Consider the following 72,089-nt stretch of genomic DNA (forward strand, 5'->3'; position numbering starts at 1 on the left):
TGCACTTGTTCGGATTAAGTCTCAGTTTGAATTTCCTCAAACGCTCAAACAGTTTCTGCAAATTCACCAAATGTTCTTCTTCTGTCTGAGATTTGGCAATCATATCATCCACATAAACCTCGATTTCATGATGAATCATATCATGGAACAGAGTTACCATAGCTCGTTGATATGTTGCTCCGGCATTTTTCAGACCAAACGGCATCACCTTGTAGCAGAAGGTGCCCCATGGGGTTATGAAAGTTGTCTTTTCCATGTCTTCTGGTGCCATCTTGATTTGGTTATAGCCAGAAAAGCCATCCATGAAGGAGAATACCGAGAACTGAGCTGTATTATCCACCAAAACGTCGATGTGAGGTAATGGGAAATCATCTTTAGGGCTAGCTCAGTTCAGATCCCGGTAGTCGACACACATCCGTACCTTTCCATCCTTCTTAGGTATTGGGACGATGTTTGCAACCCATGGCGGATAATTGGTGACTGCTAGAAACCCTGCATCCAACTGCTTTTGCACTTCTTCCTTTATCTTGACAGCCATCTCTGGTCTTGTTCTTCTGAGCTTCTGCTTGACCGGAGGACAACCTTCTTTGAGAGGCAAGTGGTGTACCACGATGTCTGTGTCCAGCCCAGGCATGTCCTGATAAGATCAGGCGAAGATGTCAACGTATTCTTGCAGCAATTCAATCAGCCCTTTCTTCACATTGTCTTCTAAAGCAGCCCCTATCTTGATTTCTCTCTTGGCGTCCTCGGTGCCGAGATTAATCACTTCAACAGACTCTTGATGCGGTTGAATGACCCTTTCTTCCTGTTTTAATAACCTGGTAAGTTCTTCAGGGAGTTCACAGTCTTCATCACCCTCTTCTTCAGCTTGAAAGATTGGATTTTCAAAGTCGAAACGAGCCATAGCAGAACTGTTATCAATAGGATCCGGTGACGTGCATCTGCATGAGTGATGGTATGTGCTTATGAGTGTGAACAAGAAGTGAAAACTAAACAAAACATTGCCATTTTTTTTATTTTGAAAAACTGCAAAAATAGAAAGACAGGGAACGAAATATTTGAATGCAAAAATACGTCCTTTATTTATGGTAAAAAATGCAAGTGTCACATAGATGAGCCCTACAATGAGTCATTACGCCCAGGGCGGAACGTAAGACTTGGATATGCATGAATAAACAAAGAAAATTACTCTTCAAGAAGAGTGACTTGGATAATCTCTTCAGAAGACCAATTGTTGATGACTTCACCCGGGATCCTCGGACGCACCCAGTTGTCAATGTCACAATCACTATCCCTATCTTCTTCGTTGATTGCAGAGACTTCACTGGGAATCACAAAATTAACAGGAACAACATCTGCGAATTCATCGGTAGCATCTTCAAACACTTCTTTCTCAACCCCTTCCACAAACTCTTGGACAGACAAATCTTCAACCTGGAGGATACCTTTGTCGAGCAAGGCCTGAATACCCTGCTGTAGTTTCAAACAACCTCCACTCTGAGTGGCACAATCCAAACAACCCTTCCCACAACGGGGAAGACATCGGCCTTCAGCAAGCATCCTTTGATATCCAACAATGGAGTCTTCAACTTCAACACATCCTTAATGGACTTGGCTTCTCCCTCTACCAAATTAACGTTCGCACCACCATGCTGGGGCATGGGATTGTTGACGACATTCGGAGCTGGTGCAAGGTCGATGGCCTTTGAATCTATGAGGTCCTGAACTACGTGCTTAAAAGCTTTGCAGTTCTCAATGTCATGGCCAGGTGCCCCAGAGTGGAAGCTACACCTAGCGTTGGCGTCGTAACCCACCGGAAGTCTACCAACAGGAGTAGCCAGAGTGCGCAATTGCACAAGTTGTAGTTGTTGAAGACTAGAAAGCAACTGGGTGTACGACATTGGAAGGGTGTCGAAACGCCGGTCCATCATCCTTTGCCTCTGTTGATAAGCGGGTCTGTTACCCGGTTGTTGCTGCTGTTGATACTGAGCTGGTTGACGTTGTGATTGTTGTTGTTGTAGTGGTGCTGCAGCTGGAATGGTCACAGCCTGCGGCAGTACCTGTTATGCAAGACATGCTAATGAATATGCAAATGCAATGACATGTTTATCAATTCCAAAAGTATTCTACCCCCTTGATTCCAGTCTCACATTTGATAAATAGTGTAAGAAAAGACTAAGCCGTTGATGAGAACCAAGAAAATTCCAACTAGAATCAAGTGGAAGATATAAACCCCACAGAAGTGGATAAACATGTGTGAATGATTATGAATGCAAAATGATGTGATGCAAAATGATGTGAATGCAGTGCAGTGGCATGGGAATCAGGATTGCTGTATCTGCTTGAACATCTGTCAGGTTGCACTGTCTGGAGAGAAATTAAGAGTACACCAAACAAGGTCATGGGATGGATCATGTTATCCTTAATATCAACCACCCATTTTGGCGGATTATGGTTTACACCTTATCAATACCCGAGTTTCATTGATATTAAGGATACCTGATCAGATCAACCATGAATCAAGGGTTTGTCGCAAGTCACGAGCATGGAGTTTAGGTTAAGAACCACCCAAAAGGAGTGTACTAAGGTTTAAACCTGCCAAACATGTTCTACAAAAGGTTCCCATAGTCATAATCCCATCTTTCGGATATTATCAGAGGAACGACTACTCGTATTCCAACAATATTCTCAAGAGAGACTCTTATGAGTGTAGTATCGCGTAACAATCGTATCAAATCTTACACTTGAACGACTTTCGCACTACGTCCTACGAATAGGCCAAGATGGGTTTGGTAAACTAAGGTCCTTAGCTTCTTAGGTCTATATTGGAACAAGTAATGTCTAACCACAACTTACTTATGTGACATTATTGATCTCAACATGACCTCCACCAAGTGAATGGGCTTGCAAGTCAACTCGCTAAGGAATACTCCACACAAGTTGACAGGACTATGCCATTCTCCTATCTTAAGTGCACTCGAGTTCGGGTATAGAACTCATCTCACAAAGATCACCAAGCAGCCATAGCCAGCCAACAGATACAACAATGATATGTACACAATGCAATAAGGTAAAGCAGGTAAATAAATAATTGTACAAAAGCATGAACACCCAATAAACAAGAAAATCACACAAGCTAGGAGGGACTCGCTTAGGGAAACCGGGTCCCCAGCAGAGTCGCCAGCTGTCGCAACCTGAAAAATACAGTGTGCGAAAAAAAACAACCGGCGAAAGAAAATGACAGAAGAGTCGCCACCGTGCGTTATTTATCCCAAGGGAGGGAAAGGAAACGCTCGAAGTAAACCTGAAAAAGGAAAGGACAAGACGGGGTCTCGCAACCAAATCTTGGGTTCAGGAGTCGGTTATGCGAAGGGAAGGTATTAGCACCCCTACGCATCCGTAGCACTCTACGGGATCCACTTTTGTAGTTCTTGTCTAAAGGGTGTGGGTTTATCTTGTGCTGTTTGCCAAAAAAAACAAAAAAGGGTTAAATGAAAATGACTCGCGCGGATGTTGCATCCACTGCATACGTATCTCATCTGAATATGAGAATCAGAGTCTTCGTAGCTCGGCTGACCTATGGGTTGGGGGATGTGTGCTCGCTAAGACATCGCGTCTTATGCCTACGTATCTCATCTGGAATGAGAATCAGAGCAAGCCGTAGTTCGGCTAACTACGGGGTTATGGATTGGGTTTTGGACGAACGACGTCACTACGCAATCTACCGGATGCTCGACCTTTGGAGACTTACTCGCCTGTAGTAGAAGGAGTAAACGTGTTGCTTTGGGTTTTAGGGTTTGGGATGCTCGAGGGCAAACAGGCAGTCCTTGACGAAGGAACCGCGCTACATGTGGGGATATGAATACAAAACACAAAACATGTATCTCAAAGTAAAATGCCACCAAGGGGCTCAAACATTGCCTCCTATCGAGGTCTTCCAGCTAAGAAAGCGATAAAGTACGAGAAAAGGAAAAAATTACCACACGGATAAAGATCCGAAGTTACAGCAATTAAAGGATTAGCAACCCTGAGATCTCTCCAGCTAGACCATCAAAGAAAATCAGTCAATACGATTAATCAGGATAAACCTCCGGATGGTATCCCTGCAAGAGTATGTGAGCCCTCGCGAAAACTCAACAGAAAGGTTAGACAAACAAGGTGAAATCCAGGGAAAACAATGCCATGGCAACGCAAAGACAGGTTAGAGAAACAAAATAGGGTAACCCAGAGTTGCCCCTAAATCAAAATGTAACCACATGAATAATTCCATCAAAATTCACAAAAGGCTCACAAAAAAGGTATCAAATTTACCCATAATACCTCATACATTTAGAGCATTCAAATTAAAGGCATAAAGATGATGGATATAGGGCAAACCTGATTGGAGAGCTTGATTGAAATTGAGTTGCACCCGTGAGGTTTACAAGTTGAGTTCCCTTCAGGGTTTGGAGGCTGCTCTGAGTTCTCTGTCAGGTCTTCTCTCACTATCTTTTTCCTCAGGATTTTGTTCCAAGGAAACCTCAGAGTTTTGTTTCTCCTCAAAATCCCCCTTTGTTCTGTCTTCTTTCTCTCACTATCTTTTTCCAGTGAATCTCCCAGTGTAACTCCAAGTGTGTTTTCCTCTACTGAAACTTCAGTATTTATAGACTGATTTTCGTGGGTAGTGGGCTCAAATGAGGGAGACCCAAGTCCAAAATAATTTGTTATATTTATTATTTATTTATATTATTAATTAATTAATTAATAATTTTTTTTTTTTTTTTCGTTTTTTTTTTTTTTTTTTTTTTCCAGGAAAAATGAAGGGTAAATTTTGGGGTATTACAGCTGCCCCTATTCAATCAACTGGAGACCCGGAAAGAAGATGGCAGCTGCTTTCGTGCTTTCGAGGTATCAAGGGATTGAATACAATAAAAGCCCAAAAATTTGCACTGAAGTGAAGTGAAGTAACAATGTCTGTCAGAATCGGCAAAGAGGTGGTCTTGAAAGAAGAATCCGTCTGGTACGGTGAAAGTCAATCTGAATACTGAAAAAGAATGTTAACTTGGATACCAAAATAAATGGTAACACAAAAATAACCATGGCCTGAATGCCGCTCATCAGTCTGAATACTGAAAATGACTTCGATCTGAACATCGGAAAATTGGCCTGAATGCCACAAGTTGCATCGACCTGAACGTCGGAAACTTCTTCGATCTGAACATCGAAAAATCGGCCTGAATGCCACAAGTCGCATCGACCTGAACGTCGGAAACTTCTTTGATCTGAACATCGGAAAGACTTGGCCTGAATGCCACTTCGATCTGAATATCGGGAAAACTGGCCTGAATGCCACTTCGATCTGAATATCAGAACACTAGCCTGAATGCCACTTCGGTCTGGATACCGGAAAACTGGCCTGAATGCCACTTCGGTCTGGATACCGGAAAACTGGCCTGAATGCCACTTCGGTCTGGATACCGGAAAACTTCATGCCTGTCAGCATTGGCAGAAATAGGGAATGATAATAGAGGCGGCGCATGGGCCAATGACACTTGCTGGGGATAACAAAGGTAACTCATGAATAATCTTCAGTCTGAGTACTGGAAACAACTTCTAGCTTATCACTTGGGATACCGAGAATGTTTTATGCTTACATGCGTATGTTTGAATTTTTCAATGGCGTAATGCTCCATGAAAATGGAAATGCTACGCGATTTGGAAGGATGCAATGCAATATGATTCTACATGCAGGGATGCGAAATGCTGGGTAGAATGCCAAGCTGAGGCAAGGGGATCTACTGGGGAAATGATCACCATCTTCTGGACCCTGGCAAGGCTGTTGGAGATGCACAGCGCAAAGAACTCTGTGGGGAGATGACTAGCCATGCGGTGTTCTGGTCATACCGAGACTCTGATCGGGGAAAGAATGGCATTGGAAGCCTGCTGCTGAGGAAAGCTACAATGGTTCTGGCAACCACGATTTGCGAGAGAAGACTCAGCAGGGGGAGCAAACACTGATACGGTACCGAGGTTCTGCTTCAAGGAAAGAAACCATGGATCTGGCATTGGGATTATCGATCTGGCATCGAACTCTAAGGAGCAGCCACTTCTGCTGGGAAGATAAAGTCTGGCACTGTCAACCCGTTGGGGATATGTAGTCTGGTACTATCAACTCTACTAGGGAGTGTATGTCCTGAAACAACCGCTTGGGGAAGTACAGTGGTGAGAAACTGCTGGGGATTGAAGAATCCAACGCTCTGATCAGCTCTGCAGGGATAAGACACCGAATTTGTCTGTTGGTGACTTCACTAGGGAAGATATTCACGATCATCTGCAGGGAATTTTAAGGAAATGCCCCGAGGGTATCTGTTCTGAATAGACGATCCAAAGCACTTAAAATTTACAACAATTTTAAATGTTTATTAAGCATGTACCTGTAAAGCCCTTATGTGTCATGATGCAATGTTTATCAAAAATTCGGACGTCTTTTTTGCAAACAAAACAGTAAAATGAAAATGAAAACAGAGATATACTGAATAACATGATTTTATTGATTGAATGGCCTCTGAATAGGCATTTACATTAAGAAGCAATCCCTGGAAAGAGGTAATCGCACAATAGATAAAAAATAAAATTAATCTAATGGCAATGTGAAATGGATTTCTATTGGGTTCCAATTCTGCTATGACTTGCCCGTCTTCAAGATCCTCCAGATGATCAGCTTTCTGAAAGAGTGATTGGATTGTTTCCTATCCTTCAAAAATTTCCAGTCATTGGCACGAGATGAGATTCAGAACGACCCAGAACGCAGTCATTCGCTTAATCCCTAACTTTTGCCTGGATCGCCCTTTTCGGGTTTTCGATCCACCGGGATACCCATTTTTGCCTAAGTTGCCTTTTCAGGTTTTCAACTTACCAGGTGTACAATTTTTTTATTTTTGTCCCTAATTTTTGCCCGAACCCTTTCATTTTCTTGGTTCGCCGGGACGCCCATTTTTGCCTGGACTACTCTTTTTACTGTCCAGCGGGTCTATTTTATGCGAAGTATTTTTTAACTGCGTCTGAGTTCACAGGGGAAGTGAAGTTTTCACCATCCATAGTTGCAAGCATTAAAGCCCCACCATCAAAAACCTTGGTGACAATATACGGTCCATCATAGTTAGGAGTCCACTTGCCCCTGTGATCTGTCTGAGGAGGAAGGATCCTTTTCAACACTAAATCTCCGACTTGGAAACAACGAGGACGCACCTTCTGATCAAAAGCTCTCTTCATCCGACTCTGATACAACTGCCCATGACAAATGGCTGCCATTCGCTTCTCTTCGATAAGACTCAACTCATTGAACCTTGTCCGAATCCATTCAGCTTCATCTAACTTGACATCCAACATGACTCTTAGAGAAGGAATCTCCACTTCAACAGGTAGGACTGCTTCCATACCATACACCAGGGAGTAAGGGGTTTCCCCGGTCGATGTACGTACTGAAGTACGGTACCCATGCAAGGCGAAGGGTAGCATCTCATGCCAATCTCTGTACGTGACGACCATCTTCTGCACAATCTTCTTTATGTTTTTATTTGCCGCCTCAACAGCGCCGTTCATCTTAGGGCGGTAAGGGGAAGAATTGTGATGCTGAATGTTGAAGTTCTGACACAACTCCTTCATCATTTTGTTGTTGAGATTAGAACCATTATCAGTAATGATTCTTTCGGGAATCCCATAGCGACAAATGATTTCTTTCTTGATGAAACGGGCAACCACGTGTCTGGTGACATTCGCGAACGACGCTGCCTCGACCCACTTGGTGAAATAGTCGATGGCAACAAGGATGAAGCGATGCCCATTGGAAGCAGTCGGCTCAATCTTTCCAATCATGTCAATGCCCCACATGGCAAACGGCCACGGCGAAGACATCACATTCAGAGGATTCGGCGGTACATGCACCTTATCAGCATAAATCTGGCATTTATGACACTTCCGAGCATACTTGAAACAATCTGATTCCATGGTCATCCAATAATAACCCGCTCTCAACAATTTCTTAGCCATTGCATGTCCGCCGACATGAGTACCGAAGGAACCTTCATGAACTTCCTGAATTAACATGTCTGCCTCGTGTCTGTCCACACATCTGAGCAAAACCATGTCGAATTTCCTCTTATACAACACATCGTCTTTGTTCAAGAAGAAACTGCCTGCCAATCTTCTCAAAGTCTTTCTGTCATTGTTGGATGCCCCTGCAGGGTACTCTTGATTCTTCAGAAAGCACTTGATATCGTGATACCAAGGCTTGTCATCGACTACCAGTTCAGCAGCAAACACATACGCGGCCCTGTCAAGGCGCATCACATCGATCTTGGGAGCATGGTTCCAACGAATTACCTTGATCATGGAGGATAGAGTAGCAAGTGCGTCTGCCATCTGGTTCTCATCACGAGGTATATGATACAATTTTACTGTTGTGAAGAAAGTCAACAGTCTTCTCGTGTAGTCTCTGTAGGGGACCAGAGTGGGCTGGAGAGTATTCCAATCACCATTCACTTGATTGATCACCAGAGCTGAATCTCCGAAGATGTCCAGAGTCTTGATTCTCAGATCAATGGCTTGCTCAATACCCAAGATACAAGCCTCATACTCAGCTTCATTATTTGTGCACTCAAAAGTCAAACGAGCGGTGAAAGGCATGTGGGCACCCTTCGGAGTAGTAATGACAGCGCCAATTCCACTACCTCTAGCATTGACAGCCCCATCAAACAACAAAGTCCACTTTTCGTTTGGATCAGGTCCCTCCTCAACAACTGGCTCTTCACAGTCTTTCATCTTGAGGAACATGATGTCTTCATCAGGGAATTCAAACTTCATCGGTTCATAATCATCAATCGGCTGCTCGGCAAGGTAGTCTGACAGAATACTACCTTTGATGGCTTTCTGGGATGTATACTGGATATCATACTCTGTTAAAATCATCTGCCAACGGGCAACACGTCCGGTGAGAGCGGCTTCTCAAAGATGTACTTCACTGGATCCATCTTAGAAATCAACAAGGTAGTATGGTTCAACATATACTGCCTCAGTCGGCGAGCAGCCCAGGCCAAAGCACAGCAAGTTTTCTCAAGCTGCGAATATTTGACTTCACAGTCGGTAAACTTTTTGCTAAGGTAGTATATGGCGTGCTCTTTTCGACCAGACTCGTCATGCTGTCCCAATACACACCCCATCGAGTTCTCAGTCACTGATAGGTACATTATCAGAGGTCTCCTAGGAACTGGAGGTATAAGGATCGGAGGTTTCTGTAGATACTCTTTTATCTTCTCGAAAGCCCTTTGACAATCTCCATTCCACCTGATAGCCTGATCTTTCCTCAGCAATTTGAAAATTGGCTCACACGTGGTTGTTAGGTGAGAGATGAACCTTGCAATGTAGTTCAACCTCCCTAAGAAACTACGGACTTGCTTCTCTGTTCTTGGCTCAGGCATTTCCTGTATTCTTTCACTTTGTCAGGATCCACCTCAATCCCTTTTCCGCTAACAATAAAACCCAGCAATTTTCCCGATCTCACCCCGAAAGTGCACTTGTTCGGATTAAGTCTCAGTTTGAATTTCCTCAAACGCTCAAACAGTTTCTGCAAATTCACCAAATGTTCTTCTTCTGTCTGAGATTTGGCAATCATATCATCCACATAAACCTCGATTTCATGATGAATCATATCATGGAACAGAGTTACCATAGCTCGTTGATATGTTGCTCCGGCATTTTTCAGACCAAACGGCATCACCTTGTAGCAGAAGGTGCCCCATGGGGTTATGAAAGTTGTCTTTTCCATGTCTTCTGGTGCCATCTTGATTTGGTTATAGCCAGAAAAGCCATCCATGAAGGAGAATACCGAGAACTGAGCTGTATTATCCACCAAAACGTCGATGTGAGGTAATGGGAAATCATCTTTAGGGCTAGCTCTGTTCAGATCCCGGTAGTCGACACACATCCGTACCTTTCCATCCTTCTTAGGTACTGGGACGATGTTTGCAACCCATGGCGGATAATTGGTGACTGCTAGAAACCCTGCATCCAACTGCTTTTGCACTTCTTCCTTTATCTTGACAGCCATCTCTGGTCTTGTTCTTCTGAGCTTCTGCTTGACCGGAGGACAACCTTCTTTGAGAGGCAAGTGGTGTACCACGATGTCTGTGTCCAGCCCAGGCATGTCCTGATAAGACCAGGCGAAGATGTCAACGTATTCTTGCAGCAATTCAATCAGCCCTTTCTTCACATTGTCTTCTAAAGCAGCCCCTATCTTGATTTCTCTCTTGGCGTCCTCGGTGCCGAGATTAATCACTTCAACAGACTCTTGATGCGGTTGAATGACCCTTTCTTCCTGTTTTAATAACCTGGTAAGTTCTTCAGGGAGTTCACAGTCTTCATCACCCTCTTCTTCAGCTTGAAAGATTGGATTTTCAAAGTCGAAACGAGCCATAGCAGAACTGTTATCAATAGGATCCGGTGACGTGCATCTGCATGAGTGATGGTATGTGCTTATGAGTGTGAACAAGAAGTGAAAACTAAACAAAACATTGCCATTTTTTTTTATTTTGAAAAACTGCAAAAATAGAAAGACAGGGAACGAAATATTTGAATGCAAAAATACGTCCTTTATTTATGGTAAAAAATGCAAGTGTCACATAGATGAGCCCTACAATGAGTCATTACGCCCTGGGCGGAACGTAAGACTTGGATATGCATGAATAAACAAGAAAATTACTCTTCAAGAAGAGTGACTTGGATAATCTCTTCAGAAGACCAATTGTTGATGACTTCACCCGGGATCCTCGGACGCACCCAGTTGTCAATGTCACAATCACTATCCCTATCTTCTTCGTTGACTGCAGAGACTTCACTGGGAATCACAAAATTAACAGGAACAACATCTGCGAATTCATCGGTAGCATCTTCAAACACTTCTTTCTCAACCCCTCCACAAACTCTTGGACAGACAAATCTTCAACCTGGAGGATACCTTTGTCGAGCAAGGCCTGAATACCCTGCTGTAGTTTCAAACAACCTCCACTCTGAGTGGCACAATCCAAACAACCCTTCCCACAACCGGGGAAGACATCGGCCTTCAGCAAGCATCCTTTGATATCCAACAATGGAGTCTTCAACTTCAACACATCCTTAATGGACTTGGCTTCTCCCTCTACCAAATTAACGTTCGCACCACCATGCTGGGGCATGGGATTGTTGACGACATTCGGAGCTGGTGCAAGGTCGATGGCCTTTGAATCTATGAGGTCCTGAACTACGTGCTTAAAAGCTTTGCAGTTCTCAATGTCATGGCCAGGTGCCCCAGAGTGGAAGCTACACCTAGCGTTGGCGTCGTAACCCACCGGAAGTCTACCAACAGGAGTAGCCAGAGTGCGCAATTGCACAAGTTGTAGTTGTTGAAGACTAGAAAGCAACTGGGTGTACGACATGGAAGGGTGTCGAAACGCCGGTCCATCATCCTTTGCCTCTGTTGATAAGCGGGTCTGTTACCCGGTTGTTGCTGCTGTTGATACTGAGCTGGTTGACGTTGTGATTGTTGTTGTTGTAGTGGTGCTGCAGCTGGAATGGTCACAGCCTGCGGCAGTAGTACTGTTATGCAAGACATGCTAATGAATATGCAAATGCAATGACATGTTTATCAATTCCAAAAGTATTCTACCCCCTTGATTCCAGTCTCACATTTGATAAATAGTGTAAGAAAAGACTAAGCCGTTGATGAGAACCAAGAAAATTCCAACTAGAATCAAGTGGAAGATATAAACCCACAGAAGTGGATAAACATGTGTGAATGATTATGAATGCAAAATGATGTGATGCAAAATGATGTGAATGCAGTGCAGTGGCATGGGAATCAGGATTGCTGTATCTGCTTGAACATCTGTCAGGTTGCACTGTCTGGAGAGAAATTAAGAGTACACCAAACAAAGGTCATGGGATGGATCATGTTATCCTTAATATCAACCACCCATTTGGCGGATTATGGTTTACACCTTATCAATACCCGAGTTTCATTGATATTAAGGATACCTGATCAGATCAACCATGAATCAAGGGTTTGTCGCAAGTCACGAGCATGGAGTTTAGGTTAAGAACCACCCAAAAGGAGTGTACTAAGGTTTAAACCTGCCAAACATGTTCTACAAAAGGTTCCCATAGTCATAATCCCATCTTTCGGATATTATCAGAGGAACGACTACTCGTATTCCAACAATATTCTCAAGAGAGACTCTTATGAGTGTAGTATCGCGTAACAATCGTATCAAATCTTACACTTGAACGACTTTCGCACTACGTCCTACGAATAGGCCAAGATGGGTTTGGTAAACTAAGGTCCTTAGCTTCTTAGGTCTATATTGGAACAAGTAATGTCTAACCACAACTTACTTATGTGACATTATTGATCTCAACATGACCTCCACCAAGTGAATGGGCTTGCAAGTCAACTCGCTAAGGAATACTCCACACAAGTTGACAGGACTATGCCATTCTCCTATCTTAAGTGCACTCGAGTTCGGGTATAGAACTCATCTCACAAAGATCACCAAGCAGCCATAGCCAGCCAACAGATACAACAATGATATGTACACAATGCAATAAGGTAAAGCAGGTAATAAATAATTGTACAAAAGCATGAACACCCAATAAACAAGAAAATCACACAAGCTAGGAGGGACTCGCTTAGGGAAACCGGGGGTTCCCCAGCAGAGTCGCCAGCTGTCGCAACCTGAAAAATACAGTGTGCGAAAAAAACAACCGGCGAAAGAAAATGACAGAAGAGTCGCCACCGTGCGTTATTTATCCCAAGGAGGGAAAGGAAACGCTGAAGTAAACCTGAAAAAGGAAAGGACAAGACGGGGTCTCGCAACCAAATCTTGGGTTCAGGAGTCGGTTATGCGAAGGGAAGGTATTAGCACCCCTACGCATCCGTAGCACTCTACGGGATCCACTTTTGTAGTTCTTGTCTAAAGGGTGTGGGTTTATCTTGTGCTGTTTGCAAAAAAAACAAAAAAGGGTTAAATGAAAATGACTCGCGCGGATGTTGCATCCACTGCATACGTATCTCATCTGAATATGAGAATCAGAGTCTTCGTAGCTCGGCTGACCTATGGGTTGGGGGGATGTGTGCTCGCTAAGACATCGCGTCTTATGCCTACGTATCTCATCTGGAATGAGAATCAGAGCAAGCCGTAGTTCGGCTAACTACGGGGTTATGGATTGGGTTTTGGGAACGAACGACGTCACTACGCAATCTACCGGATGCTCGACCTTTGGAGACTTACTCGCCTGTAGTAGAAGGAGTAAACGTGTTGCTTTGGGTTTTAGGGTTTGGGATGCTCGAGGGCAAACAGGCAGTCCTTGACGAAGGAACCGCGCTACATGTGGGGATATGAATACAAAACACAAAACATGTATCTCAAAGTAAAATGCCACCAAGGGGCTCAAACATTGCCTCCTATCGAGGTCTTCCAGCTAAGAAAGCGATAAAGTACATTTGAGAAAGGAAAAAATTACCACACGGATAAAGATCCGAAGTTACAGCAATTAAAGGATTAGCAACCCTGAGATCTCTCCAGCTAGACCATCAAAGAAAATCAGTCAATACGATTAATCAGGATAAACCTCCGGATGGTATCCCTGCAAGAGTATGTGAGCCCTCGCGAAAACTCAACAGAAAGGTTAGACAAACAAGGTGAAATCCAGGGAAAACAATGCCATGGCAACGCAAAGACAGGTTAGAGAAACAAAATAGGGTAACCCAGAGTTGCCCCTAAATCAAAATGTAACCACATGAATAATTCCATCAAAATTCACAAAAGGCGCACAAAAAAGGTATCAAATTTACCCATAATACCTCATACATTTAGAGCATTCAAATTAAAGGCATAAAGATGATGGATATAGGGCAACCTGATTGGAGAGCTTGATTGAAATTGAGTTGCACCCGTGAGGTTTACAAGTTGAGTTCCCTTCAGGTTTGGAGGCTGCTCTGAGTTCTCTGTCAGGTCTTCTCTCACTATCTTTTTCCTCAGGATTTTGTTCCAAGGAAACCTAGAGTGTTTTGTTTCTCCTCAAAATCCCCCTTGTTCTGTCTTCTTTCTCTCACTATCTTTTTCCAGTGAATCTCCCAGTGTAACTCCAAGTGTGTTTTCCTCTACTGAAACTTCAGTATTTATAGACTGATTTTCGTGGGTAGTGGGCTCAAATGAGGGAGACCCAAGTCCAAAATAATTTGTTATATTTTATTTATTTATTATATTTATTTAATTAATTAATTAATTAATTTTTTCGTTTTTTTTTTTCGTTTTTTTTTTTTCCAGGAAAAATGAAGGGTAAATTTTGGGGTATTACAGCTGCCCCTATTCAATCAACTGGAGACCCGGAAAGAAGATGGCAGCTGCTTTCGTGCTTTCGAGGTATCAAGGGATTGAATACAATAAAAGCCCAAAAATTTGCACTGAAGTGAAGTGAAGTAACAATGTCTGTCAGAATCGGCAAAGAGGTGGTCTTGAAAGAAGAATCCGTCTGGTACGGTGAAAGTCAGTCTGAATACTGAAAAAGAATGTTAACTTGGATACCAAAATAAATGGTAACACAAAAATAACCATGGCCTGAATGCCGCTCATCAGTCTGAATACTGGAAATAACTTCGATCTGAACATCGGAAAATTGGCCTGAATGCCACAAGTTGCATCGACCTGAACGTTGGAAACTTCTTCGATCTGAACATCGAAAAATCGGCCTGAATGCCACAAGTCGCATCGACCTGAACGTCGGAAACTTCTTTGATCTGAACATCGGAAAGACTTGGCCTGAATGCCACTTCGATCTGAATATCGGGAAAACTGGCCTGAATGCCACTTCGATCTGAATATCGGAACACTAGCCTGAATGCCACTTCGGTCTGGATACCGGAAAACTGGCCTGAATGCCACTTCGGTCTGGATACCGGAAAACTGGCCTGAATGCCACTTCGGTCTGGATACCGGAAAACTTCATGCCTGTCAGCATTGACAGAAATAGGGAATGATAATAGAGGCGGCGCATGGGCCAATGACACTTGCTGGGGATAACAAAGGTAACTCATGAATAATCTTCAGTCTGAGTACTGGAAACAACTTCTAGCTTATCACTTGGGATACCGAGAATGTTTTATGCTTACATGCGTATGTTTGAATTTTTCAATGGCGTAATGCTCCATGAAAATGGAAATGCTACGCGATTTGGAAGGATGCAATGCAATATGATTCTACATGCAGGGATGCGAAATGCGAATGCCAAGCTGAGGCAAGGGGATCTACTGGGGAAATGATCACCATCTTCTGGACCCTGGCAAGGCTGTTGGAGATGCACAGCGCAAAGAACTCTGTGGGGAGATGACTAGCCATGCGGTGTTCTGGTCATACCGAGACTCTGATCGGGGAAAGAATGGCATTGGAAGCCTGCTGCTGAGGAAAGCTACAATGGTTCTGGCAACCACGATTTGCGAGAGAAGACTCAGCAGGGGGAGCAAACACTGATACGGTACCGAGGTTCTGCTTCAAGGAAAGAAACCATGGATCTGGCATTGGGATTATCGATCTGGCATCGAACTCTAAGGAGCAGCCACTTCTGCTGGGAAGATAAAGTCTGGCACTGTCAACCCCGTTGGGGATATGTAGTCTGGTACTATCAACTCTACTGGGGAGTGTATGTCCTGAAACAACCGCTTTGGGAAGTACAGTGGTGAGAAACTGCTGGGGATTGAAGAATCCAACGCTCTGATCAGCTCTGCAGGGATAAGACACCGAATTTGTCTGTTGGTGACTTCACTGGGGAAGATATTCACGATCATCTGCAGGGAATTTTAAGGAAATGCCCCGAGGGTATCTGTTCTGAATAGACGATCCAAAGCACTTAAAATTACAACAATTTTAAATGTTTATTAAGCATGTACCTGTAAAGCCCTTATGTGTCATGATGCAATGTTTATCAAAAATTCGGACGTCATTTTTGCAAACAAAACAGTAAAATGAAAATGAAAACAGAGATATACTGAATAACATGATTTTATTGATTGAATGGCCTCTGAATAGGCATTTACATTAAGAAGCAATCCCTGGAAAGAGGTAATCGCACAATAGATAAAAATAGAAATTAATCTAATGGCAATGTGAAATGGATTTCTATTGGGTTCCAATTCTGCTATGACTTGCCCGTCTTCAAGATCCTCCAGATGATCAGCTTTCTGAAAGAGTGATTGGATTGTTTCCTATCCTTCAAAAATTTCCAGTCATTGGCACGAGATGAGATTCAGAACGACCCAGAACGCAGTCATTCGCTTAATCCCTAACTTTTGCCTGGATCGCCCTTTTCGGGTTTTCGATCCACCGGGATACCCATTTTTGCCTAAGTTGCCTTTTCAGGTTTTCAACTTACCAGGTGTACATCTTTTTTTTATTTTGTCCCTAATTTTTGCCCGAACCTTTCATTTTCTTGGTTCGCCGGGACGCCCATTTTTGCCTGGACTACTCTTTTTTACTGTCCAGCGGGTCTATTTTATGCGAAGTATTTTTTAACTGCGTCTGAGTTCATAGGGGAAGTGAAGTTTTCACCATCCATAGTTGCAAGCATTAAAGCCCCACCATCAAAAACTTGGTGACAATATACGGTCCATCATAGTTAGGAGTCCACTTGCCCCTGTGATCTGTCTGAGGAGGAAGGATCCTTTTCAACACTAAATCTCCGACTTGGAAACAACGAGGACGCACCTTCTGATCAAAAGCTCTCTTCATCCGACTCTGATACAACTGCCCATGACAAATGGCTGCCATTCGCTTCTCTTCGATAAGACTCAACTCATTGAACCTTGTCCGAATCCATTCAGCTTCATCTAACTTGACATCCAACATGACTCTTAGAGAAGGAATCTCCACTTCAACAGGTAGGACTGCTTCCATACCATACACCAGGGAGTAAGGGGTTTCCCGGTCGATGTACGTACTGAAGTACGGTACCCATGCAAGGCGAAGGGTAGCATCTCATGCCAATCTCTGTACGTGACGACCATCTTCTGCACAATCTTCTTTATGTTTTTATTTGCCGCCTCAACAGCGCCGTTCATCTTAGGGCGGTAAGGGAAGAATTGTGATGCTGAATGTTGAAGTTCTGACACAACTCCTTCATCATTTTGTTGTTGAGATTAGAACCATTATCAGTAATGATTCTTTCGGGAATCCCATAGCGACAAATGATTTCTTTCTTGATGAAACGGGCAACCACGTGTCTGGTGACATTCGCGAACGACGCTGCCTCGACCCCACTTGGTGAAATAGTCGATGGCAACAAGGATGAAGCGATGCCCATTGGAAGCAGTCGGCTCAATCTTTCCAATCATGTCAATGCCCCACATGGCAAACGGCCACGGCGAAGACATCACATTCAGAGGATTCGGCGGTACATGCACCTTATCAGCATAAATCTGGCATTTATGACACTTCCGAGCATACTTGAAACAATCTGATTCCATGGTCATCCAATAATAACCCGCTCTCAACAATTTCTTAGCCATTGCATGTCCACCGCATGAGTACCGAAGGAACCTTCATGAACTTCCTGAATTAACATGTCTGCCTCGTGTCTGTCCACACATCTGAGCAAAACCATGTCGAATTTCCTCTTATACAACACATCGTCTTTGTTCAAGAAGAAACTGCCTGCCAATCTTCTCAAAGTCTTTCTGTCATTGTTGGATGCCCCTGCAGGGTACTCTTGATTCTTCAGAAAGCACTTGATATCGTGATACCAAGGCTTGTCATCGACTACCAGTTCAGCAGCAAACACATACGCGGCCCTGTCAAGGCGCATCACATCGATCTTGGGAGCATGGTTCCAACGAATTACCTTGATCATGGAGGATAGAGTAGCAAGTGCGTCTGCCATCTGGTTCTCATCACGAGGTATATGATACAATTTTACTGTTGTGAAGAAAGTCAACAGTCTTCTCGTGTAGTCTCTGTAGGGGACCAGAGTGGGCTGGAGAGTATTCCAATCACCATTCACTTGATTGATCACCAGAGCTGAATCTCCGAAGATGTCCAGAGTCTTGATTCTCAGATCAATGGCTTGCTCAATACCCAAGATACAAGCCTCATACTCAGCTTCATTATTTGTGCACTCAAAAGTCAAACGAGCGGTGAAAGGCATGTGGGCACCCTTCGGAGTAGTAATGACAGCGCCAATTCCACTACCTCTAGCATTGACAGCCCCATCAAACAACAAAGTCCACTTTTCGTTTGGATCAGGTCCCTCCTCAACAACTGGCTCTTCACAGTCTTTCATCTTGAGGAACATGATGTCTTCATCAGGGAATTCAAACTTCATCGGTTCATAATCATCAATCGGCTGCTCGGCAAGGTAGTCTAACAGAATACTACCTTTGATGGCTTTCTGGGATGTATATTGGATATCATACTCTGTTAAAATCATCTGCCAACGGGCAACACGTCCGGTGAGAGCCGGCTTCTCAAAGATGTACTTCACTGGATCCATCTTAGAAATCAACAAGGTAGTATGGGTCAACATATACTGCCTCAGTCGGCGAGCAGCCCAGGCCAAAGCACAGCAATTTTTCTCAAGCTGCGAATATTTGACTTCACAGTCGGTAAACTTTTTGCTAAGGTAGTATATGGCGTGCTCTTTTCGACCAGACTCGTCATGCTGTCCCAATACACACCCCATCGAGTTCTCAGTCACTGATAGGTACATTATCAGAGGTCTCCTAGGAACTGGAGGTATAAGGATCGGAGGTTTCTGTAGATACTCTTTTATCTTCTCGAAAGCCCTTTGACAATCTCCATTCCACCTGATAGCCTGATCTTTCCTCAGCAATTTGAAAATTGGCTCACACGTGGTTGTTAGGTGAGAGATGAACCTTGCAATGTAGTTCAACCTCCCTAAGAAACTACGGACTTGCTTCTCTGTTCTTGGCTCAGGCATTTCCTGTATTTCTTTCACTTTGTCAGGATCCACCTCAATCCCTTTTCCGCTAACAATAAAACCCAGCAATTTTCCCGATCTCACCCCGAAAGTGCACTTGTTCGGATTAAGTCTCAGTTTGAATTTCCTCAAACGCTCAAACAGTTTCTGCAAATTCACCAAATGTTCTTCTTCTGTCTGAGATTTGGCAATCATATCATCCACATAAACCTCGATTTCATGATGAATCATATCATGGAACAGAGTTACCATAGCTCGTTGATATGTTGCTCCGGCATTTTTCAGACCAAACGGCATCACCTTGTAGCAGAAGGTGCCCCATGGGGTTATGAAAGTTGTCTTTTCCATGTCTTCTGGTGCCATCTTGATTTGGTTATAGCCAGAAAAGCCATCCATGAAGGAGAATACCGAGAACTGAGCTGTATTATCCACCAAAACGTCGATGTGAGGTAATGGGAAATCATCTTTAGGGCTAGCTCTGTTCAGATCCCGGTAGTCGACACACATCCGTACCTTTCCATCCTTCTTAGGTACTGGGACGATGTTTGCAACCCATGGCGGATAATTGGTGACTGCTAGAAACCCTGCATCCAACTGCTTTTGCACTTCTTCCTTTATCTTGACAGCCATCTCTGGTCTTGTTCTTCTGAGCTTCTGCTTGACCGGAGGACAACCTTCTTTGAGAGGCAAGTGGTGTACCACGATGTCTGTGTCCAGCCCAGGCATGTCCTGATAAGACCAGGCGAAGATGTCAACGTATTCTTGCAGCAATTCAATCAGCCCTTTCTTCACATTGTCTTCTAAAGCAGCCCCTATCTTGATTTCTCTCTTGGCGTCCTCGGTGCCGAGATTAATCACTTCAACAGACTCTTGATGCGGTTGAATGACCCTTTCTTCTGTTTTAATAACCTGGTAAGTTCTTCAGGGAGTTCACAGTCTTCATCACCCTCTTCTTCAGCTTGAAAGATTGGATTTTCAAAGTCGAAACGAGCCATAGCAGAACTGTTATCAATAGGATCCGGTGACGTGCATCTGCATGAGTGATGGTATGTGCTTATGAGTGTGAACAAGAAGTGAAAACTAAACAAAACATTGCCATTTTTTTTTATTTTGAAAAACTGCAAAAATAGAAAGACAGGGAACGAAATATTTGAATGCAAAAATACGTCCTTTATTTATGGTAAAAAATGCAAGTGTCACATAGATGAGCCCTACAATGAGTCATTACGCCCTGGGCGGAACGTAAGACTTGGATATGCATGAATAAACAAAGAAAATTACTCTTCAAGAAGAGTGACTTGGATAATCTCTTCAGAAGACCAATTGTTGATGACTTCACCCGGGATCCTCGGACGCACCCAGTTGTCAATGTCACAATCACTATCCCTATCTTCTTCGTTGACTGCAGAGACTTCACTGGGAATCACAAAATTAACAGGAACAACATCTGCGAATTCATCGGTAGCATCTTCAAACACTTCTTTCTCAACCCCTTCCACAAACTCTTGGACAGACAAATCTTCAACCTGGAGGATACCTTTGTCGAGCAAGGCCTGAATACCCTGCTGTAGTTTCAAACAACCTCCACTCTGAGTGGCACAATCCAAACAACCCTTCCCACAACCGGGGAAGACATCGGCCTTCAGCAAGCATCCTTTGATATCCAACAATGGAGTCTTCAACTTCAACACATCCTTAATGGACTTGGCTTCTCCCTCTACCAAATTAACGTTCGCACCACCATGCTGGGGCATGGGATTGTTGACGACATTCGGAGCTGGTGCAAGGTCGATGGCCTTTGAATCTATGAGGTCCTGAACTACGTGCTTAAAAGCTTTGCAGTTCTCAATGTCATGGCCAGGTGCCCCAGAGTGGAAGCTACACCTAGCGTTGGCGTCGTAACCCACCGGAAGTCTACCAACAGGAGTAGCCAGAGTGCGCAATTGCACAAGTTGTAGTTGTTGAAGACTAGAAAGCAACTGGGTGTACGACATTGGAAGGGTGTCGAAACGCCGGTCCATCATCCTTTGCCTCTGTTGATAAGCGGGTCTGTTACCCGTTGTTGCTGCTGTTGATACTGAGCTGGTTGACGTTGTGATTGTTGTTGTTGTAGTGGTGCTGCAGCTGGAATGGTCACAGCCTGCGGCAGTACCTGTTATGCAAGACATGCTAATGAATATGCAAATGCAATGACATGTTTATCAATTCAAAAGTATTCTACCCCCTTGATTCCAGTCTCACATTTGATAAATAGTGTAAGAAAAGACTAAGCCGTTGATGAGAACCAAGAAAATTCCAACTAGAATCAAGTGGAAGATATAAACCCCACAGAAGTGGATAAACATGTGTGAATGATTATGAATGCAAAATGATGTGATGCAAAATGATGTGAATGCAGTGCAGTGGCATGGGAATCAGGATTGCTGTATCTGCTTGAACATCTGTCAGGTTGCACTGTCTGGAGAGAAATTAAGAGTACACCAAACAAAGGTCATGGGATGGATCATGTTATCCTTAATATCAACCACCCATTTTGGCGGATTATGGTTTACACCTTATCAATACCCGAGTTTCATTGATATTAAGGATACCTGATCAGATCAACCATGAATCAAGGGTTTGTCGCAAGTCACGAGCATGGAGTTTAGGTTAAGAACCACCCAAAAGGAGTGTACTAAGGCTTAAACCTGCCAAACATGTTCTACAAAAGGTTCCCATAGTCATAATCCCATCTTTCGGATATTATCAGAGGAACGACTACTCGTATTCCAACAATATTCTCAAGAGAGACTCTTATGAGTGCACAATGAGTCATTACGCCCTGGGCGGAACGTAAGACTTGGATATGCATGAATAAACAAAGAAAATTACTCTTCAAGAAGAGTGACTTGGATAATCTCTTCAGAAGACCAATTGTTGATGACTTCACCCGGGATCCTCGGACGCACCCAGTTGTCAATGTCACAATCACTATCCCTATCTTCTTCGTTGACTGCAGAGACTTCACTGGGAATCACAAAATTAACAGGAACAACATCTGCGAATTCATCGGTAGCATCTTCAAACACTTCTTTCTCAACCCCTTCCACAAACTCTTGGACAGACAAATCTTCAACCTGGAGGATACCTTTGTCGAGCAAGGCCTGAATACCCTGCTGTAGTTTCAAACAACCTCCACTCTGAGTGGCACAATCCAAACAACCCTTCCCACAACCGGGGAAGACATCGGCCTTCAGCAAGCATCCTTTGATATCCAACAATGGAGTCTTCAACTTCAACACATCCTTAATGGACTTGGCTTCTCCCTCTACCAAATAACGTTCGCACCACCATGCTGGGGCATGGGATTGTTGACGACATTCGGAGCTGGTGCAAGGTCGATGGCCTTTGAATCTATGAGGTCCTGAACTACGTGCTTAAAAGCTTTGCAGTTCTCAATGTCATGGCCAGGTGCCCCAGAGTGGAAGCTACACCTAGCGTTGGCGTCGTAACCCACCGGAAGTCTACCAACAGGAGTAGCCAGAGTGCGCAATTGCACAAGTTGTAGTTGTTGAAGACTAGAAAGCAACTGGGTGTACGACATTGGAAGGGTGTCGAAACGCCGGTCCATCATCCTTTGCCTCTGTTGATAAGCGGGTCTGTTACCCGGGTTTGCTGCTGTTGATACTGAGCTGGTTGACGTTGTGATTGTTGTTGTTGTAGTGGTGCTGCAGCTGGAATGGTCACAGCCTGCGGCAGTACCTGTTATGCAAGACATGCTAATGAATATGCAAATGCAATGACATGTTTATCAATTCCAAAAGTATTCTACCCCCTGATTCCAGTCTCACATTTGATAAATAGTGTAAGAAAAGACTAAGCCGTTGATGAGAACCAAGAAAATTCCAACTAGAATCAAGTGGAAGATATAAACCCCACAGAAGTGGATAAACATGTGTGAATGATTATGAATGCAAAATGATGTGATGCAAAATGATGTGAATGCAGTGCAGTGGCATGGGAATCAGGATTGCTGTATCTGCTTGAACATCTGTCAGGTTGCACTGTCTGGAGAGAAATTAAGAGTACACCAAACAAAGGTCATGGGATGGATCATGTTATCCTTAATATCAACCACCCATTTTGGCGGATTATGGTTTACACCTTATCAATACCCGAGTTTCATTGATATTAAGGATACCTGATCAGATCAACCATGAATCAAGGGTTTGTCGCAAGTCACGAGCATGGAGTTTAGGTTAAGAACCACCCAAAAGGAGTGTACTAAGGTTTAAACCTGCCAAACATGTTCTACAAAAGGTTCCCATAGTCATAATCCCATCTTTCGGATATTATCAGAGGAACGACTACTCGTATTCCAACAATATTCTCAAGAGAGACTCTTATGAGTGTAGTATCGCGTAACAATCGTATCAAATCTTACACTTGAACGACTTTCGCACTACGTCCTACGAATAGGCCAAGATGGGTTTGGTAAACTAAGGTCCTTAGCTTCTTAGGTCTATATTGGAACAAGTAATGTCTAACCACAACTTACTTATGTGACATTATTGATCTCAACATGACCTCCACCAAGTGAATGGGCTTGCAAGTCAACTTGCTAAGGAATACTCCACACAAGTTGACAGGACTATGCCATTCTCCTATCTTAAGTGCACTCGAGTTCGGGTATAGAACTCATCTCACAAAGATCACCAAGCAGCCATAGCCAGCCAACAGATACAACAATGATATGTACACAATGCAATAAGGTAAAGCAGGTAAATAATAACTGTACAAAAGCATGAACACCCAATAAACAAGAAAATCACACAAGCTAGGAGGGACTCGCTTAGGGAAACCGGGTCCCCAGCAGAGTCGCCAGCTGTCGCAACCTGAAAAATACAGTGTGCGAAAAAAAACAACCGGCGAAAGAAAATGACAGAAGAGTCGCCACCGTGCGTTATTTATCCCAAGGGAGGGAAAGGAAACGCTCGAAGTAAACCTGAAAAAGGAAAGGACAAGACGGGGTCTCGCAACCAAATCTTGGGTTCAGGAGTCGGTTATGCGAAGGGAAGGTATTAGCACCCCTACGCATCCGTAGCACTCTACGGGATCCACTTTTGTAGTTCTTGTCTAAAGGGTGTGGGTTTATCTTGTGCTGTTTGCCAAAAAAAACAAAAAGGGTTAAATGAAAATGACTCGCGCGGATGTTGCATCCACTGCATACGTATCTCATCTGAATATGAGAATCAGAGTCTTCGTAGCTCGGCTGACCTATGGGTTGGGGGGATGTGTGCTCGCTAAGACATCGCGTCTTATGCCTACGTATCTCATCTGGAATGAGAATCAGAGCAAGCCGTAGTTCGGCTAACTACGGGGTTATGGATTGGGTTTTGGACGAACGACGTCACTACGCAATCTACCGGATGCTCGACCTTTGGAGACTTACTCGCCTGTAGTAGAAGGAGTAAACGTGTTGCTTTGGGTTTTAGGGTTTGGGATGCTCGAGGGCAAACAGGCAGTCCTTGACGAAGGAACCGCGCTACATGTGGGGATATGAATACAAAACACAAAACATGTATCTCAAAGTAAAATGCCACCAAGGGGCTCAAACATTGCCTCCTATCGAGGTCTTCCAGCTAAGAAAGCGATAAAGTACGAGAAAAGGAAAAAATTACCACACGGATAAAGATCCGAAGTTACAGCAATTAAAGGATTAGCAACCCTGAGATCTCTCCAGCTAGACCATCAAAGAAAATCAGTCAATACGATTAATCAGGATAAACCTCCGGATGGTATCCCTGCAAGAGTATGTGAGCCCTCGCGAAAACTCAACAGAAAGGTTAGACAAACAAGGTGAAATCCAGGGAAAACAATGCCATGGCAACGCAAAGACAGGTTAGAGAAACAAAATAGGGTAACCCAGAGTTGCCCCTAAATCAAAATGTAACCACATGAATAATTCCATCAAAATTCACAAAAGGCTCACAAAAAGGTATCAAATTACCCATAATACCTCATACATTTAGAGCATTCAAATTAAAGGCATAAAGATGATGGATATAGGGCAAACCTGATTGGAGAGCTTGATTGAAATTGAGTTGCACCCGTGAGGTTTACAAGTTGAGTTCCCTTCAGGGTTTGGAGGCTGCTCTGAGTTCTCTGTCAGGTCTTCTCTCACTATCTTTTTCCTCAGGATTTTGTTCCAAGGAAACCTCAGAGTGTTTTGTTTCTCCTCAAAATCCCCCTTTGTTCTGTCTTCTTTCTCTCACTATCTTTTTCCAGTGAATCTCCCAGTGTAACTCCAAGTGTGTTTTCCTCTACTGAAACTTCAGTATTTATAGACTGATTTTCGTGGGTAGTGGGCTCAAATGAGGGAGACCCAAGTCCAAAATAATTTGTTATATTTTATTTATTTATTATATTTATTTAATTAATTAATTAATTTTTTTCGTTTTTTTTTTCGTTTTTTTTTTCCAGGAAAAATGAAGGGTAAATTTTGGGGTATTACAGCTGCCCCTATTCAATCAACTGGAGACCCGGAAAAAAGATGGCAGCTGCTTTCGTGCTTTCGAGGTATCAAGGGATTGAATACAATAAAAGCCCAAAAATTTGCACTGAAGTAAAGTGAAGTAACAATGTCTGTCAGAATCGGCAAAGAGGTGGTCTTGAAAGAAGAATCCGTCTGGTACGGTGAAAGTCAGTCTGAATACTGAAAAAGAATGTTAACTTGGATACCAAAATAAATGGTAACACAAAAATAACCATGGCCTGAATGCCGCTCATCAGTCTGAATACTGGAAATAACTTCGATCTGAACATCGGAAAATTGGCCTGAATGCCACAAGTTGCATCGACCTGAACGTTGGAAACTTCTTCGATCTGAACATCGGAAAATCGGCCTGAATGCCACAAGTCACATCGACCTGAACGTCGGAAACTTCTTCGATCTGAACATCGGAAAGACTTGGCCTGAATGCCACTTCGATCTGAATATCGGGAAAACTGGCCTGAATGCCACTTCGATCTGAATATCGGAACACTAGCCTGAATGCCACTTCGGTCTGGATACCGGAAAACTGGCCTGAATGCCACTTTGGTCTGGATACCGGAAAACTGGCCTGAATGCCACTTTGGTCTGGATACCGGAAAACTGGCCTGAATGCCACTTCGGTCTGGATACCGGAAAACTTCATGCCTGTCAGCATTGACAGAAATAGGGAATGATAATAGAGGCGGCGCATGGGCCAATGACACTTGCTGGGGATAACAAAGGTAACTCATGAATAATCTTCAGTCTGAGTACTGGAAACAACTTCTAGCTTATCACTTGGGATACCGAGAATGTTTTATGCTTACATGCGTATGTTTGAATTTTTCAATGGCGTAATGCTCCATGAAAATGGAAATGCTACGCGATTTGGAAGGATGCAATGCAATATGATTCTACATGCAGGGATGCGAAATGCTGGGTAGAATGCCAAGCTGAGGCAAGGGGATCTACTGGGAAATGATCACCATCTTCTGGACCCTGGCAAGGCTGTTGGAGATGCACAGCGCAAAGAACACTGTGGGGAGATGACTAGCCATGCGGTGTTCTGGTCATACCGAGACTCTGATCGGGGAAAGAATGGCATTGGAAGCCTGCTGCTGAGGAAAGCTACAATGGTTCTGGCAACCACGATTTGCGAGAGAAGACTCAGCAGGGGGAGCAAACACTGATACGGTACCGAGGTTCTGCTTCAAGGAAAGAAACCATGGATCTGGCATTGGGATTATCGATCTGGCATCGAACTCTAAGGAGCAGCCACTTCTGCTGGGAAGATAAAGTCTGGCACTGTCAACCCCGTTGGGGATATGTAGTCTGGTACTATCAACTCTACTGGGGAGTGTATGTCCTGAAACAACCGCTTGGGGAAGTACAGTGGTGAGAAACTGCTGGGGATTGAAGAATCCAACGCTCTGATCAGCTCTGCAGGGATAAGACACCGAATTTGTCTGTTGGTGACTTCACTGGGGAAGATATTCACGATCATCTGCAGGGAATTTTAAGGAAATGCCCCGAGGGTATCTGTTCTGAATAGACGATCCAAAGCACTTAAAATTTACAACAATTTTAAATGTTTATTAAGCATGTACCTGTAAAGCCCTTATGTGTCATGATGCAATGTTTATCAAAAATTCGGACGTCATTTTTGCAAACAAAACAGTAAAATGAAAATGAAAACAGAGATATACTGAATAACATGATTTTATTGATTGAATGGCCTCTGAATAGGCATTTACATTAAGAAGCAATCCCTGGAAAGAGGTAATCGCACAATAGATAAAAATAGAAATTAATCTAATGGCAATGTGAAATGGATTTCTATTGGGTTCCAATTCTGCTATGACTTGCCCGTCTTCAAGATCCTCCAGATGATCAGCTTTCTGAAAGAGTGATTGGATTGTTTCCTATCCTTCAAAAATTTCCAGTCATTGGCACGAGATGAGATTCAGAACGACCCAGAACGCAGTCATTCGCTTAATCCCTAACTTTTGCCTGGATCGCCCTTTTCGGGTTTTCGATCCACCGGGATACCCATTTTTGCCTAAGTTGCCTTTTCAGGTTTTCAACTTACCAGGTGTACAATCTTTTTTTATTTTTGTCCCTAATTTTTGCCCGAACCCTTTCATTTTCTTGGTTCGCCGGGACGCCCATTTTTGCCTGGACTACTCTTTTTTACTGTCCAGCAGGTCTATTTTATGCGAAGTATTTTTTAACTGCGTCTGAGTTCATAGGGGAAGTGAAGTTTTCACCATCCATAGTTGCAAGCATTAAAGCCCCACCATCAAAAACCTTGGTGACAATATACGGTCCATCATAGTTAGGAGTCCACTTGCCCCTGTGATCTGTCTGAGGAGGAAGGATCCTTTTCAACACTAAATCTCCGACTTGGAAACAACGAGGACGCACCTTCTGATCAAAAGCTCTCTTCATCCGACTCTGATACAACTGCCCATGACAAATGGCTGCCATTCGCTTCTCTTCGATAAGACTCAACTCATTGAACCTTGTCCGAATCCATTCAGCTTCATCTAACTTGACATCCAACATGACTCTTAGAGAAGGAATCTCCACTTCAACAGGTAGGACTGCTTCCATACCATACACCAGGGAGTAAGGGGTTTCCCCGGTCGATGTACGTACTGAAGTACGGTACCCATGCAAGGCGAAGGGTAGCATCTCATGCCAATCTCTGTACGTGACGACCATCTTCTGCACAATCTTCTTTATGTTTTTATTTGCCGCCTCAACAGCGCCGTTCATCTTAGGGCGGTAAGGGGAAGAATTGTGATGCTGAATGTTGAAGTTCTGACACAACTCCTTCATCATTTTGTTGTTGAGATTAGAACCATTATCAGTAATGATTCTTTCGGGAATCCCATAGCGACAAATGATTTCTTTCTTGATGAAACGGGCAACCACGTGTCTGGTGACATTCGCGAACGACGCTGCCTCGACCCACTTGGTGAAATAGTTTATGGCAACAAGGATGAAGCGATGCCCATTGGAAGCAGTCGGCTCAATCTTTCCAATCATGTCAATGCCCCACATGGCAAACGGCCACGGCGAAGACATCACATTCAGAGGATTCGGCGGTACATGCACCTTATCAGCATAAATCTGGCATTTATGACACTTCCGAGCATACTTGAAACAATCTGATTCCATGGTCATCCAATAATAACCCGCTCTCAACAATTTCTTAGCCATTGCATGTCCACCGGCATGAGTACCGAAGGAACCTTCATGAACTTCCTGAATTAACATGTCTGCCTCGTGTCTGTCCACACATCTGAGCAAAACCATGTCGAATTTCCTCTTATACAACACATCGTCTTTGTTCAAGAAGAAACTGCCTGCCAATCTTCTCAAAGTCTTTCTGTCATTGTTGGATGCCCCTGCAGGGTACTCTTGATTCTTCAGAAAGCACTTGATATCGTGATACCAAGGCTTGTCATCGACTACCAGTTCAGCAGCAAACACATACGCGGCCCTGTCAAGGCGCATCACATCGATCTTGGGAGCATGGTTCCAACGAATTACCTTGATCATGGAGGATAGAGTAGCAAGTGCGTCTGCCATCTGGTTCTCATCACGAGGTATATGATACAATTTTACTGTTGTGAAGAAAGTCAACAGTCTTCTCGTGTAGTCTCTGTAGGGGACCAGAGTGGGCTGGAGAGTATTCCAATCACCATTCACTTGATTGATCACCAGAGCTGAATCTCCGAAGATGTCCAGAGTCTTGATTCTCAGATCAATGGCTTGCTCAATACCCAAGATACAAGCCTCATACTCAACTTCATTATTTGTGCACTCAAAAGTCAAACGAGCGGTGAAAGGCATGTGGGCACCCTTCGGAGTAGTAATGACAGCGCCAATTCCACTACCTCTAGCATTGACAGCCCCATCAAACAACAAAGTCCACTTTTCGTTTGGATCAGGTCCCTCCTCAACAACTGGCTCTTCACAGTCTTTCATCTTGAGGAACATGATGTCTTCATCAGGGAATTCAAACTTCATCGGTTCATAATCATCAATCGGCTGCTCGACAAGGTAGTCTGACAGAATACTACCTTTGATGGCTTTCTGGGATGTATACTGGATATCATACTCTGTTAAAATCATCTGCCAACGGGCAACACGTCCGGTGAGAGCCGGCTTCTCAAAGATGTACTTCACTGGATCCATCTTAGAAATCAACAAGGTAGTATGGTTCAACATATACTGCCTCAGTCGGCGAGCAGCCCAGGCCAAAGCACAGCAAGTTTTCTCAAGCTGCGAATATTTGACTTCACAGTCGGTAAACTTTTTGCTAAGGTAGTATATGGCGTGCTCTTTTCGACCAGACTCGTCATGCTGTCCCAATACACACCCCATCGAGTTCTCAGTCACTGATAGGTACATTATCAGAGGTCTCCCAGGAACTGGAGGTATAAGGATCGGAGGTTTCTGTAGATACTCTTTTATCTTCTCGAAAGCCCTTTGACAATCTCCATTCCACCTGATAGCCTGATCTTTCCTCAGCAATTTGAAAATTGGCTCACACGTGGTTGTTAGGTGAGAGATGAACCTTGCAATGTAGTTCAACCTCCCTAAGAAACTACGGACTTGCTTCTCTGTTCTTGGCTCAGGAATTTCCTGTATTGCTTTCACTTTGTCAGGATCCACCTCAATCCCTTTTCCGCTAACAATAAAACCCAGCAATTTTCCCGATCTCACCCCGAAAGTGCACTTGTTCGGATTAAGTCTCAGTTTGAATTTCCTCAAACGCTCAAACAGTTTCTGCAAATTCACCAAATGTTCTTCTTCTGTCTGAGATTTGGCAATCATATCATCCACATAAACCTCGATTTCATGATGAATCATATCATGGAACAGAGTTACCATAGCTCGTTGATATGTTGCTCCGGCATTTTTCAGACCAAACGGCATCACCTTGTAGCAGAAGGTGCCCCATGGGGTTATGAAAGTTGTCTTTTCCATGTCTTCTGGTGCCATCTTGATTTGGTTATAGCCAGAAAAGCCATCCATGAAGGAGAATACCGAGAACTGAGCTGTATTATCCACCAAAATGTCGATGTGAGGTAATGGGAAATCATCTTTAGGGCTAGCTCTGTTCAGATCCCGGTAGTCGACACACATCCGTACCTTTCCATCCTTCTTAGGTACTGGGACGATGTTTGCAACCCATGGCGGATAATTGGTGACTGCTAGAAACCCTGCATCCAACTGCTTTTGAACTTCTTCCATTATCTTGACAGCCATCTCTGGTCTTGTTCTTCTGAGCTTCTGCTTGACCGGAGGACAACCTTCTTTGAGAGGCAAGTGGTGTACCACGATGTCTGTGTCCAGCCCAAGCATGTCCTGATAAGACCAGGCGAAGATGTCAACGTATTCTTGCAGCAATTCAATCAGCCCTTTCTTCACATTGTCTTCTAAAGCAGCCCCTATCTTGATTTCTCTCTTGGCGTCCTCGGTGCCGAGATTAATCACTTCAACAGACTCTTGATGCGGTTGAATGACCCTTTCTTCCTGTTTTAATAACCTGGTAAGTTCTTCAGGGAGTTCACAGTCTTCATCACCCTCTTCTTCAGCTTGAAAGATTGGATTTTCAAAGTCGAAACGAGCCATAGCAGAACTGTTATCAATAGGATCCGGTGACGTGCATCTGCATGAGTGATGGTATGTGCTTATGAGTGTGAACAAGAAGTGAAAACTAAACAAAACATTGCCATTTTTTTTTTATTTTGAAAAACTGCAAAAATAGAAAGACAGGGAACGAAATATTTGAATGCAAAAATACGTCCTTTATTTATGGTAAAAAATGCAAGTGTCACATAGATGAGCCCTACAATGAGTCATTACGCCCTGGGCGGAACGTAAGACTTGGATATGCATGAATAAACAAAGAAAATTACTCTTCAAGAAGAGTGACTTGGATAATCTCTTCAGAAGACCAATTGTTGATGACTTCACCCGGGATCCTCGGACGCACCCAGTTGTCAATGTCACAATCACTATCCCTATCTTCTTCGTTGACTGCAGAGACTTCACTGGGAATCACAAAATTAACAGGAACAACATCTGCGAATTCATCGGTAGCATCTTCAAACACTTCTTTCTCAACCCCTTCCACAAACTCTTGGACAGACAAATCTTCAACCTGGAGGATACCTTTGTCGAGCAAGGCCTGAATACCCTGCTGTAGTTTCAAACAACCTCCACTCTGAGTGGCACAATCCAAACAACCCTTCCCACAACCGGGGAAGACATCGGCCTTCAGCAAGCATCCTTTGATATCCAACAATGGAGTCTTCAACTTCAACACATCCTTAATGGACTTGGCTTCTCCCTCTACCAAATTAACGTTCGCACCACCATGCTGGGGCATGGGATTGTTGACGACATTCGGAGCTGGTGCAAGGTCGATGGCCTTTGAATCTATGAGGTCCTGAACTACGTGCTTAAAAGCTTTGCAGTTCTCAATGTCATGGCCAGGTGCCCCAGAGTGGAAGCTACACCTAGCGTTGGCGTCGTAACCCACCGGAAGTCTACCAACAGGAGTAGCCAGAGTGCGCAATTGCACAAGTTGTAGTTGTTGAAGACTAGAAAGCAACTGGGTGTACGACAATGGAAGGGTGTCGAAACGCCGGTCCATCATCCTTTGCCTCTGTTGATAAGCGGGTCTGTTACCCGGTTGTTGCTGCTGTTGATACTGAGCTGGTTGACGTTGTGATTGTTGTTGTTGTAGTGGTGCTGCAGCTGGAATGGTCACAGCCTGCGGCAGTACCTGTTATGCAAGACATGCTAATGAATATGCAAATGCAATGACATGTTTATCAATTCCAAAAGTATTCTACCCCCTTGATTCCAGTCTCACATTTGATAAATAGTGTAAGAAAAGACTAAGCCGTTGATGAGAACCAAGAAAATTCCAACTAGAATCAAGTGGAAGATATAACCCCACAGAAGTGGATAAACATGTGTGAATGATTATGAATGCAAAATGATGTGATGCAAAATGATGTGAATGCAGTGCAGTGGCATGGGAATCAGGATTGCTGTATCTGCTTGAACATCTGTCAGGTTGCACTGTCTGGAGAGAAATTAAGAGTACACCAAACAAAGGTCATGGGATGGATCATGTTATCCTTAATATCAACCACCCATTTTGGCGGATTATGGTTTACACCTTATCAATACCCGAGTTTCATTGATATTAAGGATACCTGATCAGATCAACCATGAATCAAGGGTTTGTCGCAAGTCACGAGCATGGAGTTTAGGTTAAGAACCACCCAAAAGGAGTGTACTAAGGTTTAAACCTGCCAAACATGTTCTACAAAAGGTTCCCATAGTCATAATCCCATCTTTCGGATATTATCAGAGGAACGACTACTCGTATTCCAACAATATTCTCAAGAGAGACTCTTATGAGTGTAGTATCGCGTAACAATCGTATCAAATCTTACACTTGAACGACTTTCGCACTACGTCCTACGAATAGGCCAAGATGGGTTTGGTAAACTAAGGTCCTTAGCTTCTTAGGTCTATATTGGAACAAGTAATGTCTAACCACAACTTACTTATGTGACATTATTGATCTCAACATGACCTCCACCAAGTGAATGGGCTTGCAAGTCAACTTGCTAAGGAATACTCCACACAAGTTGACAGGACTATGCCATTCTCCTATCTTAAGTGCACTCGAGTTCGGGTATAGAACTCATCTCACAAAGATCACCAAGCAGCCATAGCCAGCCAACAGATACAACAATGATATGTACACAATGCAATAAGGTAAAGCAGGTAAATAAATAACTGTACAAAAGCATGAACACCCAATAAACAAGAAAATCACACAAGCTAGGAGGGACTCGCTTAGGGAAACCGGGTCCCCAGCAGAGTCGCCAGCTGTCGCAACCTGAAAAATACAGTGTGCGAAAAAAAACCACCGGCGAAAGAAAATGACAGAAGAGTCGCCACCGTGCGTTATTTATCCCAAGGGAGGGAAAGGAAACGCTCGAAGTAAACCTGAAAAAGGAAAGGACAAGACGGGGTCTCGCAACCAAATCTTGGGTTCAGGAGTCGGTTATGCGAAGGGAAGGTATTAGCACCCCTACGCATCCGTAGCACTCTACGGGATCCACTTTTGTAGTTCTTGTCTAAAGGGTGTGGGTTTATCTTGTGCTGTTTGCCAAAAAAAACAAAAAAGGGTTAAATGAAAATGACTCGCGCGGATGTTGCATCCACTGCATACGTATCTCATCTGAATATGAGAATCAGAGTCTTCGTAGCTCGGCTGACCTATGGGTTGGGGGGATGTGTGCTCGCTAAGACATCGCGTCTTATGCCTACGTATCTCATCTGGAATGAGAATCAGAGCAAGCCGTAGTTCGGCTAACTACGGGGTTATGGATTGGGTTTTGGACGAACGACGTCACTACGCAATCTACCGGATGCTCGACCTTTGGAGACTTACTCGCCTGTAGTAGAAGGAGTAAACGTGTTGCTTTGGGTTTTAGGGTTTGGGATGCTCGAGGGAAAACAGGCAGTCCTTGACGAAGGAACCGCGCTACATGTGGGGATATGAATACAAAACACAAAACATGTATCTCAAAGTAAAATGCCACCAAGGGGCTCAAACATTGCCTCCTATCGAGGTCTTCCAGCTAAGAAAGCGATAAAGTACGAGAAAAGGAAAAAATTACCACACGGATAAAGATCCGAAGTTACAGCAATTAAAGGATTAGCAACCCTGAGATCTCTCCAGCTAGACCATCAAAGAAAACCAGTCAATACGATTAATCAGGATAAACCTCCGGATGGTATCCCTGCAAGAGTATGTGAGCCCTCGCGAAAACTCAACAGAAAGGTTAGACAAACAAGGTGAAATCCAGGGAAAACAATGCCATGGCAACGCAAAGACAGGTTAGAGAAACAAAATAGGGTAACCCAGAGTTGCCCCTAAATCAAAATGTAACCACATGAATAATTCCATCAAAATTCACAAAAGGCTCACAAAAAAGGTATCAAATTTACCCATAATACCTCATACATTTAGAGCATTCAAATTAAAGGCATAAAGATGATGGATATAGGGCAAACCTGATTGGAGAGCTTGATTGAAATTGAGTTGCACCCGTGAGGTTTACAAGTTGAGTTCCCTTCAGGGTTTGGAGGCTGCTCTGAGTTCTCTGTCAGGTCTTCTCTCACTATCTTTTTCCTCAGGATTTTGTTCCAAGGAAACCTCAGAGTGTTTTGTTTCTCCTCAAAATCCCCCTTTGTTCTGTCTTCTTTCTCTCACTATCTTTTTCCAGTGAATCTCCCAGTGTAACTCCAAGTGTGTTTTCCTCTACTGAAACTTCAGTATTTATAGACTAATTTTCGTGGGTAGTGGGCTCAAATGAGGGAGACCCAAGTCCAAAATAATTTGTTATATTTTATTTATTTATTATATTTATTTAATTAATTAATTAATTTTTTTTTTTCGTTTTTTTTTTTCCAGGAAAAATGAAGGGTAAATTTTGGGGTATTACAGCTGCCCCTATTCAATCAACTGGAGACCCGGAAAGAAGATGGCAGCTGCTTTCGTGCTTTCGAGGTATCAAGGGATTGAATACAATAAAAGCCCAAAAATTTGCACTGAAGTGAAGTGAAGTAACAATGTCTGTCAGAATCGGCAAAGAGGTGGTCTTGAAAGAAGAATCCGTCTGGTACGGTGAAAGTCAGTCTGAATACTGAAAAAGAATGTTAACTTGGATACCAAAATAAATGGTAACACAAAAATAACCATGGCCTGAATGCCGCTCATCAGTCTGAATACTGAAAATGACTTCGATCTGAACATCGGAAAATTGGCCTGAATGCCACAAGTTGCATCGACCTGAACGTCGGAAACTTCTTCGATCTGAACATCGGAAAATCGGCCTGAATGCCACAAGTCGCATCGACCTGAACGTCGGAAACTTCTTCGATCTGAACATCGGAAAGACTTGGCCTGAATGCCACTTCAATCTGAATATCGGGAAAACTGGCCTGAATGCCACTTCGATCTGAATATCGGAACACTAGCCTGAATGCCACTTCGGTCTGGATACCGGAAAACTGGCCTGAATGCCACTTCGGTCTGGATACCGGAAAACTGGCCTGAATGCCACTTCGGTCTGGATACCGGAAAAATTCATGCCTGTCAGCATTGACAGAAATAGGGAATGATAATAGAGGCGGCGCATGGGCCAATGGCACTTGCTGGGGATAACAAAGGTAACTCATGAATAATCTTCAGTCTGAGTACTGGAAACAACTTCTAGCTTATCACTTGGGATACCGAGAATGTTTTATGCTTACATGCGTATGTTTGAATTTTTCAATGGCGTAATGCTCCATGAAAATGGAAATGCTACGCGATTTGGAAGGATGCAATGCAATATGATTCTACATGCAGGGATGCGAAATGCTGGGTAGAATGCCAAGCTGAGGCAAGGGGATCTACTGGGGAAATGATCACCATCTTCTGGACCCTGGCAAGGCTGTTGGAGATGCACAGCGCAAAGAACTCTGTGGGGAGATGACTAGCCATGCGGTGTTCTGGTCATACCGAGACTCTGATCGGGGAAAGAATGGCATTGGAAGCCTGCTGCTGAGGAAAGCTACAATGGTTCTGGCAACCACGATTTGCGAGAGAAGACTCAGCAGGGGGAGCAAACACTGATACGGTACCGAGGTTCTGCTTCAAGGAAAGAAACCATGGATCTGGCATTGGGATTATCGATCTGGCATCGAACTCTAAGGAGCAGCCACTTCTGCTGGGAAGATAAAGTCTGGCACTGTCAACCCCGTGGGGATATGTAGTCTGGTACTATCAACTCTACTGGGGAGTGTATGTCCTGAAACAACCGCTTGGGGAAGTACAGTGGTGAGAAACTGCTGGGGATTGAAGAATCCAACGCTCTGATCAGCTCTGCAGGGATAAGACACCGAATTTGTCTGTTGGTGACTTCACTGGGGAAGATATTCACGATCATCTGCAGGGAATTTTAAGGAAATGCCCCGAGGGTATCTGTTCTGAATAGACGATCCAAAGCACTTAAAATTTACAACAATTTTAAATGTTTATTAAGCATGTACCTGTAAAGCCCTTATGTGTCATGATGCAATGTTTATCAAAAATTCGGACGTCATTTTTGCAAACAAAACAGTAAAATGAAAATGAAAACAGAGATATACTGAATAACATGATTTTATTGATTGAATGGCCTCTGAATAGGCATTTACATTAAGAAGCAATCCCTGGAAAGAGGTAATCGCACAATAGATAAAAATAGAAATTAATCTAATGGCAATGTGAAATGGATTTCTATTGGGTTCCAATTCTGCTATGACTTGCCCGTCTTCAAGATCCTCCAGATGTTCCAAGGAAACCTCAGAGTGTTTTGTTTCTCCTCAAAATCCCCCTTTGTTCTGTCTTCTTTCTCTCACTATCTTTTTCCAGTGAATCTCCCAGTGTAACTCCAAGTGTGTTTTTCTCTACTGAAACTTCAGTATTTATAGACTGATTTTCGTGGGTAGTGGGCTCAAATGAGGGAGACCCAAGTCCAAAATAATTTGTTATATTTTATTTATTTATTTTATTTATTTATTTAATTAATTAATTAATTAATTTTTTTTTTCGTTTTTTTTTTTTTTTTTCAGGAAAAATGAAGGGTAAATTTTGGGGTATTACAAATAGAAGAATGATCTTGTATGGATTTAGGTTTTTTGCTTGACCAAGAAGCAACTTATCTTTAATGCAAAGCAATTCACTTGATCTTTGATCAAGATGAATTTGATTTGGATCAAAGAAGGTTAAGCCTCTCATATGTCAAGGCTAACCACCAATCATTAACTCATTGATCAAAAAGAAAAAAAAAAGAGAAGAAGAAGAAGAAATGGAATGTACATAATTGAAATTTAAATGATATAACCAAGACACATTGACCAAATATGAATGGAATCAACATCAATCAATGGTAAACAGAAGTGAGATGAAGCTTAGAAGTCAAGAAACAATAAAAATAATTTTGGTATATTTTGGAATTAAAATAATACTTGAATTAAAATAAACAAATAAAGGTCAAATTTCAAATCCAATTCAAATCAACTTGGAAAAGTCCAATTGGATCATCATAAGTTCAACATGGTCAAACAAGGTTTGACAAAAAATTTCATCATTTTTTGAACACAGAAACTAATTTTAAACAATTAAAAATGAAGAAAAACTAACATAATTGAACTAAAATCTCAAATTGATTAAGAAATTGATGAGAATATTTTTCATAGATTCATCATCATTCAAATATGTTAAGAAAATATTTTTGGCATTTTTGAATATTGAAAAGCATTTTAAATGAATTAAAAATAACCAAAAAAAGAAATAATTCACAAAAAATATTAAATGGAATCATAAAAAATATTAAAAATCATTTTTAGAAACTAGAATTTAAAAGTTTTTTTTGCAATTGGTCCCATATTTTTATGATTAAAAATAAAGAAGTTATGAATTTTTAAAATAAAATGAAATAAAAGGAAATTAAATCAGAAATTAAAAATAAGAAAAATCCACAGCGCTTGGATCCCACTTCATTAATTGACGTGGCTGATCACAAGGCTGGGAGATGCGCACGCATGGTGAACCAAAGTCAGCAGCGAAACATGAAGCATTAAATGAAGTCAACACAACCAAAGGTCCAGATTAGATCATAAGCAACAGATCCAATGGCCATAAACTCGTCCACATGGGGACAGTGGTGGAAACCACCGTCTTCTCCGACGAGACTCACAGTTCCGGCCAAAACATTTGCAGGTTTCAAAACCTTCACCAAAATGCACGATCTATATATCAATGGAAAGCTAGGAAGCAAGGTTCAAGAATTGAAGTTCAAAGATCAACTAATGAAGTTGAAAATTGAACTTGAAAATTGGAAAAGGAAACTCAAAATTCCTTTTAATGGAGGTTGGGATTTCACTTGTGCGGAACTTCAAGGTGCCTTTAGGTTGGTTTTTGAAGAGAATGCAACCTTCTATTTATAGCCAAGGGTGCTGCATTGCATGAAGAATCCGTGTGCATGTGAAGTTGGGTCCTCCATGCATGGGCCTGTACAGGCGCATGGGAGGCCCAAACTTGATTGGTTTTGCATGCTGATGATGAAACAAATGAATTTGGACGTGTACATGGCAAGGCAATGTGGTGTGCAAGAAGTTTTCACATGTTATGCATAATTGGAACCAAAACTTCTCCTCTTCGAAAATACCATTTTCCAAATTGAAACATAGGCATGTGGGTAATGGTTGGAAAGGTCTTGACATGAGAAACAAATTTTATGTTGAACAAAAATCCATTTGGAGTTGGGAAATTATTGAAAACAGGCCATGAAGTCCAAGGTACAAAACATGTATATGAGAATTTTGCCAAAATGGACCAACTTCAAGCCCTTCTGTTTCCATGATGAAAGCCTCAAATGACAACACCTTCAACATAAAAGTTGCAGATCTTTTCAAGAAAATCAATTTAGACTTAAAGTTTTCATCAATTGGAGTTTGGATGAGAAAGTTATGGGCACTTGAAGTTAGACTTTTTCACATTTCAATGACTTTGGTCCAAAGTGACCTATAATGTTTTGTATTATCACATGTGTTTCTTTTAGGATTATGAAATTTTGTCCAACATAACAATTGAATTAGACATCTTAAAATTTCCAATTCACTTGATACCACCTCAAAATCATAAAAAATTAAGGAGTTAGGTCTTTGGGAAGTTGACCCAAAATTAGGGTTTCAGACAAAAGACCTATAATGTTTTAAAATGGATGATGACCTTCAAATTTTCAAATAAATTTTTGATGAACATGAAAGTTGTTCATGTGGTTATTAAGAACATTTTTTCGCTTGGGGTCATCTTCATTTTACAAACACATCAAAAGTTAGGTCTCAGTGGATTTCAAAATAGTCAAATGAATTGACTGATCAACTTCTCAAGTCCAAACCTCAAAATTTGATGAATGAATGATTGAGGACACTCAGATAAGCTTGTAAGACCCCAATTTTGTCCCTAAGATCCCTCATGGCATCATATCATAACATTGCATTGCCTCAAGGATCACTGGACACCTTGCTTCCTTCCTTGTGGGTGGGATCTTTCTTGAGAGTGATTCTTGATCACCAAGCATTGCTTGCATTTGTGTATCATTGCTTTTCTTTTAATCACTAACCAAAAATGTACAAAAATATGTCATTAACCTTTGTCTTGCAGCTTAAGCAGTCAACAGGTCAAGGCAATCAAGTGAATCCTTTGTGCAAGAGATGAAGTTTCCATTGAGATATAGGTCATGTGACCATTACATGGAGCTTATTTGAGCTATAGGTTCATTTTGGAGCAAATTCCCAAGTGGCAGAGGCCCCAAATTCATCAGGACATTTTCAGGTCATCTAAGGACCAATGCAGTCAACTGAAAAGTCAACTGTGGGTTTTGAATTGAGAAATTCAGTTTCTTCATCCCATTCATGTCCAAACAATGCTTATTCATCATGTCAAACATCAATGTTGAAGAATTTGAGGTCAAGTCAAAAGTTTCCAAAAATGGAAAGTGACCTATAATTTCAACTTTCCAAAAATGGAAAGTTTTTGGACCAACTTCAACTCAACTTTCCAACATCAAAGAAGCTTCAAATGAAATTTTGTCCAACATGAAAGTTGAATATCTCTCTCTCCCATTTCCAAAAAGTCCAAGATCATGAGCATCTGATGAATGGTTGAGGAGATATGATCAAATCATTGCCAAGTGTGTATGGAACTTCAAAAGACCATAACTTTTGATTCATAACTCCAAAATGAGTGCTCCTTTTTGCATATTTCTTCTCATGACATGAAGTTTCCAAACCATTCATCACATTGCATAAAATTTTATCACATGATCATTTGCTATTTCATGCCTATTTTGGAGGGAATTTTGCAAATTCAAAATTGGTGCATTGTATGGACAAATTACCATTGCTAACATGTGCATGGGAAGATTTTAAATGAATTTAAGCTCTCATTTGGCACTGTTCACGTGAGAATGCTCCATGCACCACCAATTTTCCAAAATTTGTAAAACACCTTATTTTTGCTAATTCCAAATTAACCATTGCTAATTAACATTTTCAGTGTGATTAGGACTTCATATAAATACATAATTCTAACAGAATTTGAAGGATTCACCATTTTTAGATCTAGTTTTCATCTCACACCAAATTTTTCTCTCAATTGGAATTTCAATTTCTTCCACATAGCACCTTGTTTTTATTGAAGAATCATGATCAGTGAGCTTGATTGAGTGTGAATCCAGCTTTTGTTTGAGGAATTCGAGCCATAATCAAGCACTTGAATCTCAAGAACACAAACATGGAAGTGGTGAATTGAGCTAGATCCAAGCATATTCAAGATTCAATTATTGCACAAAGCTTCAAGACATCACTTCAGGAGTAGATCTGCAGCTTGCAAGGCCTTGAATCGTGCGCTTTCAAGAACTGCTCTTCAAGAGGTTCAGTTTTCGAATCTCATAATTCTTCAAATAATGCACATATTCAGGTAGATCTTCTCATGCTGATGAAACTGATATAAAATTCGTGAAAAATGGATGAGAAATGGATGAGTTATGCTTGATTGAACTTTTGTGCATCAAACTTATTTTGTTCGATTCTCTTGATTGGTGATGAATTAGGATTAGTTAATGATTGATCTGTGATCTACACGTCATAAGCTTTCAAATGATATAAAAAATTTATGATTCTGCAAATTTTTTTGAATGCGTTTACTGTTCACGCCGCCGTCTTCGCGAGGAAGACGGTTGTTTCCTCCCTGCTCCACCGCACGCTACTGTACTAGGGTTTGGCTCTGGTTCAGGCGCGAAGAACATGTTTGATCCGTGTTTCTCACTTCGATTCCTATGGAGCGTGTTTGTGTCTTTTTTTTTCATTTTAATTTCCAGGCCATGAAACGACGCCGTTTTGATTGGCGCTTATACCTGCTTCGATTCCAGCCTGAAGCATTTTTTCAAATTAATTCCTCATTGTGCTTTTCCCACCCAAATGTCATATACATTGCTTCGTTTCATTTCAAATTTTTTTAACTTCAAAAATACATATCAATTTGAAAAATGATCCAAATAATTCCAGTTTTTTTGCTACATGCTCATGTGATTGTCTTCTATTTTTTAATGCAAATTTCTGGAGTTGTGCATGGCTGGATTTTTAATAGTGCTAGATTTTTTGAACATGTGTGCGTATGTGACATTGCCTCATTCTTCCTATTGTGAAATGCTTGATATTGATCCAAATGCCATGAAATTTTGCATGATTGTTCTTAACATGTTGATGGATGTTTGAGGCTTGATTGTGCATTTTTCTCATTTTTCATTTCTGTTTTATGCACATGTTTGTATGGTGTGACAATTTGTGTCACACAATTGGATGCCTTGCTTGTGCAATTTTATTTCCATATCAAATGACCTCTGTTGATTCTAATTTTTGGTATGATGATTGTATTGGACGTATTGAATGCTCATAAAAATTTCCAGAATTGTTTGAGTCATTTCTGTTTTGATATGGAATTTTGTTTCTTAGTGATCATTTGTGAGCTTTGAATTTGCCTTTGCCTTTTCTTGCACATGAAATGATGTTTCTTGATGATTTTGACTTGGTCCTTTTTAGGACATGTTCATGATTGATTAAATGTGATTCATGTTGAGTTTTAGCTTCTGTTTTGAATTTTTTCTTCACTTTTGACCCTAGGCTTTGCCTTAGGGGTTTGGACTCACATTTTGAGCTGTGCATTTCAGGTTTTCAAGCAATTAGCCACATTGGTTGATATGATCTCATCACTTGAGATACAAATTATTTTGCTTGACTAACCTTGCTGTTTTGTAGGTCTTGTGGATGGTGAATCAATTTAGTTTGCTTGCACCTTATGCCTTGCACCATTGTTGTCTGATGATTGGTTGTCTGACTGTTGTTGATTGTTTAGTCTGTCTGAATGTAAATATTGACTGGTTTAGCTTTTCTTACAGGTACTTTAGCCGCTTTGACTCATTATTTGAGTTGCTTTGCTTTGCTTGTGGTTGGCATACCACTTAGGTAAATTCCTACTCTTCATGTAGTCTGGAAGACCTACCATTTGGTAGGCACCTGTCTGAAGCCCTCCTTAAGAGGCCATGTCTTTGTTTGTTTAATGTTGTACCAAGCAGGTTAAGCCCTCTTAAGAGGCAATTGGCAGATAAAAGGGATGTGTAATCCATCCCCTGCTATTCAGTTGAGTCCTTCATCTTGCTCACACCATGTGTTGATGCAATTTGAATAAAAACCCAAGATCATTGTACATAGAGTCGGTCATTGTGGAATAGAGTTCCTCATTCTGGACTCCCACACATTCTTTGATTCAAGCTCACCCCGACCCGAGTTAAGAGCTATGAGGCATAACCCTCATCTTCATTTCATCTGCTCACCCTAACTCTCAATGTTAGAGGTTAAGAGCCTGACCACCCATTCCAGTATTTGGCTTGTTTGTCAAGGTCGATATGACCCCTTGACTAAAGCCCAACCTTGCTTGAGCCCCCTTGGTTGTGTATAGTGTGTGCTTGTTTGTCCATCTGTGTATAATTGTTTGTGTGTGCCTCTAAGCATTGTTTTCATCTTTGAGCATTAATTGTATATCATTTCATGATCATTATTCATACTTTATGACATTTTTTTTGTCCATTGAGGAGTCAATTGTAAGTCCAGCTATTGGCATTTGTTTCCTGTGATCTGGTAGGAGTTGGAACTAAGACCATTGATTGGCATTCCATTTCCTTGGAGTCGAGTATAAGACCATTTATTGGCAACTTGTTTCCTCTTGCTTATTGCATTTGTTTTCTTTGCTTTGTGAGGCTAGTGTAAGTCCATTGATTGACATCTGGTTTCCATCTTTGTTTTGTGGAGGTGGACATAAGACCATTGGTTGGCACTCCATTTCCTATTTTATTTTGTCTTGTGAGGAGTCAGATGTAAGACCATTGATTGGCTATCTGTTTCCTGTGATCATTTTGTGGAGTCAGGTATAAGACCATTGATTGGCAACTTGTTTCCTATTTTGTTTCTTTTGTGGAGTTGGATGTAAGACCATTTATTGGCACTCTGTTTCCCATTTGTTTTCGGAGTTGGATGTAAGACCATTTATTGGCATTCCATTTCCAGTTTTGTTCTCTTTGAACCTGATTACTTGCTTATTATTTTGTTGCATATTCCAAAGGAATCACTTGGATCATCTACATATGATCTCAAGAGGTGAACTCCTAAGAAGTTTTACTCCTCATCCCCACCTTTTGTTTCCTTACAACCTCCACTTGCATTTGTAACTCAAACCAAAAACTTTTGTGCAAACATTTTCATCTGTTTTTCAAACTAGAAACCTAGGCCTTAAGCCTCTGATTTTCAAACTTCATTTTCACAATACTTCTTCTGAATTGAATCTAATGTCAAATTTGACCATTTTCGTGAATACTCTAATTGATTAATTTCACTCACTCAATTGCTTTTTGTGGCTTGTCCACTTCTTGATAAGTTTTCATACATTAGCCATAGATCTCAATTATCTTAGTGGTTGATGTGAATCTCACCTTTTGTCCTTAGTGATTGAATTGTAAGACTTCCTTGCTTATTATAGGGCATAATCCCTCACTAGCAAGTTGAAGCTTTTCTCACATGGTGGACTTGTGGTTGTATAGGTTGAGTTTTCTCCCGTGAACAATGAAAGACCTTAGGGCTTTTGTTTAAAATTAATCCACTTACTTTTTGGAAATCTTTTAGCCGAACTACGGCGTTTTGATCCTTATCTTTCATGAAAGGTACGTAGGCAATGGCCTCATCCATTCAAACACAAAAATAATAAAATTGTATATTCTTCTCTCATCCTCCCAATCGATGTTTGCACAATAAATATTTTCATAAACAATCATCTGATACAATAAGTTGTGAAAAGAGGTTCCCTAGGAGTACCTAGGATGCATTGGGTGCCTAACACCTTCCCTTTGCATAATTACCCCCTTACCCAGATCTCTGACCTTTTATTAGTTTTCTTTGTAAAACTTCTTAGGCTTTTGTTCGCTTTCTAGCCATTCCTTTGGATAAATAGAAGTGCGGTGGCGACTCTATGTTTGTATGCTTTGCTTTTGATTTAGTCAATAAATCATAAAGTGACGAATACACCGCTACAAAAAAGTGGCGACTCTGCTGGGGACAGAGAGTTTCCTAGTGGGTTTGCCTACTTTTCACACTTGTTGTGACATATTGTTTATGACATATTTTTGTACAATTTGGGATTATTGTATTGTTTGTAATGATTGATTTTTTTGATATATCAATTGCTGCTTGTTTGGTGATCTCTGTAAGATGAGCTCTATACCCGAACTCGAGTGCACCTTATGATAGGAGAATGGCATAGTCTCGTCGACTTGTGTGGAGTTATTCCTTAGCAAGTTGACGTGCGAGTCCATTCACTTGGTAGAGGTCATGTTGGATTAATAATGTCACACAAGTTATTTATGGTTAGGCATTATTCTTTCAATCATGCGCCTTAGAAGCCAAGGGCCTTAGTTTACCAAACCCATCTTGGCCTATTTTTAGGACGTAGTGCAGAGGTCGTTCAGATGTAAGATCTGATGCGATTGCTACGCGATACTACACTCATAAGAGTCTCTCTTGAGAATATTTTTGGAATACGAGTATTCGTTCCTCCAATAATATTCAAAAGATGGGATGATGACTATGGGAACCTCTGGTAGAACATGCTTGGCAGGTTTAAACCCTAGTACACTCCCTTTTGGTGGTTCTTAACCGAGACTCCATGCTCGTGACTCACAACAAACCCATGATTCATGGTTGATCCGTTCACCCATCGTTAATATCAATGGAGCTTGGGTGTTGATAAGGTGAAAACCATAATCCACCAAAATGGATGATTGATATTAAGGATGGTTGAACAGTTCATGTATCGTTAATATCAATGGAACTTGGGTGTCGATGAGGTGAAAACCTAATCCACCAAAATGGATGATTGATATTAAGGATAATACGAGCTATCCCATAACCTTTGTCTGGTGTGCTTTGCTTGATCCTTGAGTGTGATTGTTGCATTCATGCATTCATGCATTCATCTGCATCCATATCATCAGATAAAAAGAAAATTTTCAAGGAACTTAAGGGGTTATTTGCAAAATTTCAAGATATGGAAAGACCAAAAAGGCATACAAAGAAATACAGCTTCAGACAACCCGATCTGAAAGAGTTAAGGAATCTGACATCTTATGTATTAGATCCCTTGGGTCTCAAAGCTCGTTATGGAAAGCTTCTGCCTCTTCTGACTACTCAGGTTGATGAAGGGTTGATGAGTACTTTGGCGCAGTTCTATGATCCTCTGTATCACTGCTTCTCTTTTCCAGACTTTCAGTTATTGCCTACCCTTGAGGAGTATGCTCATCTTGTGGGTATTCTGATTCTGGATCAGGTGCCATTCTGTGGCTTGGAGAGTATTCCTACTTCTCGAGAGATAGCTGACATGTTGCACATAGATGAATCTTTGGTTAAAGCTCATATGACTACCAAAGGTGGAATTCAAGGTCTTCCTTCTGAGTTCCTCATCGCTCAAGCTACCGTTTATGGGAAGGCCATGAGTAAGGATGCCTTTGAGGCTATATTCGTGCTTCTCATCTATGTATTGCTATTATTCCCCAACATCGACAAATTTGTGGATGCAAACGCTATTAGGATTGTTCGGTTTTTAATCCCGTTCTGACTCTGTTGGGTGATGCCTATGTCTCTTTGCACCTGAGGAATGCAAAGGGTGGTGGCGTTATTGTGTGCTGTTTGCCTCTGTTGTATAAGTGGTTTATTTCTCACTTACCTCAGACGGTCGCTTTCAAGGAGAACAAGGGATGTCTACGGTGGTCCACGAGACTCATGTCTCTCACTAATGATGATATCTCTTGGTTTGATGTTGCATATGATGGTGTCCAGATCATTGATTCTTGTGGTGAATTCTCCAATGTGCCTCTTCTTGGTACAGGTGGTGGGATTAGCTACAACCCTGTGTTAGCACGACGTCAGCTTGGGTTCCCCCTAAAGGATAAACCTAATAACATTCTGTTAGAAGGTGTGTTCTTTCAGGAGGGTAAAGATCCCCAAGGCCTGAAAGCAAGGATGGTTCGCGCTTGGCGCAAGATTCACAAGAAGGGTAGAAGTGAGTTGGGTCCGAAGAACTGCATAGCTTTGGAGCCATATACTACTTGGGTGAGGAAGAAAGCATCTGAGTATCTTATGCCATATGATTATCCGAGACCTACAGCTTTGGTTGTGGCTGGGCCTTCAACCCTACCTAACCAAGGCGTAGAGGAGTTGAGAGACGAAGACCTTTCACGTGCCTGGATCCGTGAAAGAGAAGAGTTGCTTCAACGGCTGAAGGAGAAGGACGCTCTGATTGAGTTCCTCGAGCATCAGGTCATTGATGATCCTGATGATACATGGACTTCTCTACTTCCTCAGTCTTCCAAGTTCTGGAAAAGGAGGTATGACAGACTCGCCAAAGATAAGGCGGATATGGAAGCAGCATATGAGAGAGAGATTAAGAGGCTTCGTGCAGCTTATCTTCCGGCACCCCGAGCTTCTAGGGATCCATAGGATGTTTATTTTCCTTCTCTCTTGTAATATGATTGACAATGATGTACTTCTTTATTCAAATATATTTGATGAGATATTTTCCATATGCGATTAAATGCTTAATATTCAAAATTGCAAATAATACCCTAAAAGTTCCTTCAAAAATAAAAACAAATCATGTGCATAAGCATTGCATGCATCATTTGCATAAGCAGGTTTGTTCCGGTCTTCTTGTCTGTGGCCTAACTCTGTGCTCTTCATTTATTTTGAAGACAAGCTGACTCATCGGTACTACACCAGAGCCAACTCTGCAAGATTAATGGATCATCTCGAACAAGAGAATCGTGAGCTGAAAGAGGAAGTCGCCAGACTGAGCGCCTTGATGGAGCAATTCCTAGCCGCTCCGAATCAGCCGTCTCCAACACCTGCAACTCCTCCCCAGAGGACTGTTATTTCTGAGGTTGTTTCTGCAACAGTGCCAGCTGCCAATGCTCATTTTGTGCCAACATCCATGCCAGTCAGGTTTCCGTGGGGGATGCCGCCTGGTTTTATGCCTGATATTCCTGCACCAACATTTGCTTCCATGCCGGCATCTAGCCCGGTCCTTGCAATGCCTCCTCCTGTCGTGCATACCATTCCTAGGGTAAACGACACCATCTATCATTCTGAGCCGTCTGAGGGCCCGAATGTTCATGAGAAGATGGATGCTATGAATGACCAATTCCTTGAACTCCGCAAGGAATTGAAGACCCTTCGAGGAAAGGATTTGTTCGGCAAGTCTGCTGCTGAACTGTGTTTGGTTCCCGGTGTGAAGATTCCTGTCAAATTCAAAGTCCCAGACTTTGAGAAGTATAAGGGGAACACCTGCCCTCTCAGCCACCTGGTTATGTATGCCAGGAAAATGTCTACTCAAACGGATAATGATCAGCTGCTCATTCATTATTTCCAGGACAGTCTGTCCGGTGCTGCACTGCGATGGTATATGAGTTTGGACAGTGCAAACATCTGTTCCTTCAATGATCTTGGCGAAGCTTTCGTCAAGCAATATAAATACAACGTGGATATGGCTCCCGATCGGGATCAGCTCAGGGCCATGTCCCAGAAGGACAAAGAGACATTTAAAGAGTACGCCCAGAGGTGGCGAGAGCTGGCAGCTCAGATTACTCCTCTGCTGGAAGAGAAGGAGATGACCAAGATCTTTTTGAAGACTTTGAGTTCATTTTATTATGAGCGGATGATTGCTAGCGCTCCTTCTAATTTCACCGAAATGGTGAACATGGGGATGCGACTAGAGGAGGGAGTCCGTGAAGGACGGCTATCCAAAGATGAAGGCTCTTCTAGCAAACGATATGGGGCATTTGCTAAGAAGAAAGATGGGGAGGCACATATTGTGCAATCCCATGTCAAATCCAGAAGACCCTCTATCAAGAGGAAGCCTATGCGTCTTGCCAGCAATCAGCATCAGGTGGCTCATATAGCACCTGTCTTCCGTGATAATCAGCAATATCAGCAGCACAATCAACAACGACCTCAACAATATCAACAACAGCATCGCCCTCAGCAGCAGACCTACCAGCCTCGCAACAGTAATCCAGCTGGTCCGAGTTATGAAAGGAAGAAGATCACCTTCGATCCGATTCCAGTATCATATACAGAGCTGTATCCCTCTTTGATAGAGCGGAAGTTGATTACTCCAAGAGATCCTCCGGCTATACCGGCCAACCCACAGTGGTGGTATAAGCCTGATCAGCATTGTGTTTACCACTCCGGTGCTCCGGGCCATAATGTGGAAAACTACTTTCCGTTGAAGACTAAGGTTCAAGACCTTATGAGATGCGGCATTCTGAGCTTTGAGGACTCAGGCCCTAATGTTACAAAGAACCCATTGCCCGAGCATGGGAAGTCAGTTAACATGGTCCAGGGTTGCCCTGGCAAGTACAAGGTCAAATATGTGAGCCATATTCGACAGTCATTGGTTGAGTTGCATCGTCTAATGTGTGATTACAGTCATATGGAGCACGACCATGACAAATGCCGTATCTGCTCTGTCAACCGATTGGGATGTCGCTAGGTGCGTAGAGAGCTGCAAGAGTTGCTAGATGATGGGACTATTGAGATTCTTCAGAACAGAAATGTCGATGAAGACGAACCAGAGGTGAATGTGATTTCTCCGGTGTTTAGGATCCCTGAGCCTGTTGTCATTCGATATGATGGTAGCAAGCAGAAGGTTTCTCCTTCCCTGATTATCAAGCCTGCAAGCCCTGTGCCTTATTCTTCCGACAAAGCAGTTCCCTTCCGCTATAATCCTGTTGCTGTGGAAGATGGGAAAGAAGTGTCGTTGCCTTCGTCATCTGTTGTGAACATAGCTGATGTGAGTGGGTTGACCCGAAGCGGTCGTGTGTTTTCTGCACCCCCGAAGCCTCAGGCTGTTGCTGATTCTGTTGAGCGTCCGGTTGGGAATTCGGTGAATCCTCCGAACCCGGCACCTGTTGTTAAACCCTCCTCTGTACAAAAGACTCCTACTTCTTCTGTTGGCCCTAGTGGCACTGTGAATGAAGACTGTGATGAGATGCCGAGGCTCATCAAGAAGAGTGAGTACAACGTTGTAGACCAGCTTCTACAAACGCCGTCCAAAATCTCCGTGTTATCTTTGCTTCTAAATTCAGAACCCCATAGGGAGGCTCTGCAGAAAGTCTTGGACTTGGCTTATGTTGATCATGACGTCACTATTGAACAGTTTGACAGTATTGTTGCAAACATCACTGCTTGCAACACTTTGAGTTTCTGTGATGCTGATCTCCCTAAGGAGGGAAGAGACCACAACATGGCTTTACATATATCCATGAATTGCAAGAGCGACACCATGTCCAACGTGCTGGTGGACACTGGGTCATCTTTGAATGTATTGCCAAAGACCACTCTTTCTAGATTGTCATTTCAGGGGCCTCCCATGAGGCAGAGTGGAGTTGTTGTGAAAGCTTTTGATGGGCCGCATAAGATTGTGATTGGGGAAGTTGATCTCCCAATCAAGATTGGACCAAGTGATTTCCAAGTTACCTTTCAGGTTATGGATATCCACCCTACACCAGAAGCTGAAAATCGTCAGGAACAAGAAACTGGTTGTGGTAGGGGGAGAAGGCTCTCCTGGTTAGCCATTTGTCTTCTTTCTCATACATTGATGTTGAGGATGAAGTTGGAACTCCTTTCCAAGCTTTATCTATAGCCGAGCCGATTGAGAAGAAGTCTCCTTCATTTGCTTCCTATCGAGATACGAAACTGGCCATTAAATGTGGTGTAGTTGTTGGTCTGGGAAAGATGATTGAGCTTGAAGATAACAAATCCCAGGCTGGCATTGGCTTTTCTTCTGGGGTCTTCAATGAGAAAAGTTTGTTCAAGAGTGGAGGTTTCATCTGTTAGACTATGGCACGGATCTAGAAGGGGGGGTTGAATAGATCCCAATTAAAAACTTGAGTCGGCGCTACCAATTTTAGAGAAAATTGGTTTTGAAAATTTGTTTTGAATGCGGAAGCGGCCGAGGAAAATTTTAGTCTAAAATGAACCGTTATTGGAAAACCGGATATGCGTTAAGCTAATGGATTAGAGATAAACTGAAATACTAATCACTACACTATTTGCACACTCAATTGATATATTTCACTAACTAGCAAGCCTAGTTCCAATGATCCAAAATACCAAATTAAACTGAGTGCAAACTTAAGACAACTTTGGCTTATGCAAATTCACAAACACTTGGTGTGCATACACTCCAAGAGATATTTTAGTTGAGTAAGTAATTCAAATTTATCTAGTACAATATACTATTGTACTTTGTATTCAGACAGCAGTTTTAGTTTCTTACTCAACTTATATCAACGTTTGGTAAAATTGCTTAAACTAAAATCACTTAATTTTTAAGCTGAAAAGCACTTATGCAGAAAATCAAAGAAGACAGAGATTTGATGAGGCAGTTCCCCCGCCGTCCTCGCTTCGGGGTACGTCTGCCCTCAATTCTAAAATTAGAATTGAGATGATTAATTAGATATCACCTGTGAAATTTAATCGTTTATACAAGATTTGCAAAGCATGTAAACAACAGAACTTCCAATGTGTTGAATGATGCTTCCTATCCTTGCTCCTTGATTCAAGATGAATCAAGACCTTCGATCGTTGTTGCTAGACCTCCGATTCCATCCCCTTTGTTGAAGAATCTTCCGTTCTTCAAACCCTCGGCCCGGCTGATCTCAAACACAACGAGTCGAACCCGAATCCTTCACTTCAATGCCACCGAATCCGCTACTAGACTGATGAAGACTTCCTCTTCTCAATCACCTTCGCTCGGCTGAATATTGATGAACGATTCGTCCAAAAACCCCCAAACACAAACCCGTATTGGAGGACAAAACCCTAACGGTTTTATTCAAGAAAGAACCTACCACAAGCTTCAACCCGAACTGGATTCTTCGATCACAGCTTCGAACCTTATCACCTTTAATCGATCACGAACCACATCAAAAGTAATTGTTTGCAGATGATGTGTTGTGAAATGTTGAAGATGAAGATGATGAGTCTTGGACACCTTTTTCACTCTTTCTTGTTTCCTTGAACACTTGAACTCAAATTAGCAAATGTTAGTTGATAAAAGTAATTTGACTTCTATTTATAGTAACAGCTTACCAACCAAAAATAACAGCTTTTCAAACAGTGGAAAATACTCAGAAAACTGAGTTTTCTCACGAACGGTCGACCATAGGTCGGCGTGCGCTGACCCGTGGGAAAATGAAAGTTTCATGCGCCGACCCTATGGTCGACTCAAGCCTTCCATGCGCTGACCCGTGGCCAACTGCACTATGCCATGCGCCGACCTGTGGTCGACTCAAAGCCATCATGCGCTGACTCGTGGCTCATGCGCTGACCCTTGCGGTCGACTCATAGCTTCCATGAGCTGACCTGTGGTTGACTCAAAGCATCATGCGCTGACCAATCACAACTAGTCTGTGTTATGCGCTGACCCGAGGCTTATGCGCTGACCCTTGCGGTCGACTCAAAGCCTGCAAACCTGCAAAAATCGTATTTTGTGATTTTCATGCATTTCGTCATGATCACACTTTGTCCACATATGTTTTTAAGAATTATAACAGATTTAGATAAGCATAGGAAAGGATATGATCGGTGATGTGTTGCATTTGTTTGTAGACATGCATGGTGGTCATTTGTCATCATCGAAACTTGCGATCGTATGTTGTCTGACACTTTGCCCTTACATACTCCCCCTTTTTGATGATGACAACCTGTGCACAGCCAAAGAGACAAACAACATGCAGTATTTACACACATTATGCACACTCCCCCTTTCTTTTGTAATCTAACGCTATCTGCAAAACCGACTGTTAATTGTGGCGAAACATTTTGGCTGCTTGTACTCTTCTCCCCCTTTGACAACATCAAAAAGAGACAAGGAATAATTATTCAACATAACATAAAAAATTCCACAGGAAATAACACAGACAGATAATAATATCACACCAATATCATTACTGAATGATAATCATTAATTAAAAGAACATTAATCATTAAAATAGATTGTGCACAAACAAGCATAATAGAGAAATGAATACAATCAAACAACAAGCAAAGATTTCAGTTTTACATTTTTCTGCACATACGTTGACAAGTTTGATGCATAGTTAGAATGTCATACGACAATAAACATCCAAAGAGAGATATCATGTATATATAAACAACATCATTATGAGGTATAACTATTTTAATCATGAGACTTTGCAGAGAGAGAAAGAGAGGAACAGTATCACCTCGATGCCGGAGTGACTTGGTGAACAGTAAGCTCTATACCGTTGTACATCTACTTCCTTACCGTCTTCATCTTTGTTCAAGTTTGTACAAGTAGGCATGGGGGTGTCTATGGCCTTAGCTTTTGCCATGTCAAATCTCTTGATGAGGTCCAAACAGTACTTTGTCTGGCTCACGAAGGTTCCCTCTTTGAGCTGTTTAATTTGCAGACCGAGAAAGTATGTGAGCTCCCCCATCATACTCATCTCGAATTCGCCCTGCATAAGGTCTGAAAACTCTCTCACAAGATTCATGTTAGTAGACCCAAATATGATATCATCTACATAAATTTGCACTAATATCAAGTGCTTTCCTTGACGTTTAATGAAGAGGGTTGTGTCAACCTTTCCTCTTGAGTAGCCTTGATCGAGTAAGATTTTGCCTAGTCTCTCATACCAAGCTCTATGAGCTTGTTTGAGACCATACAAAGCCCTTTTTAGTTTATAAACATGATCAGGATACTCATGGGATTCGAAACCCGGAGGTTGTGCGACATAAACCTCTTCATTTATGTGACAGTTAAGGAACGCACTCTTGACATCCATTTGGAATAGCTTAAAGTCTTTCGCACAGGCGAAAGCAAGGAGAAGGCGTATAGCCTCGAGTCGGGCAACCGGCGCATAAGTTTCCTCATAGTCGATGCCTTCCTCTTGGTTATACCCTTGCGCGACTAAACGCGCCTTATTACGGGTTATTACCCCGTTTTCGTCCAGCTTGTTCCTAAACACCCATCGGGTGCCGATTACTCGATGATCTCGCGGAGGAGGGACAAGGTCCCAAACCTCATTTCTGGTGAACTGATTAAGTTCCTCCTGCATTGATAAAAACCAGTGTTCATCGAGTAGGGCTTCTTTAGGGTTTTTAGGTTCCATCTGCGAAACGAAAGCGAAGTGATAACAGAAATTACTTAGCTTAGATCGAGTTGTTACACCCTTTGAGATATCTCCGAGAATGTTATCAATTGGATGGTCTTTGGAAGACTTCCAAGCTTGAGGGAGATCATCGTTTAAAGGCGGATGAATTACCTCGGTTTCCTTATGGTGTACATCTTTGTCCTCCTCAATTTTGACTATGTCGGGTTGATCGATCCCCGGCTCGCCACCCTTGAGTATGTCTTCGGTAGATGTACCTGCACCATGATAAACACTACCCTTTCCGACGTTTCTCGGATTAGATTCATCAAAAGTAACATGTACAGACTCTTCTACAGCAAGTAATCGTTTGTTGTCACCATAAGTTACATATCCCTTCTTCTTAGCCACGAAGTCAATGAAGAGAGATATGTCTCCTGACATGTGCCTTGAGCATCCACTGTCGAGAACCCATCTTCTCTCGGTAGTCTCGAGGCATTGTACCTGTTTCTTCTTGTTCTTTTGATGCGCGGATAGACAAAGGTTTGCATTTTCATCTTCATCACTAGAACTATCATCATCGGAGGAGTCGCTATCGCTTTCCCAAGCAATGTATGCTCTCCTTGGCTTTGATGACTTCTTGTGTGATTTGTATGATTCCTTTTCCTTTGTCTTCTTGTTCATCGGATAGTCCGGTTTGTAATGACCCGGCTTTCCACACTTATAGCACGACCCTCTAGTCATTTTTCCTTTTGACTCATCACTTTTAGAGTACCTAGATTGTTTTCGGAAGTTTACCAAGTTCTTCTCGGAGTGTTGGATGCTGTTCTTTCTCACGTAACGATTGTAGCGTTTAACGAACAGCCTCATATCTTCACTCTTGTCCTCTTCTTCTTCGTCACTCGATGAATAATCACTTTGCTCTTTTGCTTGAGACTTTGAGGAGGAAGTCTTTAGAGCTATTGATTTCTTTTCACTCACCTTTGCTTTGTCTTTCTTATCTTTCTTTTCGTGTTGTTCCAGGCTTAAGAGAACTTGTTCGTGCTCATGTAGTTTACCGAACAATGTTGTCAGGTCCAATGTGGTAAGATCATTTGCCTCTTTGATGGCGGTCACTTTCGGCTGCCATTCCCTGTTAAGACATCTTAAGATCTTATTAGTAGCAATATCATTGGAAACAGGCCTACCAAGTGAATGTAATCCATTGATGAGATGAGTGAATCTCTTTTGCATGTCAGCAATGGTTTCCCCTTGCTCCATGAAGAAGAGATCAAACTCTTGTGTTAGTGTATTGATTCTAGCCAATTTAACATCATTCGTCCCCTCATGGGCAATTTGTAGTGAATCCCACATAGCCTTAGCAGTAGGACAATGGGATACACGATAGTATTCATCTACGCCTAATGAGGAGATTAGGATATTTTTGGCTTTCCAATCATAATTGTATTTCTTTTCATCATCATCGGTCCATTGTGCTTCGGGCTTAGGCACCACTTCGTTGTTCTCATTGGTCATGGTTATTTGAATTGGACCATTGAGAATAACATTCCATATTTTTCTATCTATGAAATTTATGTGCACCCGCATATAGTCTTTCCAATAACTATAATTTTCACCATTGAAAACGGGAGCTCTATTATAAGCCCCTTTAGGTTCGTTAGCCATTTTCTATCAAAGTTGTATTTTGAAGCACGGAGTGAACCGGAGTTCCTGATACCACTTGTTAGACTATGGCACGGATCTAGAAGGGGGGGTTGAATAGATCCCAATTAAAAACTTGAGTCGGCGCTACCAATTTTAGAGAAAATTGGTTTTGAAAATTTGTTTTGAATGCGGAAGCGGCCGAGGAAAATTTTAGTCTAAAACGAACCGTTATTGGAAAACCGGATATGCGTTAAGCTAATGGATTAGAAATAAACTGAAATACTAATCACTACACTATTTGCACACTCAATTGATATATTTCACTAACTAGCAAGCCTAGTTCCAATGATCCAAAATACCAAATTAAACTGAGTGCAAACTTAAGACAACTTTGGCTTATGCAAATTCACAAACACTTGGTGTGCATACACTCCAAGAGATATTTTAGTTGAGTAAGTAATTCAAATTTATCTAGTACAATATACTATTGTACTTTGTATTCAGACAGCAGTTTTAGTTTCTTACTCAACTTATATCAACGTTTGGTAAAATTGCTTAAACTAAAATCACTTAATTTTTAAGCTGAAAAGCACTTATGCAGAAAATCAAAGAAGACAGAGATTTGATGAGGCAGTTCCCCCGCCGTCCTCGCTTCGGGGTACGTCTGCCCTCAATTCTAAAATTAGAATTGAGATGATTAATTAGATATCACCTGTGAAATTTAATCGTTTATACAAGATTTGCAAAGCATGTAAACAACAGAACTTCCAATGTGTTGAATGATGCTTCCTATCCTTGCTCCTTGATTCAAGATGAATCAAGACCTTCGATCGTTGTTGCTAGACCTCCGATTCCATCCCCTTTGTTGAAGAATCTTCCGTTCTTCAAACCCTCGGCCCGGCTGATCTCAAACACAACGAGTCGAACCCGAATCCTTCACTTCAATGCCACCGAATCCGCTACTAGACTGATGAAGACTTCCTCTTCTCAATCACCTTCGCTCGGCTGAATATTGATGAACGATTCGTCCAAAAACCCCCAAACACAAACCCGTATTGGAGGACAAAACCCTAACGGTTTTATTCAAGAAAGAACCTACCACAAGCTTCAACCCGAACTGGATTCTTCGATCACAGCTTCGAACCTTATCACCTTTAATCGATCACGAACCACATCAAAAGTAATTGTTTGCAGATGATGTGTTGTGAAATGTTGAAGATGAAGATGATGAGTCTTGGACACCTTTTTCACTCTTTCTTGTTTCCTTGAACACTTGAACTCAAATTAGCAAATGTTAGTTGATAAAAGTAATTTGACTTCTATTTATAGTAACAGCTTACCAACCAAAAATAACAGCTTTTCAAACAGTGGAAAATACTCAGAAAACTGAGTTTTCTCACGAACGGTCGACCATAGGTCGGCGTGCGCTGACCCGTGGGAAAATGAAAGTTTCATGCGCCGACCCTATGGTCGACTCAAGCCTTCCATGCGCTGACCCGTGGCCAACTGCACTATGCCATGCGCCGACCTGTGGTCGACTCAAAGCCATCATGCGCTGACTCGTGGCTCATGCGCTGACCCTTGCGGTCGACTCATAGCTTCCATGAGCTGACCTGTGGTTGACTCAAAGCATCATGCGCTGACCAATCACAACTAGTCTGTGTTATGCGCTGACCCGAGGCTTATGCGCTGACCCTTGCGGTCGACTCAAAGCCTGCAAACCTGCAAAAATCGTATTTTGTGATTTTCATGCATTTCGTCATGATCACACTTTGTCCACATATGTTTTTAAGAATTATAACAGATTTAGATAAGCATAGGAAAGGATATGATCGGTGATGTGTTGCATTTGTTTGTAGACATGCATGGTGGTCATTTGTCATCATCGAAACTTGCGATCGTATGTTGTCTGACACTTTGCCCTTACATACTCCCCCTTTTTGATGATGACAACCTGTGCACAGCCAAAGAGACAAACAACATGCAGTATTTACACACATTGTGCACACTCCCCCTTTCTTTTGTAATCTAACGCTATCTGCAAAACCGACTGTTAATTGTGGCGAAACATTTTGGCTGCTTGTACTCTTCTCCCCCTTTGACAACATCAAAAAGAGACAAGGAATAATTATTCAACATAACATAAAAAATTCCACAGGAAATAACACAGACAGATAATAATATCACACCAATATCATTACTGAATGATAATCATTAATTAAAAGAACATTAATCATTAAAATAGATTGTGCACAAACAAGCATAATAGAGAAATGAATACAATCAAACAACAAGCAAAGATTTCAGTTTTACATTTTTCTGCACATACGTTGACAAGTTTGATGCATAGTTAGAATGTCATACGACAATAAACATCCAAAGAGAGATATCATGTATATATAAACAACATCATTATGAGGTATAACTATTTTAATCATGAGACTTTGCAGAGAGAGAAAGAGAGGAACAGTATCACCTCGATGCCGGAGTGACTTGGTGAACAGTAAGCTCTATACCGTTGTACATCTACTTCCTTACCGTCTTCATCTTTGTTCAAGTTTGTACAAGTAGGCATGGGGGTGTCTATGGCCTTAGCTTTTGCCATGTCAAATCTCTTGATGAGGTCCAAACAGTACTTTGTCTGGCTCACGAAGGTTCCCTCTTTGAGCTGTTTAATTTGCAGACCGAGAAAGTATGTGAGCTCCCCCATCATACTCATCTCGAATTCGCCCTGCATAAGGTCTGAAAACTCTCTCACAAGATTCATGTTAGTAGACCCAAATATGATATCATCTACATAAATTTGCACTAATATCAAGTGCTTTCCTTGACGTTTAATGAAGAGGGTTGTGTCAACCTTTCCTCTTGAGTAGCCTTGATCGAGTAAGATTTTGCCTAGTCTCTCATACCAAGCTCTATGAGCTTGTTTGAGACCATACAAAGCCCTTTTTAGTTTATAAACATGATCAGGATACTCATGGGATTCGAAACCCGGAGGTTGTGCGACATAAACCTCTTCATTTATGTGACAGTTAAGGAACGCACTCTTGACATCCATTTGGAATAGCTTAAAGTCTTTCGCACAGGCGAAAGCAAGGAGAAGGCGTATAGCCTCGAGTCGGGCAACCGGCGCATAAGTTTCCTCATAGTCGATGCCTTCCTCTTGGTTATACCCTTGCGCGACTAAACGCGCCTTATTACGGGTTATTACCCCGTTTTCGTCCAGCTTGTTCCTAAACACCCATCGGGTGCCGATTACTCGATGATCTCGCGGAGGAGGGACAAGGTCCCAAACCTCATTTCTGGTGAACTGATTAAGTTCCTCCTGCATTGATAAAAACCAGTGTTCATCGAGTAGGGCTTCTTTAGGGTTTTTAGGTTCCATCTGCGAAACGAAAGCGAAGTGATAACAGAAATTACTTAGCTTAGATCGAGTTGTTACACCCTTTGAGATATCTCCGAGAATGTTATCAATTGGATGGTCTTTGGAAGACTTCCAAGCTTGAGGGAGATCATCGTTTAAAGGCGGATGAATTACCTCGGTTTCCTTATGGTGTACATCTTTGTCCTCCTCAATTTTGACTATGTCGGGTTGATCGATCCCCGGCTCGCCACCCTTGAGTATGTCTTCGGTAGATGTACCTGCACCATGATAAACACTACCCTTTCCGACGTTTCTCGGATTAGATTCATCAAAAGTAACATGTACAGACTCTTCTACAGCAAGTAAGTCGTTTGTTGTCACCATAAGTTACATATCCCTTCTTCTTAGCCACGAAGTCAATGAAGAGAGATATGTCTCCTGACATGTGCCTTGAGCATCCACTGTCGAGAACCCATCTTCTCTCGGTAGTCTCGAGGCATTGTACCTGTTTCTTCTTGTTCTTTTGATGCGCGGATAGACAAAGGTTTGCATTTTCATCTTCATCACTAGAACTATCATCATCGGAGGAGTCGCTATCGCTTTCCCAAGCAATGTATGCTCTCCTTGGCTTTGATGACTTCTTGTGTGATTTGTATGATTCCTTTCCTTTGTCTTCGTGTTCATCGGATAGTCCGGTTTGTAATGACCCGGCTTTCCACACTTATAGCACGACCCTCTAGTCATTTTTCCTTTTGACTCATCACTTTTAGAGTACCTAGATTGTTTTCGGAAGTTTACCAAGTTCTTCTCGGAGTGTTGGATGCTGTTCTTTCTCACGTAACGATTGTAGCGTTTAACGAACAGCCTCATATCTTCACTCTTGTCCTCTTCTTCTTCGTCACTCGATGAATAATCACTTTGCTCTTTTGCTTGAGACTTTGAGGAGGAAGTCTTTAGAGCTATTGATTTCTTTTCACTCACCTTTGCTTTGTCTTTCTTATCTTTCTTTTCGTGTTGTTCCAGGCTTAAGAGAACTTGTTCGTGCTCATGTAGTTTACCGAACAATGTTGTCAGGTCCAATGTGGTAAGATCATTTGCCTCTTTGATGGCGGTCACTTTCGGCTGCCATTCCCTGTTAAGACATCTTAAGATCTTATTAGTAGCAATATCATTGGAAACAGGCCTACCAAGTGAATGTAATCCATTGATGAGATGAGTGAATCTCTTTTGCATGTCAGCAATGGTTTCCCCTTGCTCCATGAAGAAGAGATCAAACTCTTGTGTTAGTGTATTGATTCTAGCCAATTTAACATCATTCGTCCCCTCATGGGCAATTTGTAGTGAATCCCACATAGCCTTAGCAGTAGGACAATGGGATACACGATAGTATTCATCTACGCCTAATGAGGAGATTAGGATATTTTTGGCTTTCCAATCATAATTGTATTTCTTTTCATCATCATCGGTCCATTGTGCTTCGGGCTTAGGCACCACTTCGTTGTTCTCATTGGTCATGGTTATTTGAATTGGACCATTGAGAATAACATTCCATATTTTTCTATCTATGAAATTTATGTGCACCCGCATATAGTCTTTCCAATAACTATAATTTTCACCATTGAAAACGGGAGCTCTATTATAAGCCCCTTTAGGTTCGTTAGCCATTTTCTATCAAAGTTGTATTTTGAAGCACGGAGTGAACCGGAGTTCCTGATACCACTTGTTAGACTATGGCACGGATCTAGAAGGGGGGTTGAATAGATCCCAATTAAAAACTTGAGTCGGCGCTACCAATTTTAGAGAAAATTGGTTTTGAAAATTTGTTTTGAATGCGGAAGCGGCCGAGGAAAATTTTAGTCTAAAACGAACCGTTATTGGAAAACCGGATATGCGTTAAGCTAATGGATTAGAAATAAACTGAAATACTAATCACTACACTATTTGCACACTCAATTGATATATTTCACTAACTAGCAAGCCTAGTTCCAATGATCCAAAATACCAAATTAAACTGAGTGCAAACTTAAGACAACTTTGGCTTATGCAAATTCACAAACACTTGGTGTGCATACACTCCAAGAGATATTTTAGTTGAGTAAGTAATTCAAATTTATCTAGTACAATATACTATTGTACTTTGTATTCAGACAGCAGTTTTAGTTTCTTACTCAACTTATATCAACGTTTGGTAAAATTGCTTAAACTAAAATCACTTAATTTTTAAGCTGAAAAGCACTTATGCATAAAATCAAAGAAGACAGAGATTTGATGAGGCAGTTCCCCCGCCATCCTCGCTCCGGGGTACGTCTGCCCTCAATTCTAAAATTAGAATTGAGATGATTAATTAGATATCACCTGTGAAATTTAATCGTTTATACAAGGATTGCAAAGCATGTAAACAACAGAACTTCCAATGTGTTGAATGATGCTTCCTATCCTTGCTCCTTGATTCAAGATGAATCAAGACCTTCGATCGTTGTTGCTAGACCTCCGATTCCAGCCCCTTTGTTCAAGAATCTTCCGTTCTTCAAACCCTCGGCCCGGCTGATCTCAAACACAACGAGTCGAACCCGAATCCTTCACTTCAATGCCACTGAATCCGCTACTAGACTGATGAAGACTTCCTCTTCTCAATCACCTTCGCTCGGCTGAATATTGATGAACGATTCGTCCAAAAACCCCCAAACACAAACCCGTATTGGAGGACAAAACCCTAACGGTTTTATTCAAGAAAGAACCTGCCACAAGCTTCAACCCGAACTGGATTCTTCGATCACAGCTTCGAACCTTATCACCTTTAATCGATCACGAACCACATCAAAAGTAATTGTTTGCAGATGATGTGTTGTGAAATGTTGAAGATGAAGATGATGAGTCTTGGACACCTTTTTCACTCTTTCTTGTTTCCTTGAACACTTGAACTCAAATTAGCAAATGTTAGTTGATAAAAGTAATTTGACTTCTATTTATAGTAACAGCTTACCAACCAAAAATAACAGCTTTTCAAACAGTGGAAAATACTCAGAAAACTGAGTTTTCTCACGAACGGTCGACCATAGGTCGGCGTGCGCTGACCCGTGGGAAAATGAAAGTTTCATGCGCCGACCCTATGGTCGACTCAAGCCTTCCATGCGCTGACCCGTGGCCAACTGCACTATGCCATGCGCCGACCTGTGGTCGACTCAAAGCCATAATGCGCTGACCCGTGGATCATGCGCTGACCCTTGCGGTCGACTCATAGCTTCCATGAGCTGACCTGTGGTTGACTCAAAGCATCATGCGCTGACCAATCACAACTAGTCTGTGTTATGCGCTGACCCGAGGCTTATGCGCTGACCCTTGCGGTCGACTCAAAGCCTGCAAACCTGCAAAAAATCGTATTTTGTGATTTTCATGCATTTCGTCATGATCACACTTTGTCCACATATGTTTTTAAGAATTATAACAGATTTAGATAAGCATAGGAAAGGATATGATCGGTGATGTGTTGCATTTGTTTGTAGACATGCATGGTGGTCATTTGTCATCATCGAAACTTGCGATCGTATGTTGTCTGACACTTTGCCCTTACATACTCCCCCTTTTTGATGATGACAACCTGTGCACAGCCAAAGAGACAAACAACATGCAGTATTTACACACATTGTGCACACTCCCCCTTTCTTTTGTAATCTAACACTATCTGCAAAACCGACTGTTAATTGTGGCGAAACATTTTGGCTGCTTGTACTCTTCTCCCCCTTTGACAACATCAAAAAGAGACAAGGAATAATTATTCAACATAACATAAAAAATTCCACAGGAAATAACACAGACAGATAATAATATCACACCAATATCATTACTGAATGATAATCATTAATTAAAAGAACATTAATCATTAAAATAGATTGTGCACAAACAAGCATAATAGAGAAATGAATACAATCAAACAACAAGCAAAGATTTCAGTTTTACATTTTTCTGCACATACGTTGACAAGTTTGATGCATAGTTAGAATGCCATACGACAATAAACATCCAAAGAGAGATATCATGTATATATAAACAACATCATTATGAGGTATAACTATTTTAATCATGAGACTTTGCAGAGAGAGAAAGAGAGGAACAGTATCACCTCGATGCCGGAGTGACTTGGTGAACAGTAAGCTCTATACCGTTGTACATCTACTTCCTTACCGTCTTCATCTTTGTTCAAGTTTGTACAAGTAGGCATGGGGGTGTCTATGGCCTTAGCTTTTGCCATGTCAAATCTCTTGATGAGGTCCAAACAGTACTTTGTCTGGCTCACGGAGGTTCCCTCTTTGAGCTGTTTAATTTGCAGACCGAGAAAGTATGTGAGCTCCCCCATCATACTCATCTCGAATTCGCCCTGCATAAGGTCTGAAAACTCTCTCACAAGATTCATGTTAGTAGACCCAAATATGATATCATCTACATAAATTTGCACTAATATCAAGTGCTTTCCTTGACGTTTAATGAAGAGGGTTGTGTCAACCTTTCCTCTTGAGTAGCCTTGATCGAGTAAGATTTTGCCTAGTCTCTCATACCAAGCTCTATGAGCTTGTTTGAGACCATACAAAGCCCTTTTTAGTTTATAAACATGATCAGGATACTCATGGGATTCGAAACCCGGAGGTTGTGCGACATAAACCTCTTCATTTATGTGACAGTTAAGGAACGCACTCTTGACATCCATTTGGAATAGCTTAAAGTCTTTCGCACAGGCGAAAGCAAGGAGAAGGCGTATAGCCTCGAGTCGGGCAACCGGCGCATAAGTTTCCTCATAGTCGATGCCTTCCTCTTGGTTATACCCTTGCGCGACTAAATGCGCCTTATTACGGGTTATTACCCCGTTTTCGTCCAGCTTGTTCCTAAACACCCATCGGGTGCCGATTACTCGATGATCTCGCGGAGGAGGGACAAGGTCCCAAACCTCATTTCTGGTGAACTGATTAAGTTCCTCCTGCATTGATAAAAACCAGTGTTCATCGAGTAGGGCTTCTTTAGGGTTTTTAGGTTCCATCTGCGAAACGAAAGCGAAGTGATAACAGAAATTACTTAGCTTAGATCGAGTTGTTACACCCTTTGAGATATCTCCGAGAATGTTATCGATTGGATGGTCTTTGGAAGACTTCCAAGCTTGAGGGAGATCATCGTTTGAAGGCGGATGAATTACCTCAGTTTCCTTATGGTGTACATCTTTGTCCTCCTCAATTTTGACTATGTCGGGTTGATCGATCCCCGGCTCGCCACCCTTGAGTATGTCTTCGGTAGATGTACCTGCACCATGAAAAACACTACCCTTTCCGACGTTTCTCGGATTGGATTCATCAAAAGTAACATGTACAGACTCTTCTACAGCAAGTAATCGTTTGTTGTCACCATAAGTTACATATCCCTTCTTCTTAGCCACGAAGTCAATGAAGAGAGATATGTCTCCTGACATGTGCCTTGAGCATCCACTGTCGAGAACCCATCTTCTCTCGGTAGTCTCGAGGCATTGTACCTGTTTCTTCTTGTTCTTTTGATGCGCGGATAGACAAAGGTTTGCATTTTCATCTTCATCACTAGAACTATCATCATCGGAGGAGTCGCTATCGCTTTCCCAAGCAATGTATGCTCTCCTTGGCTTTGATGACTTCTTGTGTGATTTGTATGATTCCTTTTCCTTTGTCTTCTTGTTCATCGGACAGTCCGGTTTGTAATGACCCGGCTTTCCACACTTATAGCACGACCCTCTAGTCATTTTTCCTTTTGACTCATCACTTTTAGAGTACCTAGATTGTTTCCGGAAGTTTACCAAGTTCTTCTCGGAGTGTTGGATGTTGTTCTTTCTCACGTAACGATTGTAGCGTTTAACGAACAGCCTCATATCTTCACTCTTGTCCTCTTCTTCTTCGTCACTCGATGAATAATCACTTTGCTCTTTTGCTTGAGACTTTGAGGAGGAAGTCTTTAGAGCTATTGATTTCTTTTCACTCACCTTTGCTTTGTCTTTCTTATCTTTCTTTTCGTGTTGTTCCAGGCTTAAGAGAACTTGTTCGTGCTCTTGTAGTTTACCGAACAATGTTGTCAGGTCCAATGTGGTAAGATCATTTGCCTCTTTGATGGCGGTCACTTTCGGCTGCCATTCCCTGTTAAGACATCTTAAGATCTTATTAGTAGCAATATCATTGGAAACAGGCCTACCAAGTGAATGTAATCGATTTATGAGATGAGTGAATCTCTTTTGCATGTCAGCAATGGTTTCCCCTTGCTCCATGAAGAAGAGATCAAACTCTTGTGTTAGTGTATTGATTCTAGCCAATTTAACATCATTCGTCCCCTCATGGGCAATTTGTAGTGAATCCCACATAGCCTTAGCAGTAGGACAATGGGATACACGATAGTATTCATCTACGCCTAATGAGGAGATTAGGATATTTTTGGCTTTCCAATCATAATTGTATTTCTTTTCATCATCATCGGTCCATTGTGCTTCGGGCTTAGGCACCACTTCGTTGTTCTCATTGGTCATGGTTATTTGAATTGGACCATTGAGAATAACATTCCATTTTTTTCTATCTATGGAATTTATGTGCACCCGCATACAGTCTTTCCAATAACTATAATTTTCACCATTGAAAACGGGAGCTCTATTATAAGCCCCTTTAGGTTCGTTAGCCATTTTCTATCAAAGTTGTATTTTGAAGCACGGAGTGAACCGGAGCTCCTGATACCACTTGTTAGACTATGGCACGGATCTAGAAGGGGGGGTTGAATAGATCCCAATTAAAAACTTGAGTCGGCGCTACCAATTTTAGAGAAAATTGGTTTTGAAAATTTGTTTTGAATGCGGAAGCGGCCGAGGAAAATTTTAGTCTAAAACGAACCGTTATTGGAAAACCGGATATGCGTTAAGCTAATGGATTAGAGATAAACTGAAATACTAATCACTACACTATTTGCACACTCAATTGATATATTTCACTAACTAGTAAGCCTAGTTCCAATGATCCAAAATACCAAATTAAACTGAGTGCAAACTTAAGACAACTTTGGCTTATGCAAATTCACAAACACTTGGTGTGCATACACTCCAAGAGATATTTGTGTTGAGTAAGTAATTCAAATTTATCTAGTACAATATACTATTGTACTTTGTATTCAGACAACAGTTTTAGTTTCTTACTCAACTTATATCAACGTTTGGTAAAATTGCTTAAACTAAAATCACTTAATTTTTAAGCTGAAAAGCACTTATGCAGAAAATTAAAGAAGACAGAGATTTGATGAGGCAGTTCCCCCACTGTCCTCGCTTCGGGGTACGTCTGCCCTCAATTCTAAAATTAGAATTGAGATGATTAATTAGATATCACCTGTGAAATTTAATCGTTTATACAAGGATTGCAAAGCATGTAAACAACAGAACTTCCAATGTGTTGAATGATGCTTCCTATCCTTGCTCCTTGATTCAAGATGAATCAAGACCTTCGATCGTTGTTGCTAGACCTCCAATTCCAGCCCCTTTGTTGAAGAATCTTCCGTTCTTCAAACCCTCGGCCCGGCTGATCTCAAACACAACGAGTCGAACCCGAATCCTTCACTTCAATGCCACCGAATCCGCTACTAGACTGATGAAGACTTCCTCTTCTCAAATTAGCAAATGTTAGTTGATAAAAGTAATTTGACTTCTATTTATAGTAACAACTTACCAACCAAAAATAACAGCTTTTCAAACAGTGGAAAATACTCAGAAAACTGAGTTTTCGCACGAACGGTCGACCATAGGTCGGCGTGCGCTGACCCGTGGGAAAATGAAAGTTTCATGCGCCGACCCTATGGTCGACTCAAGCCTTCCATGCGCTGACCCGTGGCCAACTGCACTATGCCATGCGCCGACCTGTGGTCGACTCAAAGCCATCATGCGCTGACCCGTGGCTCATGCGCTGACCCTTGCGGTCGACTCATAGCTTCCATGAGCTGACCTGTGGTTGACTCAAAGCATCATGCACTGACCAATCACAACTAGTCTGTGTTATGCGCTGACCCGAGGCTTATGCACTGACCCTTGCGGTCGACTCAAAGCCTACAAACCTGCAAAAAATCGTATTTTGTGATTTTCATGCATTTCGTCATGATCACACTTTGTCCACATATGTTTTTAAGAATTATAACAGATTTAGATAAGCATAGGAAAGGATATGATCGGTGATGTGTTGCATTTGTTTGTAGACATGCATGGTGGTCATTTGTCATCATCGAAACTTGCGATCGTATGTTGTCTGACACTTTGCCCTTACATCATCCACACCGATCAAGCTGACGAAGCTACTGCTATCTTGGAAGAGGATGCAGAGGATGCAGAGGATACTGACAATTTTGTCATCCTTGGCGGGATCTGCCACATTTGGGTCGCTGTAGATGTTCCTACGGTCATTCATAAGTCAACGTAATATGTTTGCTTTGTTTAAAAACCCTTCTCCCATGCCAAAAGGAGAAGTGATAACATTGTTGGCATCATATATACAATGATATTTCATTCAATAAATGCATGTTAAACATTTGTTTTTCCTTTGTTTTCACTTTTTGCTTTTGCATGAAATCGGTGATCACAAAAAACCCTAAAAACAAGAATAAAAGCAATCTTTTCATCTGCATAATGATTTGCTTGTTTAAATTCTAAAGTTTTTCATTATCCAAAATCATTATGCAGGTTGATTCTAAAACCCATTGAACATAATGATCCAACGCCATCTCCCAATTTTGAATTCCCTGTATTCGAGGCAGAGGAAGATGACGTTGAAGGGATTCCTGATGAGATTACCCGTCTTCTTGAGCATGAAAAGAAGATCATTCAGCCGCACCTTGAGAATCTGGAAACAGTCAACTTGGGGTCTGAAGATTGTGTTCGAATGGTGAAGATTGGGGCACTCCTTGAAGAGTCTGTGAAGAAGGGGTTGATCAGTTTGCTACGAGAATATTCTGATATCTTCGCTTGGTCGTACGAAGATATGCCAGGTCTAGATACATATATTGTGCAACATTTCTTGCCTTTGAAGCCTGAGTGCGTGCCTGTGAAGCAGAAGCTCAGAAGAACTCATCCAGATATGGCAGTGAAGATCAAAGAGGAAGTTCAGAAGCAAATTGATGCGGGGTTTCTGGTGACTTCCACATATCCTCAATGGGTGACCAATATTGTGCCTGTGCCTAAGAAAGACGGAAAAGTCCGTATGTGTGTTGATTACAGAGATTTGAATAAAGCTAGTCCGAAAGATGATTTCCCTCTATCACACATTGATATGTTGGTAGACAATACAGCCAAGTTCAAAGTCTTTTCGTTTATGGACGGTATTTCCGGATATAATCAAATCAAGATGGCACCCGAGGATATGGAGAAGACAACATTCATCACACCTTGGGGAACATTCTGTTATCGAGTGATGCCCTTCGGTCTGAAGAACGCCGGAGCCACGTATCAACGTGCTATGACTACCTTGTTTCATGATATGATGCACAAGGAGATAGAGGTTTATGTTGATGATATGATTGCTAAGTCACGAACGGAATTTGAACATGTAGAGCACTTGTTGAAGCTTTTTCAGCGTTTGAGGAAGTACAAGCTTCGTCTGAATCAGAACAAATGTACATTTGGAGTCCGTTCTGGCAAGTTATTGGGTTTTGTTGTCAGCGAAAGAGGTATTGAGGTTGATCCTGCAAAGGTCAAAGCAATACAAGAGATGCCTGCGCCCAAAACTGAAAATCAAGTCTGAGGTTTTCTTGGCCGCTTGAACTATATTTCCAGATTTATATCCCACATGACTGCCACATGTGCGCCGATATTAAAGCTCATCCGGAAAGATCAGTCTCATGATTGGACCGAGGATTGTCAGAAAGCTTTCGACAATATCAAAGAGTATCTGTCTGAACCTTCGATCTTGTCTTCGCCTGTAGAAGGAAGACCGCTGATCATGTATCTGACTGTTCTTGAAGATTCGATGGGTGGTGTACTCGGTCAGCAAGACGAATCAGGGAAGAAAGAATCTGCTATCTACTACTTGAGTAAGAAGTTCCCTGATTGTGAGTCTCGATACTCTATGCTTGAGAAGACGTGTTGTGCTTTAGCTTGGGCTGCTAAGCGTTTACGCTAGTACATGATAAATCATACAACTTGGTTGATATCCAGAATGGATCCAATCAAGTACATCTTCGAGAAGCCTGCTTTAACAGGGAGAATTGCCCGTTGGAAGATGTTGTTATCTGAGTATGATATCGAGTATCGAGCTCAGAAAGCTATCAAAGGTAGTATCGTGGCTGACCATTTAGCACATCAGCCGATTGAAGATCAGTCAGTTCAGTATGACTTCCCAGACGAGGAAATTATGTATTTGAAAATGAAAGATTGTGATGAGCCTACACTTGATGAAGGTCCGGAACCTGGTTCCAGATGGACGATGGTGTTTGATGGCGCTGTAAATCAGTACGGAAATGGAATTGGGGCAGTAATCATTACTCCTCAAGGCACACATATTCCGTTTACAGCAAGGCTAACTTTCAAATGCACGAATAATATGGCTGAGTACGAAGCCTGCATTATGGGATTAGAAGAGTGCATTGATCTAAGGATCAAGCATCTCGATGTGTATGGTGATTCGGCCCTTGTTGTCAATCAGATCAAGGGTGAATGGGAAACGAATCAACCTGGTCTTATTCCATACAGAGATTATGCGAGGAGGATTTCGACGTTCTTTACAGAAGTTGACTTTCATCATATCCCTCGAGAGGATAATCGAATGGCAGATGCTCTTGCTACGCTTGCTTCAATGATTGTAGTCAAGTATTGGAATGAAGTTCCCAATATCACCGTGATGCGCTTGGATAGACCAACTCACGTGTTTGTAGTTGAAGAAGTGAATGATGACAAGCCTTGGTATTATGATATCAAGAATTTCCTCCAGAACCAGGTCTACCCGCCTGGGGCATCTGTGAAAGATAGGAAAACTCTGAGAAGGTTGTCAGGCAGTTTCTACCTTAGTGGTGAAGTGCTATATAAGAGAAATTTTGACATGGTTTTGCTCAGATGCGTGGATAGAAACGAAACAAACCTGTTGATGACTGAGGTCCATGAGGGTTCATTTGGTACTCATTCCAATGGACATGCCATGGCTAGAAAGATGTTGAGAGCAGGCTACTATTGGCTGACAATGGAGTCTGATTGCTGCAAATATGTGAAGAAATGCCACAAGTGTCAGATTTATGCGGACAAGATTCATATTCTTCCGACACTTTTGAATGTGATTTCATCACCATGGCCTTTCTCTATGTGGGGAATTGACATGATCGGCATGATTGAACCGAAAGTGTCCAATGGACACAGGTTTATTCTCGTAGCAATTGACTACTTCACCAAATGGGTTGAAGCGGCGTCGTATGCGAATGTGACCAGGTAGGTGGTCGTGAAGTTTGTCAAGAATCAGCTGATATGCCGTTATGGTGTGCCTGATAAGATCATTACTGATAATGGATCTAACTTGAACAACAAGATGATGGATGAGTTGTGCACTGAGTTCAAGATTGCACACCATAATTCCTCTCCCTACAGATCCAAGATGAATGGGGTTGTTGAAGCTGCTAATAAGAATATCAAGAAGATTATCCAGAAGATGGTTGTCACGTACAAAGATTGGCACGAGATGTTGCCATTTGCTTTGCATGGATATCGTACATCTGTCCGCACTTCAACAGGGGCAACCCCTTTCTCTCTTGTTTACGGCATGGAGGCTGTTCTCCCAGTAGAGGTGGAGATCCCATCAATGAGAGTCTTGATGGAAGCCAAGTTGACTGATGCTGAATGGATTCAGAGTCGTTACGACCAACTGAATTTAATTGAAGAGAAGCGATTGACTGCCATGTGCCATGGTCAGTTATATCAGCAGAGAATGAAGAAAGCATTCGATAAGAAGGTCAAGCCTCATGTGTTCCGAGAAGGTAACCTTGTGTTTGAAAAGTCTTGTCTTTCGCGCCCGATTCCAGGGGCAAGTGGACTCCAAACTATGAAGGTCCATATGTTGTTAAGAGAGCCTTTTCAGGCGGAGCTTTGATGCTTACAACAATGGATGGGGAGGATTTCACTCGTCCTGTGAATTCAGATGTAGTCAAGAAATACTTCGCCTAAAAACAAAAACAGAATAGCTCGCTAAGTTAAAAACCCGAAAGGGCGACTTAGGCAAAAATGAGTGTCTCGGTGGAAAACCCGAAAGGGCGATCCAGGCAAAAGTTAGAGACATGAAAAAATGAATTTGCATCCCGCTAGATTGAGTACCTCACCCTGGGGCAATCTAGGAAAAAATTAGGGATTTGGCAAGTAACTGCATCCTGACAAGACTTTCTGTCTCACAACTGTCTTTTCGTTAGAGATTCTCGCTCAGTCATCGTCAACTGAGGCTTCAAATACATCGGATTCAAATTGGTAGAGAAACGGTCATTATGTTCAATGTAGCCCTCTTCCAATATATATCACCGATTTCAACTTTGTACAGATCTATGGAGTCTTGCCATTTGCAGACTACCATTCCATCAAATGAATTTGAGCTTTTATCCAATTATTTGCACTCTTATTTGTTTCTATTCAACAAATGTTTTGCATGTTTTAATTGATAAAATGTCATTGTTTTAAACAAACAAATTTTTTCAAAATTGTTTTTAAACAAAGTGAACATTCACAATGATAAAAGGATACTTAAGAATTTCTCAGTGCTCTCCCAAGGGTGGCATGATTTCCAACAGGGTAAGACATTTGTTCATATTCCTGACTTGGCTGTATCCTCTTTCTCCAGATTGTTGTTGGGGTTTCTTCCCAAGCAGAGCTTCTGTTGAGATTTTGTTCCCTAAGCAGGGTATTTGCTGGGATTTCTCCCTAGCAGATTTTTGTTAGGCTTCTCCCCATTAGAGTGCTTGTTGAGGTTTTCACCTCCCCTCCCTTCAGCAGAGCAGTGTTTCTTTCCTCCTCAGCAGTTGTGGTTTCCTTTTGAAAGGTCCAGTATTTGGTGGTTGAGACCCAGTTTTCCTTCTCTGCCTCAGATAAATCCCCCGTAGATGTGTGTCATGGTGGATTGTATCTGTAATGATTCCTCCCATACAGAGATTTGGTTGATTTCCTGATGTCTTT

The sequence above is a fragment of the Lathyrus oleraceus genome, chromosome 4 (assembly GCF_024323335.1).
Source record: "Lathyrus oleraceus cultivar Zhongwan6 chromosome 4, CAAS_Psat_ZW6_1.0, whole genome shotgun sequence".
Taxonomy (NCBI): Eukaryota; Viridiplantae; Streptophyta; class Magnoliopsida; order Fabales; family Fabaceae; genus Lathyrus; species Lathyrus oleraceus.